Source organism: Anopheles stephensi, chromosome X, assembly GCF_013141755.1.
Source record: "Anopheles stephensi strain Indian chromosome X, UCI_ANSTEP_V1.0, whole genome shotgun sequence".
In the NCBI taxonomy this organism is placed as follows: Eukaryota; Metazoa; Arthropoda; class Insecta; order Diptera; family Culicidae; genus Anopheles; species Anopheles stephensi.
In genome coordinates, this window is record NC_050201.1 from 9,720,324 (window position 1) to 9,783,400 (window position 63,077).

Genomic DNA, 63,077 nt, shown 5'->3' on the forward strand with positions numbered 1-63,077 from the left:
GTTGTCATCTTAAAATTAATTTACTGCAAGTTCTATAACTATGTGTGCTAACGCAGCACACACGCACACACGCAACCCCGATTTAACTAAGTCACTTTTATATATGATATATTATAACGCCACACAACACCAGCACGACACTCGCAAAGCTTACACTACTTACATATAATCATGGATGGTAGGCGAAACCTTAGGCTGACAGATCTATAATCAGAGAATTGTATAATACGTAATGAGATTCAGGAGTGTGCACTATTAAGCAACAGACCAACTCAGCTGTTCATTGGTTGGTAAATGCCGTTCCGCGTATGTCAGAAGCAAGCATCGTAAAGTTGATGGTTAATTGGCAATTATTTGTGGCTGAACGTTGAAATCTATCGTAGCTCTGCATCTTGGCAGGCAAGCAGATGTTAATACACATAAGGAATGTGTGAGGTTCTATCAATACTACCCCAACGTTTAATAATACAGCATACGATTCTACGCTATTGGTTACTTATCCGCTGTAACGTACTGCCATCATAGATGGTTTTCGTAAGTCATTACCGAAAAAAATACATTACAGGATGTCATCGAAGGGCAAATATTGCTCGTAATGATGCAATTGATAGCATCCGCAACTAAATTATTTATGAGATGTTTGTATGTGCTTTTTTTATCGAGTTTAATATCTTTCTTACGGGCTAATCCTGCTGGCTACTTCAATACATGAAAAACTTCTGCTCCTAGTCTCGCTACAATCTAGAAACTGTCATTTTCATTTGATATCGTTCGTACTTTTTCAAAATCCGCTCGCCTATTTACAAAAAAAAGTCTGTCGAACATAGATAAGTAATTGTCAAGGAATCATGGGGACGGTTTGGTAGTCGAGGCTGTATCAGTGCCGGCAGGACTCACAAGAACTTCACAGATGGTGAGGACTGACTGTTTAACTAACTGATATCAATAAGTTCGCCCTAGATGGGCGACCTGTTCTAGCGAGTCGTTGAGCCAAGAAGAAGAAAACTGAAACATGATTTTCAACTGCAGCACAGCTATGAGTACTTATCAAGATGGCTGTTAAGACTGATTTTCGTTAGTCTGAAGACTGATGTTAGGATTTGGTGAGCTAATTCTACAATCGTTAACACGTTTTTTGAAAGGTTGTTCTGATTAAGCTAAACTTGATCAGCATTTCTTCAGGAGTTTTTCCTTGCACTTCCTGCTTTACGCTGAAGACGATTAACATTTACTGTACTTTTGCTTCCTCGGATGACTATTCTTTGCTTCAGAGTTGATTCTTTGCTTCAGAGTAATCTTAAAGTATGCTTGTGGTGCTAGGTGGCCAACTCCTATCGAGGTTTTCACTCAGTTAGGATGACTTCACTAAGACTAAAATCGAAATCAAAAAAAGATTCTTGCTCCCACAAAGTGACTTGTTAGCGAACATTCAGAGCAATTTGACCCTCAAATACAAAATCGGAAGCGATACGCATTGGCCCAGACGCAGGGGTTCACACTTGAATATTTTTGATTTTTTTTTAATATGTTAATCAATCAATTATGAAAATAAAAATTTAATGCTAACAAACTATTTTTTTTAATAAGATCAAGATGTAGGTACGCCTATAGAGTGTGATACGAGAGAGTCTACGCCATAGAGGCGAATTTTACAGAACTGCCAGAGAGTCACTTTCGTGGGTTAAAGTTAAAGATAAATTTTTCACTCAATTCTCTCTACTGAGATACGTGAACTTTAGATAAAATTTTAGCAAAAATGAGAAAATTTTTGATAATTGTTTATAATAATTGCAAATTAGTAATAAATCATTAACTCTAGTTAAAAATCTGAAAAAGACTAAGTACAATGATTATATAAGAGACTGTAATTAGCAATAAAAAATATTTTTTCTTAAAAAAGCAGTATGTTCTATTCCGCTTTGAAAACTTTTTAAACAACCTAATGTTCTGTTTCGATCGTATATGCGATCAACAATGCAAGTCGACATCGAGGGCATTAAAAATGGCTTGATTGCTGAATTGATCATCAGAGACGATCACCAAACACTTTTTCTTCTAAAATGTGACTTTATGTCATAAAGCTTTTGACTAAGTTTTCGGACAAAAAAAAAACAAAGAAAAACATCTGAAATGAATAGCTGCAAACCCTAATATAATGCTCCCTACCGACTATCGCTGATAGATTCTTTACTACTTTACTGGATCGTTTGGGTCTCTCTATCACGAAATTGACACGAAATTTCGTTGGTTAAGAAATAGCAACTCATAAACCTCAAGTTGAAAAACAAATGTAACTAGGCTGAGGAAATTAATTAATTGCGCTCGGTTAAATAAAAATAGGATAGGATAGGATATATTTATTTTCAATCGTACATATTCGAAAAATCTTGAGGAAAAGCGGAAAAATATTTGTTTTACTACATACGTGTATCGACCACATCTTTTGGTTCGGCCTCTTGGTCCGCAGTCGGTGGCAGCACTTCTGCAGCAACCTCCACGTTCGCTTCACACGCCTCCGAGTGAGTTGGTTCCGCGCCCGATGCATCACCAGCAGCGTTGCCCGTTTGGCCACCCTCCTTCACAACTTCACTTTGTGGTTCGACACTTGCATTCTCCGATTCTTGTCCACCCGCTTCCGAAACCGTTGCCCCAGCGGTGTCTTTCTGTGCGTCGTTCTTCACAACTTTAAGCGGCGGTTCATTACGTCCACCAGCTTCCGGAACCGTTGCCCCATCCTTCGAGACGCTTTCCGGCACAACTTCACTTTGCGGCTCATCACTTGGCATTTCCGATGCCTGTCGTCCACCAGCATCCGCATCCGTTGCCCCTTCCGGGTCCTTCCGTTCGCCGTTCATAGCTGGTTGCGAAACTGATTCGACCGTTTCGACTGCAACCGTTACTTCCTCGTTCACCGGTTTCGCTTCGCATACACAGCCATCGCAAGAACAGGTCGGACCATTCTCTAGCCGCCTAACCAGCAGCTGAATTCGGCACCTCATCGTTTGCTCGATCGACGAAACCATCTGGGCCATCGGACCCCCGCTTTCCTCGTCTGTATCATACTCCGGAATGATTGGTAGCTCAATCAATTCCTCGCGAACGGTTTCCTCGTCATCCTCCGGCTCGACCGTATCTTCGTCGTCCGATGGATCGTTCGACGCGTCCGACACTGACAACTCGCCAATGTTGATGTTTCTCTGCCAGGATTTCTGCTCGCTATCGTCACTTTGATCGTCCGATTGATCAAGATCGTTTGGTTGATCGTCGCCGGGTACCGGCAGAACCGATTCGCCAACGTTCTCGACCGCTGGTGGGGATTGTTCTTCCACCGCTTGCGGCCGAGGTTCCAGCACGTTCTCGAGCTTTACCATATCAACTTCCTTGTTGGATTCCATGATCGCCGAGATTGTCAGGTGATATAGGCACAAATTTCGAAACAATCGGGCACGCGATTTAGTTTTGCACTACAAGTCTTCTAGCTTTCCGTAGAATAAGGGTTCGATTCGATTTCCTATCCCTCGCAAACACACGCACGCACTCAGAGACCAACGAACAAAAAACAAAAAAGCTAACGCACCACGAACGAGTATATTCCACGCCGCTACCAAGAATTTCACCAAAACACAATCAATTGTTCCACGACTAGTTCTGCGTTCAGCAAGTTCGGAAGTGTTTGCGGCGACCCTCCCTTCCTTTAACACAATCACAAGCAGGTAAAGACCGAAAGGCGCACACGCACAGAACACAACACTTTGCTTAAATGTCTCTTCAGATTTCTTCAGAACTTTAGAAAGAAAAAAACACACACACACAAGAGTCTCAACCACAAGTCACAAACGGTACAAGTCTCCCGGGAGCTAGCCACGAACGCGTCTGACCGATCGGAGTCGCACTGATTGAATGAATGCTTCTCTCCGCGATCACTTCGGCATCAGTTTCGCTTCTTCCCACACAAGCACAAAACCCGCACACAATCAAACTCGGACCGCTGAAGTGAGCATGTGTTGGAGCTGCCCCACTACCACACAGCCACGATCGCGTTTGGGACCGTCTTAACCCTTTGTCTCTCGCTCTCGGGCTCATGCTGTTTCATTCGCGATCTTTGTCTATCCCCACACCCCACCAATCGCGTTAACCACATTCGTCTGCTTGATCATCGTTCGGTTCGAAGTGACCAGAAATTTCGCACTATGCTACGATTCAGGAGACGAGCGCGGACAGAATTAAGCGCGCAAGTGTTAACGCGCCTGCTTCGACGATCATGGTGTGCGTTTACTGTAGCATCTAATATAAGCAGTTTGATGTTGATTATAAGCCATAAGCACAACTGTAGGCATGACGTGATCTTTTTACTTTTTTTTCGTTAACACGACGTGTTGCAAATGAATCATTTTTTCCCGGACCCGTTTGATTTCCTTTCGAAAACCTCCAGAGGGGGGTTTTCATGCGCATGGAAATTAATAGCTTTCCCCGCCACGATAGCTGGAAAATGTTTTCAGCACCATGGCCTTCTTTCTACTGTTGATCTACTGTGATCTATATTGATTTCCTACTCTACAAAGCACATCTCTGCAATGCTCACCCAGCTACAGATTGCTCATTTATTTTTAACATTTTTCTTTCGTACGCCAGCTACATTTCCTGGGAAAAGTTTTTCGGTGCGCAAACCGTGAAAAGCTTAGATGTCGTGGCCGGAAGGCTAATGTTGCTACGCTGTGTGTTGCGCGGATGTTGTTTTACAACAACGTTTGCTGGTTTTTTTTTGCGTAGCACATTGGTCATTCGCGCTAGCCTCTCTACCTTCCGGACCCTCAAGTGTGATTCCGCTTCGCAAATGGTATTTGGCCCCTTTTTACATGATTCTGGTGTCAAGTCGAAACTGCAGTGTATGATACATTAGGTGATCTCGCATAATCCTCATTATGCTTACTGAGTTTGAATGAGATTTTCTAGAGCGTTCACCATTTCCGCGATCTTCTCGTATTTTTTTTTTTTACATTGTGTCGTTAGCTCGACTAAATCTTTCCTTTTGAAGGAGTTCTTCCCTCCAACGGTTAATTTGCCAATCTGTCTTAGATCGCATCTGGACGGGGATCGTCATCAGGCGAAACTGAGATCAAAACCCACCCAGACCGTTCCCCGATTGACTGACGGGCTGACTTACCAAATTGGTGGTATCAATAACACTAGCAAGTGATTAGATGGCCCCCACAACCTAACAGAAGTCTTTTAGCCAAGAAGAAAACGAAGTACAAGGCATTGCTTCGCAGCAATGTATAACTAACTTGGTTACGAGGTCATGTAACTCTAAAACGCCTGTATAAGATCAGAATTAGTGATGGGTTTAAGAAGCTCAATCCACAGTTCTGGGGCACCGACGATTTCTACTGCTGATTAGAGGCTCTTGGGAGCTCTTAAAAGCTCCGGTTGGTATTTAATTTGGTTCCTAAAAAAAATTGCCTTCTTTTCCTGCAGCTTTAATCGGAACATCTAACACACACACTCTCTCTCTCTCTCCGTCTCTTTTTCGCTTTCTCTGTCTCTCTCGAATTTTTGCTAAACCTTTTGTAAGTTTATCCGGTTGTTCGTTGTTTTTATGCTATTGTGATATTTCACGCACTGGTCACTCATCTTACCTATAATCGTTACCATTTCGAATTTCGGACCCGTTTAACTAGTTTCATAAATAAAGCAAACAACAACAAAAAGAAATCTAGTTTGTCATTATATTTGTTTGAATGTCATTATATTTGCAGGAAAACAAAACGTATCGTTTATGGCTGCCACATCTGTACCGTCGCCAGGAAATCGTGGATGATTGCTTCCAGCTGCACCCCACGCATCCGGAACGCACGGTATTGCTCTACCGCTACCCTATAACGTAGGATTGGTGCCTGGAGCGCTTCCCAGGCTGCTTCCCCCAGGGTTTGCAACAGCTGTTCTGCTTCAACGATCAAGTTTTCCGTCATTTCTATCTGCTCTATAAGGCGAGCCACGTCTCCATCCGAATCCGAGTCATCCGAGTTACAGTTTATTGGCATGCACATTTTGCACGGTTTCGTTGTCACCTGCGTGTACCTTGAATGAAGAAAGAACAGAACACAATTCACTTTACTATTGGTTCACCGTGTTTAGCGTACTCTCATTCGTGATCGACTAGCGCAGATGTTTGCCTGCTAACCGTTTCTCCCCTATCACCGTTTGCTGTTCACGAAGCGTTCAGCTCCAACTATAATCTCCAGTCGTGAGGGCCTGCTGCTTTCTGACTTTCTTGGCTCAATTTTACCCTTAGCTGGAGGCTTACGTAAGGTTTCCAAAACGCTAAACTAGATCAAACCCTTTCTCTTAAACCACAAGTGTTCCCTGCATAATGCCAGGCTTCGTTCACAACATCACTAACTATGATGGTGCTCTACTTACTTCAACAGGACGTATGGATCGTTCCAGTCACATTCAAACCACAGCCAAGACTGAATATCGCAACATAATGAAACACTTCAATATCTCATGCTCGCCCAGATTGTAGCCCCATCTCGCATGCGCACGAGACTAGCGCATGATGTCATGTTGCGGAGCTTTTCCTGCGCATTGCGATGATTCAGGGCATTCAGAGTTTACCCCTCTTTTATGATGGTATGCCGTCAAAACGCTTACCGCAACGAAACACACACACACACACACAGAGATCTGTTCATGAGATCGAATCGCTTTTTTCACGAGCAATAAAGAATTTTCAACGCAGGGAAATTGAACAAAGCGTTGAATGAATCATTTTTCACTGTTTTTGGGGTGATTAAAAAGATTTTTTTTTAAATTAAATTTGAAAAGATGTCTTACCGGTTGGAGGAAGAACTGTTTTCGCTATTAAAAAGCTAAAACGAGCAAGAAAACCCATAAAATAAATAAATAACATCTACAGCCATCTAATAGCCGATTTTGAAAAATTTCTTTCTCCCGGGTGTTGTTGATAGGCGATTATATTTATTTATTTATGTATTATTTATAAACCGTGTAATTATTCGACATAAAAGTTTTAACAATATAATGTTCTTACAAACCAGTTACCCTAGTCCTAATGCTGACATTATGCAATGGAACTGATTACACTGGCTTTAATGACTGACATTAATGGATGCGTTCAAGTTGAAGTACTGACCAAGATCGTTTACACGTTTAGACATGACCACCATCGGATTGTTGGCAAAGCAATTGGATCTACGACGATCGGTCGCGATCAATTGCTGAGGCTCTGTCGGAAAGAGATTCTTGTGTTCTAATCATCTTGTTGAAAATTTGGCCTATAAAGCTGGGCTACAGCAAAACGAGTGAAGCGGCGCTTGATCCAATTCAAGCCATTTGATCCATTTAATTGATAAAATGGATTCCACACCACTTCACACAAATGATGCTACCTACAGCACTTTTCAACAGAGATCGAAAGAAAATTCAACAAGCACCAATTAGAATTATCTTGCTAAAGTTTTGAAGGCATTTGGCATCGTCAATGGTATTTATAGGTCTATAGGTTTTTTTTTAAATCGTCATCATTTTGTTTTCTTTAATATTCCATTTTTTTTGAGAGACAAAAAAGTACACATGAAAAATGCTCCCGTGTGTGTTGTACCTCGCGCTATCGTTGAGACAAACTAAATGCTTCATAGATACGGCCGGTAGTACTCTATGGGCACGTGTCCTGGACTATGCTGGCGGAAGACTCGAGCAGGGCGCGTAGAGAAGAAGGATAAACCACGAGCTAGCTGAGCTGTTTGGCGATACAGACATCCTGACGGTTTGCCAAAGCCGGAAGGATACGCTGGTTAGGGCACGTGATGAGGATGCCGGACTCATGCCCTACCAGGAACCTGTTCATTACCTAATTACCTAATGAGTCAGACCTAAGGGAGATCGGATCGGATAGACTGCCGGATAGATCGCAATTAGGTTGACTAGTCAGTACAACAGGCAGTTTTTTCTGAGATGGTCAGGAATCTTCCGAAAACTGCTGTACAGCTCCTCATTTTTATCAAAGCTGCAATCTGAACTCCAAAAAGGTGTTTATAGTTCTATTACATTAAACATTACATTTAAACTCACATTGAACATGCGGCCTTCTACTTAGCCCAGCTCCACTTATCAAGGTTCGCACTTTCGACTGAAAGTAAATTAATCCTGTACAAACAGATCATCTGTACTGTTCAGCTGATTCAGAATAAATTTCTCAAGCTGATCCTCAAGCACTGGCTAAGATATCGTACCACTTTGCTTACCTCGGAAGCTGGAACCCTTCTTATCAGGGACCAGATTGAAAAGAATCTGGAAAATCTTAAATCAAACTGTCTAACATTCGATCCTTTCATGAAGCCAGCTTAGCTGACCCTCCACTATCAGCGGAAATATCTGGTTCAAGTAAAATATTGTGCTTCAGACATATTTTCTAGCAATCAAAAACGATTCGATAGAAAGCCACAGCGTAAACACTTACTAGAAGGGAACCTGTGTATTTGCTCAAAACGAACCAATACTTGTTAAAATTATTATTGTAAAATAAATTCTATTTTTGTTCTTTAACACATTTTTTTAAAATTTTGTTACATTTTAACATTCTGAAAAATATATTGCCTTATTTTTGCACTAGTTTTTTAATTTTCTTAACCCATGTGAAGCTAGTTAGTTAGTTAGTTAAATTTATTTCCAATGTTACATTATTATAATACATTTGTGCTGGGTTGCGTGAAATAATGGGTCCGAATTCTTATTCTCTCCGCATTGGTTTGATATTTTGTTAGCTATCTATGGCTAATGAGTTTTAGATTTTACGATCGCGTAGATTTAAACCGAGGGAGTGAGGGAAAAATTGTGACGAAATTGAAAAACCCTCGTGAAGATACAGGAAAAACTTAAAGTACTACTTAATGCCTATTCTTATTCCTAGTTCTTACCTTACTAATAATATTTACAAAAGATAAACCGAAATATATATTTATATTAATATATATTTCATTTTACATTCCAACTTTTAATAGCTGAGATCTCTTAGTATTTGTAATGTGCTTGCATGAGCACCTAGCAGCGTATGATGATTTTAAATTGTTTAATACTAGATTGACTGTTGGAATATTACATTTCGCGTATAGTGTGGAGGTTCTGTACCAGGGAGGAACTTTAAGAATGGTTTTAATAAATTTATTCTGAGTTCTTTGTAGTTTTGATTTATGAGACTTAGCGCACCGGGACCATACTGGCGAAGCGTATGTGATTGTTGGGCGTACTAGTACTTTGTATAACAACATTTTATTGTGGAAGTTTAGTTTCGATTTTTTGTTTAGAAAACTATATAGAGGTCTATAATTTTTTTCGCATCTCATGGTTATGTTATCAGTATTGCTTTTAAATGTCAAGCGTTTGTCTAGGTATAGTTCTAGATACTTTACAGGACTTTTCCATGGAATGGTACTTCTATCGATTGTGAGGTTACTACCCGGCAGTTTACGAGCGCATGTATTTGTGGTGAAGAATATGGCTTCTGACTGAATTAAGTGCTTTAATAATTGATTTTGGATATTTTGCCGAAGATGATATGGCAAAATCATCAGCATATAAATACTGTTCACAATTTTGCATTTGTGGGATGTCTGAAGTGTAGATATTGAATAGCAGGGGTGATAGAACACTACCTTGTGGTACTCCTGCCGGAGGAGTGTAAGCTGTTGATTTAGTATTGCCTATGTGTATGTTGTTGTGTCTGTTTGATATGAATGATTTTATTATTTTGATTAAGTATCGGGGAAATTTTAATTTGATCATTTTAATAAAAGACCTTGATGCCAAATTGCATCAAAGGCTATTTCGGTGTCAAGTAAGACCAGGCCGGTAGATTTTTTGTTATTTCTATTGTGTAGGATATTCTTCGTCAGTCTATGTAATTGATGGGTAGTAGATAAGTGTGGACGAAAGCCGAACTGTGTGTAGGGTATTATATTATTGTTATTTGTATGCAAGACTAGTCGGCCTTCTATGAGCTTTTCCATTATTTTACTGATGCAGCTGAGAAGACTTATAGGTCTGTAGTTTTTTGGGAGGCTGTGATCTTTCCCTGGTTTAGGGATGGCAATAACTTTAGCTATTTTCCATGTGTCGGGAAAGTAGCCAAGTTTTTGGCATCCATTTATAATTGTATTAAGATATATTTGGTGGGTAACCTTTTGAGAGAGTTGTTGTTAAGCTTATCGTGACCAGTAATTTTTTTTTGTTTTTAACCCTTTCAAGATTTTGGATAAATTTTTGGGTTTGAATAATTCAAATGAGTTTTCGTGGCTTGAGTTCAGATCATGGCTTGAGGAAAAGAATTGTGTAACAGTTCCATTGACTTTACGTTCTATTAGGCTTATATGATTTTTTGTTATGTTATGCGCTGATTCAAAAACTTCTTTAAGAACTTGACATTTTTCGTTTGGAGTTATGAGGGTTTGATTGTTATTTTTTAGAACGGGGATCGATTTGTGGTTATTTTTGATAATCTTTACAAACTTCCAGAGTTTTGATTGATTGTGAAGTTCGTTGTTCATTGATTCAAGGTGTTTTTGACCATGCTTCATTGCGCAAATCCGATAATTTGATGTTAATAAGATTTTTGAGGAAATAGTATGACTGCTTCCATGTATTGTTTAGTCTTTGTCTTTGCCATTTTTCTGTATGTGTTGCATAATTTAATTAACGAAAGAATATCGGGAGGGATAATTAATTGGTAGCTACCGGGAGTCTTTAAGGGTATTGCAATGTCACCCATGTGAAGCTATGTATGTCTGATGTTTGTAAAATTTTCGATTTTCTTCTATCCATTTGTTGCGCTGCTTGTGGCTGCTGCTTCTTCAATACAAACACATCGTTTAAAAAGCTATTGAAAATGCCTTAAGGCATACAAAGTTGGAAGCAATCTATTCTAGTTCCTCTTTTATTCTTAAAAGAAGTGCTCGTATAGTTGTCTTAAGGGCTATATACGATCATATATTGGCAAAGGAAATGGATCCACCTCACTGTATTCACTACTGTATATTGTGTTACACAGTTCGATATTCACTTTTGTACAGTATAGAGCTGTTAATGGAAAGAAGGGAAGTGGTCTAGCTACAGAAATTGACGATCAAATCCTATCAAAACCGGGCAGGAATAGAATATGGTAGTGCTGTTTGGTGTCTCTTAGCATATGCTTCGAATCATCATATTAAGGCTGACGACATTTCCGTGATTGCCACCTCGTTCCTAAAAATCGGGCGGGTGCAAGAAACTTTCGAGACGTTAGGAATCATTTCCGGAGCCCGACTAAACGTCGAGAAAACCATCGCGATCGATGTTAGATACTCCACACCAACCACGAGCCTGCAAGTCCCATGGCTTCGGACGGAAGACAGGCTTCGCCTTCTAGGAATTTTGTTCTCGAACAATATCCGAGACCGCATGAGCCTAAATTGGGACTTGTTGGTTTACGCCATTTTCGCCATTTGGTGTGGCTTGATCGCGTGAGGGACCTGAATTTGGTGCAGTGGCTGACGGCCGGCTCCATGGAGTCGTGTTGCTTGATCGTGCAGCACTAAGTGGGAGGTAAACTCCTTCTAAAGCTAAATACCGCCATGAGACCGATAGCGAACAAGTACCGTGAAGGAAAGTTGAAAAGCACTCTTAATAGAGAGTCAAATAGTACGTGAAACTGTCTAGGGAACGCAAACCCGTCGAACTCCATGATCGGGGCGGCGATATTCAGCGGTGGGCCTCCGGGCCTACCGTGCTACCGAGATAGTCCGTGTTGCCACCCTGGAACAAAAGTTCACAGTTTGTCGCAGAGTTGCGTATGCATGGCAGCTTCTTCAGCAATGCATCAGCCTCGTGATTTCAGGGCGTTCGACATCGTCTCGTTTCTCGTTTGATATGCTGCGTTTGCCTGTGCTAAGCGGCATATGTCGGTTATTTGGCGGCTATTTGTAAACATGTTTGTAAATGAACGTTTTATAAAAAGAAATCTTGGAGTCCTCCCGAAACAAGCCCGAATTGCTTCAGTCGATGTCTGGACCATAGCTTGACGAATGAATCAATGAAGCTTGATTGATGATTGATGCGTCCAGTCTATTTTCTGCTCCGTGTAAGACTCTTAGACCTATCCTTATAATTCGACAGCCCCATAATCTCACCAGATTCGGCAAGAAATACAAAACAATTAAAAAACTAGATTTTCAACAGAAAAAAAAAATCATCTATATAAATAGGCAAACAAGTTAGCTAATTAAGCCCAATCCAAGTTGATTTTACGTAAAGCAAAAATCAAAACTTCTAGCCCTTTCCTGGCATAGTTCTGGGTTCTAGGCGTTTCTGCCGCACGCTTCAACCACGGTGGTACGATCCTAAGCACGGGGTAAAGGGCTGATTGAGTTTTGCTATCACTCCACGTGGTGCCCACCGATGCCGGTCGATGCCGGGATTTTACACCTTTGGCCTTTAAAGCGTGTTAAAATTAATGTTGTGAGCCGTTCCACAGTTCCATGATTTTTCCCGCTTCTCCGTGTGCGGTGTGCATCTCGAAGCAAAAAAAAAAAAAGAAAGGAAATGCATGTGCAGCGAGTTGGGTGCGCAAGACCCAACGTGTTACCCGGTCATAAATGTCAATGTCCAACCCTGTGCCACCCTGTTGCCAGCCGTATCGCTGTGGACGTTCGTTCGAGCAGCATCTTGCGATGGGGAGGACGGTTGCGAGCAAAACGGGCCATAAAACCGAACCGTACGTAGTCGTACGGGCCACCACGGACCACCGGTACCGGCCCGGTCAGGCTTTCGCGCTATGGAACCGTGATTGATAGGCATCATAGCCCGGGATAGCTTTCCCTGGGAACGGATTGGCAAATCTGGAACCATGTCTAATGGATAGCGCTTTGCGCAAGCCACAAAGAAGGTTGGCGTAAAAAGCCGATGAAGCAGACATCATTGGAGATTGCTTGAGGTGAATGTAAAAATTGTTGAGCCCTTTGCGTTTGCGTTCTCCGCTTTCCGCCGTGCTTCTTTGTCCACGAATGAAACTTTCGACCCGCGACTGGTGGCCTGATCGCTAGAGGCAATTGCACTTTTAAATGTGCTCAGCGGAGTTCCAATCAGACACGCATTCCAATCAACGAAATCCAGCTAGCTTTCTCGCTGGAGAGCACTGGCCTCATGTACCCTTACATCGGGAAATTTCTTCATGGTGCTTCAGAAACACTAGACAATTTTGAAAACGTTTTCTATCCCACCGCTGAGCGACTGGAACTCTTTTCATTGGTTGCCTCTTGATTGTGTTACCTGCGCACCGCTCGAAATTCAACCCTGCGGGTAAGGCCAAACCCTTAGCGTCTGAATAGCCTATCGAAGGGGGACGGTCGCTATAGTCGCACCCCTTCGTACATCAACCTTCCGATAGGGGTCGGGGGGGAAATCCGGATTGGTTGCTGGCTGGTTTGATCGAGGCTTACGCTCTACCTCGATTTCATCGCTCTGTTTGTTTTACCATACATGGTCACGTTTCGAGCTGCTTCCGTTTCAAGCTGCGCGTACAATGTAATGGTTAGGGTTTGACGTGTGAGTACAGAACAAAGCAACACACCGATAATATGCGTCATGGTGAACATCAGACAAGCCAGCACATCATGGTGGAGTGTGAGCCGTTTTTTTTGAGCTTATAGCTCGATGTCGATGAGCAACATTGGTTGATCAAGCATCTTGGAGGCCGTAGCGGGAATGGGACCGGTAAGGTCTGCCCACATTTCCAGCTCTGACCGACGAAAACCTCCCCCCAACCCCAGCCGCCCCCCCGTCAAACGACAGACTCTGGCGACTGTCTTCTCCACCCTTTAGGGCAATCCGCCATTGATGAGCATCGCGTTCACTACCCGACGCACGGTCAACTTTTTTGCTTCTATGTCTATGACAACATTTGTTTGATCTAATTATAGTCTTTGTATATCATCCGCTTCTGCCCACACGGCGAGACAGACGTTCGTGTGCGAGCTTCCCATTTTTCGAAGCTTGTGATCCTTGAAGTCGTCTGCAAGCGTGTCTCGCTATTGACACGTAACTGGGGAGCAGTGAAGAAAGGGGGTTGGACAGGTTCAACGTTCTTGCACACGCCGATGATCAACTTTTGCGTTTGCTTCGTGAACTTTCGTCTAAGGTTTTCGGTCGAGAACGGTTGCAAAGATTTTTCTTGTCTTTGTTTCGTTGCCCGCTTTCACCTCCAGCCGCTGTCTGTGGTACAGGATTCCGTCACCACATGCGAACAATAAGTTGTATGAGTTATTTATAACCGTGAGCAACTCCAACAAATATCTCCACATCCCAGAACCCTGGTGGAAGAGTGGAGCGTAACAGTAGTGCCCACTTCCTGCCAGCCTTACGTTTCGTTGCTCGTGTTTACTTGAGGAGCACTCGGCAAAACTGAAACTGAAACACAATCCCTCCGCAAGCGCACGCACGATGAAGCGTTGTTGACTGGAAAAAAAATGTCGCCTGTGCCCAGACGCATAAATCAGGCATTTGTATGGTTTTCTTTCTTCTCGACTGCAGAAACTGAGGGGGGTTTCATGTTTGCTTCCGTTGCGTCGCCGGAAAACAGGCGCCATACTTGATCGCCATAAACAAAATGTTTATGTTACTTCGGACAGCTTCGTTTTCTGATTTAAAATTTAATTTCATGCTATGGGATCCATGGGTTGGGGTTGAAGCAAATGAGATCATCAACAAGCTGAACAAAGGGACTGGAAAAGCTGCTGTAAGCCGAGTAACATGTTTGTGCTTGTCCTGCGATGAGTCATGCTTAGGTGGTATGATGACTTTTTTCTAGCGTTCAGAATTAAGAGAAAAGACAGGCAATCCCATCTCCCTGGCGCTGGCCAATCGTGGTAGCAACGGGTCCTTAGAGCTTTCCATCCACCTTCACCTGGCCTGTGGTGTTGGCCATTGTCATTCTTACAAGCCTGGTAAGCTTGACCGAAATTCCCAACGAGCTCATTGGATAATACTGCCATGTCCTGACTGTCATTTACTGTCTGTGGCCTTAAAATCGACGAAGATATAGAATTGGAGTAGAATTGAAGCTGCTGCCCTATCAAATTCTCCAAGATTTTCTGCTTGATGGAAATCTTGTATGACAGTTTCCAACTATCTCACCGATGAAAGGGACTAGTCGAGTTTTGCAATATCAGGGAGAAGATTTTGTAGGCGGTATTCATTATCGTAAAACCCCTGTAGCTGCTGCACTCTAACTTATCTGCCTTCTTATATGTGGAATAGATAATGCCAAGATTCTAATCAGCAGGCATAAATGCACTATATAAATTCACTTTATTGTTGGTATGCATGGAGTGGAGCCTCTAACACTTGTGTTCACTTCCTGCCAGGCTTACGTTTCGTAGCTCGTGTTTCATTGGGGAGCACTAAGTAAAACTCAAACTGAAACACAATCCAGTTTCATCATTTTTCCATCGCCTGTGCCCAGACGCGTAAATCAGGCTTTTGTATGGTTTTCTTTCTTCTCGACTGCAGAAACTGGGGGGGGGGTTTCATGTTTGCTTCCGTTGCGTCGCCGGAAAACAGGCGCCATACTTGATCGCCATAAACAAAATGTTTATGTTACTTCGGACAGCTTCGTTTTCTGATTTAAAATTTAATTTCGTGCTATGGGGTGCATGGGTTGGGTTGAAGCAAATGAGATCATCAACAAGCTGAACAATGGAACTGGAAAAGCTGCTCTAAGCCGTGTAACGTGTTCGTGCTTGTCCCGCGATGAGTCATGCTTAGGTGGTATGATGACTTTTTTCTAGCGTTCAGAATTAAGAGAAAAAACAGGCAATCTCATATCCCTGGCGCTGGCCAATCGTGGTAGCAACGGGTCCTTAGAGCTTTCCATCCACCTTCATCTGGCATGAGGTGGTGGCCATTGTCATTCTCACAAGCCTGGTAAGCTTGACCGGAATTCCCAACGAGCTCATTGGACTATACTGCCATGTCCTGACTGTCATTTACTGTCTGTGGCCTTAAAATCGACGAAGAGATAGAATTGGAGTAGAATTGAAGCTGCTGCCCTATCAACTTTTCCAAGATTTTCCGCTTGGTGGAAATCCTGTATGACAGTTTCCAACTATCTCGCCGATGAATGGGACTAGTCGAGTTTTGCAATATCAGGGAGAAGATTTTGTAGGCGGTATTCATCATCGTAAAACCCCTGTAGCTGCTGCACTCTAGCTTATCTCCCTTCTTATATGTGGAATAGATAATGCCAGGATTCTAATCAGCAGGCATAAATGCACTATATAAATTCACTTTATTGTTGGTATGCATGAAGTGGAGCCTGTAACACTTGTGCCCACTTCCTGCCAGTCTTACGTTTCGTTGCTCGTGTTCAATTGGGGAGTACTCGGCAAAACTGAAACTGAAACACAATCCAGTTTCAACATTTTTCCATCGCCTGTGCCCAGACGCGTAAATCAGGCTTTTGTATGGTTTTCTTTCTTCTCGACTGCAGAAACTGAGGGGGGTTTCATGTTTGCTTCCGTTGCGTCGCCGGAAAACGGGCGCCATACTTGATTGCCATAAACAAAATGTTTATGTTACTTCGGACAGCTTCGTTTTCTGATTTAAAATTTAATTTCATGCTATATGATCCATGGGTTGGGGTTGAAGCAAATGAGATCATCAACAAGCTGAACAATGGGACTGGAAAAGCTGCTCTAAGCCGTGTAACATGTTTGTGCTTGTCCTGCGATGAGTCATGCTTAGGTGGTATGATGTTCTATGGCTGGTACTAGGGGGATGAAATTGGAGACTGGAATGCTGCACAGCAAATCCCTTCAATTGCAATTACTGTACGTGTACGAGCGTGGTACCCAGCGAGTAGCGAGATGAGTTTACTGCTACCAAAGCCCTTTGACACATCCATTGGGCGAGCAAGCGAGCCCATCTTCTGGTACAATTTTACGATGCCCATATTCGCTTTCAGTTCAATGCAAACGCCAGGTTCGAAGTACGGAACAAAAATTTCTTCTCTGGCTCTACATCCTTGAGGGGTCTCGGGCTATCTGTGACTTGGATAATCAGTCCTACGTAAGGGGGAGGCATTTTGGATGGGATTTGATCACCATTCCAGCCGTGTGAAGATCGATGCTTCTATCGCCCGTGGAACCAGACCGCCCCGATCTGTACATTACTCCTGCGTAAATCAGTGTTCGTTAGCTGGGCCAAGGTTTGATCAAGTGTGTCATCAGCATGCGCCAGGCTCTAGATTGACTTAAAGACGATGATTCCCGAAGTTTCCACATCCTTGTTGCTGGTGACTTTTTTCTAGCGGTCAGAATTAAGAGAAAATTCAGGCAAGCCCATCTCCCTGGCGCTGGCCCATGGTGGTAGTAACGGGTCCTTAGAGCTTTCCATCCACCTTCACCTGGAATGAGGTGGTGGCCATTGTCATTCTCACAAAACTGGTAAGCTTGACCGGAATTCCCAACGAGCTCATTGAACTATACTGCCATGTCCTGGCTGTCATTTACTGTCTGTGGCCTTAAAATCGACGAAGAGATAGAATTGGGGTAGAATTGAAGCTGCTGCCCTATCAACTTCTCCAAGATTTTCCGCTTGGTGGAAATCCTGTATGACAGTTTCCAACTATCTCGCCGATGAATGGGACTAGTCGAGTTTTGCAATATCAGGGAGAAGATTTTGTAGGCGGTATTCATCATCGTAAAACCCCTGTAGCTGCTGCACTCTAACTTATCTGCCTTCTTATATGTGGAATAGATAATGCCAAGATTCTAATCAGCAGGCTTAAATGCACTATATAAATTCACTTTATTGTTGGTATGCATGGAGGGGAGCCTCTAACACTTGTGTTCACTTCCTGCCAGGCTTACGTTTCGTAGCTCGTGTTTCATTGGGGAGCACTCAGTAAAACTGAAACTGAAACACAATCCAGTTTCAACATTTTTCCATCGCCTGTGCCCAGACGAGTAAATCAGGCTTTTGTATGGTTTTCTTTCTTCTCGACTGCAGAAACTGGGGGGGTTTCATGTTTGCTTCCGTTGCGTCGCCGGAAAACGGGCGCCATACTTGATCGCCATAAACAAAATGTTTATGTTACTTCGGACAGCTTCGTTTTCTGATTTAAAATTTAATTTCATGCTATGGGGTGCATGGGTTGGGGTTGAAGCAAATGAGATCACCAACAAGCTGAACAATGGGACTGGAAAAGCTGTTCTAAGTCGTGTAACATGTTTGTGCTTGTCCTGCGATGAGTCATGCTTAGGTGGTATGATGTTCTATGGCTGGTACTAGGGGGATGAAATTGGAGACTGGAATGCTGCACAGCAAATCCCTTCAATCGCAATTACTGTACGTGTACGAGCGTGGTACCCAGCGAGTAGCGAGATGAGTTTATTGCTACCAAAGCCCTTTGACACATCCATTGGGCGAGCAAGCGAGTAGCCCCATCTTCTGGTACAATTTTACGATGCCCATATTTGGTTTCCGCTCAACGCAAACCCCGGTTCGGAGCAAAAACTGATGAACTAGAAAGTTTACTTCCTAGCTAACCTTTCGCTGGCAAATCCTCCGAGCGGGGCCAACCGCAAGATTATCGACTTATTGCACGCTGTCGAAGCGTAGCACGATTTTGCTCGCCAGCATGACGAATCTGGCATTCCTTTCGACGCTTCGACAATTGCCCGCAAATGCGCAACGGATTGCATCAGCCGTAGCACATGCAGCTGCATGCAATAAAACGATATCGTTTCCGCCCGCGATGCAACGCCGATCGATCGTACTCGGGAGGTGTCATAAATTATCGCAAGCCCATAAATTTGCTGGCTGTGCGCTTCCCGGTGCCCTCGATGCCATCGATGCTGATGTGTGCTTCGGCACAGCAAAGCTTCAGATTATTTTCCATCCGTAGTTGAAGTTTTTGTGGTTTGGGGAGGTCATTGCCGGAAGGCAAGGCACCCTCGCAAAACCGGTGTACGAGAAAAACGCAGCAAAAACGAATTTAATCAGTGCTTGAATATTCATGCATAACTTCAGTGGTGCCGAAACAAATGAGGACAGCATTTCTTGGGATGCTCCGGACGTGAGATCTTAAAAAGAGGTTATGGCATTGCTTTGTTTTTCTCCTTTTCCAATCCTCTTACTCATCAACATCGTCAAGGTTTTACTCGGGAGAAAAAAGCAACATTTCTTTGTCCCTTCGAGCCAACGGTCTGGAGTTCGAGTTTTATTGGGACCTATTAAAGCTGAACTTTTGAAGGTTTTGCAAATGAAGAAAGGTTATTGCAACTCCATCCAATAAAGCAATGAATGTCGCAACGCTCGAACTTATCACACTTATTTTTTTCCATACCGAACCATCCGTGCTGGACTCCACTCTTTGCACCTTGGCGATGTGCATTGTCCAGCTTCGTCCGGTTAAAATGCACGGGCAGCCGAAAAATGTGCAACAAAAGGTGATATTGGAGCCGTCGTAAAACGCACCATAAAACGGCATGCGCTATGGGCCATTGCGAGGATGCCATCGTATTTCGTGGGTTGGGGAGGAGGGGGGGGGGGGAACCAGCACCAGGAACAAGCCCCAGGAAAGCAGCAATGCAAATGAAGAGGAATTTTAATTAGCCAATAATTGCACTACACACGTTCGGGTTTCGGGTTAAAGCGCAGCGCGCCTGTCCTCAGTGCGTCGGGCTCAACGATTTTGGTAACTGTTGTAAAGCCAGTCTAGAAGGGCAGATCGTAAAACGATAGCTGCAATTAAATACCAACCCTTGGGGTGTGTCAGGGGAGAAATTGAGTCCGACCGACAAGGCGTATGCTAAGCGAAAGGTCAGCCCGAAAGCATGTCACACGGTTGACGTGCTACTTTTGACGACCAATTACGACACTGAAGCTGCACGCTTACTGCCGTGAGTTATCGATCCGGGAAACGTTGAATTGCGTCATCCAAAATAAATGCAATCGCATTTTTACTCTGATTGACTATTGAAGCTTTTAAAGCTGTCTTTGATCGGGTTTTCTTCAATCGGGAATTCTTATCGAACGAGCATCGAGAGAGCTCCTTCAGTGGGCCCTTGCCGGCCCTAGCAAAAATAGGCTCGTCTGCTCTCTATCTCTCTATTTTGCTCCCCTCTTGTAGTTCGCCTCAGAGATTCGCTAATATTGTGCATCTTTTGAGCCTACCAGGAATAGTTTTCAATTTGCTTGAGGCGTGAAAGCTTACAAGACTCACGTCAACCAACGAATAGAAGCAAATGTACAAGTGCGATTGAAATGGAGGATGTTTTCCTATTCCCGGTACGTTACAAATTACCCACAAAGTGAGTGGTTTTAGTTCTGGCGGACGCATCAACGTCATCACTCTATCTCATTTTTTGATCTACCACGCCTGCTCTGTCCATGCGGAAGACCTTCAAGGACTATATTCATTATTCTTCCACACGTATGAGACCAAAAATCCCTCTAAGTTAATGAGTTTTTCTCAGCTCTGTTAGTAGGCAGCTTCAAAATCTTTTTTGTTATTTATGTCGACTGTTGACCCCAACGCTTGTGCCCACTTCCTGCCAGGCTTACGTTTCGTTGCGCGTGTTTCATTGGGGAGTACTCGGCAAAACTCAAACTGAAACACAATCCAGTTTCATCATTTTTCCATCGCCTGTGCCCAGACGCATAAATCAGGCTTTTGTATGGTTTTCTTTCTTCTCGACTGCAGAAACTGAGGGGGGTTTCATGTTTGCTTCCGTTGCGTCGCCGGAAAACAGGCGCCATACTTGATCGCCATAAACAAAATGTTTATGTTACTTCGGACAGCTTCGTTTTCTGATTTAAAATTTAATTTCATGCTATGGGATCCATGGGTTGGGGTTGAAGCAAATGAGATCATCAACAAGCTGAACAAAGGGACTGGAAAAGCTGCTGTAAGCCGTGTAACATGTTTGTGCTTGTCCTGCGATGAGTCATGCTTAGGTGGTATGATGACTTTTTTCTAGCGTTCAGAATTAAGAGAAAAGACAGGCAATCCCATATCCCTGGCGCTGGCCAATCGTGGTAGCAACGGGTCCTTAGAGCTTTCCATCCACCTTCACCTGACCTGTGGTGTTGGCCATTGTCATTCTCACAAGCCTGGTAAGCTTGACCGAAATTCCAAACGAGCTCATTGGACTATACTGCCATGTCCTGACTGTCATTTACTGTCTGTGGCCTTAAAATCGACGAAAAGATGCACTCTAGCTTATCTCCCTTCTTATATGTGGAATAGATGATGCCAAGATTCCAATCAGCAGGCATCAATACACTAGCCCACTATATAAATTCACTTCGTTGTAGGTATGTATTGGTTTTTATTAATTTAATTAATTTAGCCTTATTTAATAATCAAGAAGACTTTATCGTGATTCAACCAGAAAAAAGAGCTTGCCGCTCTCTGCTCTTACCTTTAACCGTATTTGGCTGTCGTTATCGTGTTTCGCATGGCAGTTAAGTAAATATAGCAATTGATACTTTGAAAAACTCTTTATTAAAAACTTAAGTGATGAACTGTTTACTAATGACTGAAGAAGAATGAGTCCTGAGCATATTATTTAAAAAGAAAAATAAATTTGGATTTTTTTTTTTCAATGCGATATCATCGGGCATGCCAGTTTTGCTTCAATAATTATTTTTTGAATTACATCCGAAACATAATTTGCATCTTTTATTGTGTTACGATACTTACAGTGTATTTCTTTATATAGATTGTCTTATGCTAGCTGCTACCATCTCTGGCAAGAAGTATTGCGAAGTTGTAAAGCTTTCTAACTCGGCAACACTTCGAATGGGAATTGGGTGATGTAACGTGGCCCAGCTCATGGAAGGGCTCTCCCGATCCGTGTGCTGTACTATTTGGCATTACGCATCGTGTGTACATTCTGGACAGCATCTATTCCTCCCACTCCAATCGCTCCATGGATGCGAGATGCTTTTCTAACAGTTGCGTTTCCTTGATTTCCTCGCGCAGCTTAAAGATCGCCCTCGCGAGGACGTGGAAATGGTACAGGGACGTTGCCTCACCGATACGATGGTCCAGCAGTATTATGTACTTTATAATTTCATCTACGATTGGGCGCGACTGGATGCAGAACAGTTCGGACGTAGCGTCACATAACATCATCTTATAGACGTATCGTTTGTCAGACATTCTATTCTTTTGCATTCCCTGCCGCGGCGTCACCAGTACTCAGCTGTGGGCGGTCAGATTTACTATAGTGATATTTTTTTTTTCTCATGTAGCATTCTAATCATGTATGAAGATACTTACTTCGTTGCAGAACAAAATTTGGAATTTGTAAAATCAACAGACGGCCAAGAAGTATCTGCTACATGCAAAACGGGTCTGCCACGACGGTCCCAAGCTCAATGAAACGAGCCAAACGCTCGGGTCTGAGAAATGCTGCGCAATAAAACCTTACCGGTAGGTTGTGCATGTGTGAGTGGTTTCGGAAAGGTACGGAACCGGACTGCATTTGCGCCGTTCGGTTAGCATTGGAAGGAGGACAAGGGGGAGGTTGGTTGAGGGACGCGGGACGGTTGTTGCATCGGTTAACTGCACAGCAGGGTGGCATTGCGCAACGAGCTGAACCGTCCTGCCTGCTGGAGTAGGATGGGGAAAGTGCATTTTTGTTTTCAAACACATTCGCAACTACGAACCATGTGCGCATGTGTGCGCAGATTTGCTCGCCTGATGCGTTGTTACTTTTTCTGACTGCATAGAAAAATAAATGTTCAATATAATAGTTCTTTGAACGAGTTTTTTTGGGTCATATAAATTAGGAAGGAATATCTGTTGCCTTATTTTATATCTCTTTTTAAAAATACTATTCATTGAAATGCGAAAAAAAAATTGTATCACGTTCGTAAAGCTACGGTGAAAAATACACAGTGACTCAAACGCGATAAGGGGTTAAAATCAAAGCCTTCTATGATTATTTTTAATTTTCATATAATGTTACAATTTTATGATCCAATTTACTAAAACTTTCTCCTTTCTACTTTCTCCTTAATTCTCCAACATTGAAGAGAGAATTTGCTGTAAAACTACGGGGTTTACGGGATAAAGTATGTTGATCGAGAACAAAAAATCTGTTTTTGCTGGACAAACTGATAAGTTCTTTTGACGTTATTGCAAAACTTCTTCAGACTGTAGCTATAATTATTTTGAAGCATAAAATATGAAATGGACAATATATAAAAAAGTATATAAAATGTTTTTCTAATGGTTAAACTCGGATAATTTGAATCGAAAACGCAAAGTACAGCAACTCTTCAATTTTAAGGTGTTTGGATTTCCAATCGAATCACTTTAGTAACTTTAATAAAAATAGCCTTTAAACTGTATCTGTAGTTTGGAATATTTATTTAGCACTAGAGAAAGTCAGGGGTGGTTCGGTGGCAGAGGCGATAACGGCACAAGTCTTCACACGGCATGACCAGAGTTCAAATCCCATCCAGACCGCCTCGATAGACCAGCCGAGATCTCTCGATATAGAAGCGCCAAGGAAGAAGAAGAGATAGCCATCCGTGACGAGATGGAAACTTCGAGCACCGTTTTCTACCAGTCTTACCTGGTCCTGGCACACGACGATGACATAGATAACAGGGGTTTGTAGTTTTCCTATGAAGTAGAAGCTTGCCAAAAGGATCGAGCGAGCGGCACAGAACCCGAGGAGGCTGGAGATCAACGTGGCGTAAACCAAAATTATGGTGACACAACCAGTGGCCCTGACAACAAATACTGCTTTGCACAGGTGTGATGTACAGATAGATTTTAAACGAAACCCTCTTAGCTGCCCTTTGAGAGGATTTTTAGTCCCGTTTGTGTGGAAGAACAATCAAAGAGCCGATACAATGATGAGCTCCACTAGCTGGTCATGTCATGAGAATGATACCGGATGACCCAACTCGTCCAAGTCCCCCAAGAATAAGGCCTTCTACACGGACAGAGAAGGCGTGCTCGGCCCAAATTGAGATGGAGTGATGGCGTTTATACGTCCGCCAGCACGGTCGTGATAATGAACTACCAAATTCGAGCAAATGCTTTGGCGATAGTTGTAATATCTAGTTAATCCACACAAAATTTGTTCTATGTGGCCATCAACATTCCCCCATTCAGTTTCGCAAAAAAAATACACACTTTAAAGCCGAACAGAATCTTTCACCTATTGCACTCGAAATGGGAATAGTGAGTAAAACTTTCAAAATTGTTTCATCGTTTAGATAAGCGCAGGACATTGATGATAGTGACATACTTCAAATAAAGGCAACTGTATAAGCTTTCAGGACTTCTTCATATGTTTCGGCTCTGTGTGTCGCAGTACGCTTACCGTTAAACCCACCCACATTATCATCAACAATTGTGATCACATTATCATCAAATTCACTACACATAATAAAATGTTTTGTTTTGCAGATTTAAATGTTTATTTAAACGTTTTCTATTGTATTACAGTTTTAGAATTTAAAATTGAGATCGGTTTTGACATTATTCCTGACGCCAGGTGGTGTTGGCGTCAGCTGTGTCGGTCCCTCACCGGCGATCCCTCCGGACCCGTCCCTCCGTTGTGAGGGTCTTGACTGTCGATTTATACAAACTGCGTAGGTATAAAAACAAGTCCAATAATCATCCAATTCAATTTGTCGTTTATCGAAAAAGTTAGCCAATTCATGATTCTTAGAGGACAGTCGATTGTTGATAAATTTTTCATTGTATGTTGTTGGAAATAAATTCAGTGTTGTGTGTGGTAAAGTTGTTCTGGAGCAAAAATTTAGCTAAACAATTTTTTTTAGTACTTGAAGTTGGCCTAGATCGGTGACGCATATAGAACAAAACGGTCTTACGAAAGATTAGTGTGAAAATGTTTGATATCTTAAGCATAATGTGCACTCTATTCGATTTATAAAGCAGTAAATTCTTATACTTATACATTATAGTGTTCAGTTCAAGCTCATAAAAGTAGGTTTCGTTCGCTCTCCGGAATGATTGTCGCTCATTACAAAATGAATAGCATAGCAAAGATTTTGATCTCAGTAGGCCGATTTTGAAAGCCACCAGTGGCAATTCTCTTCAAATTTTCAAACTTTTAAATACTCTCGATTAATTTGTTTTGAAGTCTATTTCGAGAATCCGGTTTATGTTTTAATGTTGCAGTTTAGTAGACGGCTTTTTAGAGTCTATGTAGTCTATGTAGTTATTTAACAGATGAAAGGCCTCGTTGAAACCCGAATTGGGTAATGGAGTATTTTGCTTCGGCTATTATTTTTAACTAGTTTTCCTAGCTCCTGGCTTGATTTTGATTGATAAATCAATTTATTTATTTGATATGCAAGGATCAGAACGTCAATAACACCGGTAATAAGCTCTAACGATTCCATGAACGAACGAACAAAGTCCAAAAGATAATCCTCTAGTCCGGTAGTAAGGACCATATTATCCATATTATCCATATTATCCATATTAACCATATTATCAGCTGTTTCACTAATCTACGCTGAACAGCTTCTATTTTAACTATCCTTCCATATTGTCGCGGTTACTTAATTATGCTGGAAAATTCGAATGATGGGACAAAACAAAAAAAAAAAAAAACAAACAGTACTACGATTTTGAACAGAAAAAAGTTACCTCCTCGAATGCCGAAACTTTCAACACTGAGGACACATTTGGCCGTACATTTTGGCCAAAATCGTTCAAAGATGTGTAAGGATGAGATTATGCGGCGCAACTTCAAGGTACGCTAGATGCTACAGACGCTAGATGATGATGGATGTCGTAGATAAGATCTTATAAAAGAGCGCAGTACTGGAAATTTTTTCTTGCCCCAAATATGTCCCCTGTCTTGCATTAGTTTTCCAAACCGTTCCATATAATTCTAATATAATTGTATAATATGTTTTATGATTAAAACTGAATGTAAGCAATCTGTATGCAGCTGCATACGAAGTATCAAGTTGTGAAATGTATGTAGCAATTTTAATCAAGAAAACAAACTCCAACCAAGTGTCTATCAATGTAAGAGAAGTCCTGCCATACTCATCTATCATCAAGAAATTCTAATTAGGACAGCAAAAAATCAAGCTGCTACCAAGTGTCCATCTATATAAGAGCTATAATTCCTCAGGAAAAAACTAGCCTATTATCAAGAAATTCCATTCAAGCAATTAAGAAAGTGGCTAGTTTCTCCGTATTCTCCAATTCTCCTACAAGAAGTCAATTTTTATCTAATGAAATTATTCGGAAAAAATCAATTGGTAGTCAGACATAAATTGGAAAGCAGACACTAGCTCTTGAAATGTTTGAGAAAGCTCCTAAATGTTCTTTTTTCTGGATATGTCTTTTTAACTCTTCTCTCTCTCTCCATTTCTCTCCTTTTCTCTCCTTTTCTCTCTCTCTTCTTCTTCTTTGCTCTATACCTCTCTTTCTATTTGCAAACAAATGTCATGTACGAATTTATATTCTTACAGCAATTTAGTTTCAGTTGATGTCAGCTAAAAGATGGCAGCAGGAACGTAGTACATCAAACAGCTAACAGGAGCAGGATCGAATGTGTGTGTCTAAAGTAGAAAAGATCGTTGTTAGATAGTTTTAGTGCCACGCACATAGAATCAACCTTTCCTTTACCTGATGTGTTCGACACGCTCCTTAGAGGCCGTTCCCAGGATTGCTTCCCTGATCCGGACTAATTGGGATTGTAGATGTTTGCCGGACGGTTTACGGGTGCTTGCTGTATGGCGTTTTGTTGCATTCCGGAGTATGAAACCGCACGTTGACGATCATCAACCATCGGCAATCCGTGTTGTGCGTAGATATTCATGGGGCTACCATCATACGGTACTGCCGGTCTGCGATCCTGCATCTGATCTACAGGACGTGCCTGCTGCACAGGCACCAGTTGTCCGTTTGTTCCATACGATTCCGGGTGTGAGGGCGGTACGGTAGAATTACGCCATTCGTCGTATGATGGATCGACCAGACGGTTGGTGTATGGGAGCCTGGTGTGGCGCGGCGATACGGTAGAATTACGCCATTCGCCGTATGATGGCTCGACCAGACGGTTGGTGTATGGGAGCCTGGCCTGGTGCGGCTGAGACGCATCCCCCGACACCAGGTTTTGTGCCACGGGTTGCTGCGGCATTGGGTAGTGCGGCATGCGTTGCTGTGCCTGCGCCGTCTGATACGGCGTTGGTTGGTAAGACATGGGCATCTGCTGACATCCCGTAGCTTGCTGTGGTATGGGCTGTTGCGAGGCAGCCTGCTGATAAATCGGCTGCTGTTGTATCATCGGTTGTGCCATAGGTTGCTGGGGCATCATCTGACGTTCCTGTTGCGGCATGGTTTGCAAGGGCATGCACTGTTGCTGCATCGACTGACGCGGCATGGCCTGGTCCATCATAGGCTGTGGCGGCCTGTACTGGTGCGTGACATGCGGTTGCGGCATACGCTGTTGGGGCAGCATCTGATGTGCCATGGGTTGCGGCAAGTTTGGCTGCAGTGGTCTCGGCTGGTGCGGCATCGACGGGCGTGACATGCGTTGCTGAGGCATCATCTGACACGCCATCGGCCGCAGCGGCATCAACTGATGAGGCGGCTCCGGAGAAAATATTTTTTTCTCCAACTCCCACTGGTGCGCTAGTATCTCATGGCGCTGCTTTTCTTGCGCCTCCGATGTTGGCAGAAGCTGCAGTATTCGAAACCGTTCCATCTGCTGTCGCATCAGTTCTTGGACATCCGCATTAGGCTGCATTGGTTGCAGCTGGTTGCCCCTGTCTGCCGCGGGCATTGGCTGCTGCAACTGCATTTGCTGTTGTCCGTCCGGAATCGAGCGATACTGCTGTGCGATAGCTAGCTCCGTGGGCGTTGGCTGCTGTTGGCCCATCGTTTGCATCGGGTTTAGCTCTTGCCGCGACCGTTCTTGCTGGTCCCCAGCTCTCTCCCGCATTATTGGCTGCTGTCCCGATTGTTGCGCCATCAGCTCTTGGTGCGTCCGGTCCCGCCAGCCTACAGCTTCTTTGGCCAATGGCTGTGGCTGCATCTGTTCGCGCCGCAACTGCTGCAGCTTGTCCAGCTTCTCCCTTATCGCCTGTAATTCATCGTCCGAAATGGTATCCATTCGGTAACATTTCTCCTTTACGGGCTGCTGCGGTATCAATGATGCGGCCTGCACCTCCTGGCGCGTCTGGTCTAGCCGAGCAATCGCTTCCTCCACCTCTTGCTCGTGTTCCTTCGGGACCGATGTGTTTACGTTCTTAATGTTTCGCAACCATGTCCTTGCCGGATCGAGCTGCTGCGGCGCCGGGTTAAGCCGTATCATTTCCTCGTGCCACATGCGTTCTTGTTGAGCTGCAGGCCCATTGGGTTTCGAACTGTGCTGCTGCTTTCCGTGCCTGTTGTTTGTTTGCTGTTCACCAGCGGGTTTGGGAGCTGGAGTAGACATATGTTTTGGTTGTGTCCGTGGGGCACCATGCCACGGGGGCCGCTCATTAGCTTTGCCGCCAAGATTCGGCCGGTTGCCGACCGGTGCGTTTCGATACCAATTTCCGTCCGCATTACGTCTCTCGGGCTGTTGGTTGGTGTACGCATGCCACTGTTGGCCAGGGTGACCCATGTTCATGTTACGTCCCTTGGATCTTTGAGCGACGTTTGCTGTATGCATATTGTTACCCGCGCCCTGCTGGTATTTCAATGATGCGGCTCCCAGATGATCAGCTCGGGCAAAATTCTTTTCACCCGACCGTTGGTCAGCACGCCCCTCATAAGCATTGCCGACATGGTTTGGCTGCTTACCGCCAGCAGACTTGCGATAGTAATTAGCATGCGCATCGGGCTGCTGGTTGGTGTAACGGGGCCAGTGCTGGGCAGGTTGTGAACCCGAGTTTTGTCTCTGATATTGCTGAGCGACACACGGTTGTTGATGTTCGGGAGGACCAACATTCTCCACCACCTTTCCACCAACGCTTCGCTGGTACTGCAATGATTCGGCCCCGAGATGACCAGTTGGGGCAGGCTCTACATTGCGCTCTGGAGTCTTCTGCTGATATTTTAATGATCCGGCTTCCGGTTGGTTAGCTGAGGTATCGCTGCTCTTCACCTCCATCTGATTTTTTGGTTTGTTAGCTTGAGCTAACAGACCCTGCTGTTCGATGGGTTTTGAGTGCTCTGCACCTGGTTTGCCTTCGGTGCCATTAGATAACCGGGAAGTATGCACGAAATGGGATAGAAAGAATAGCATTAGTAGCCGGAATAGGTGCAAAGGTGCAAATGGACGAGTACTTTAATTTTTGACGTATTTACAGAATCGTTTTTTTTCTAACTATTTGAGAAGAATTCACAAGCGGCCTACATCCAGCAAAAATGATAACTTCCTTTAATCTAAATACTCGATCGACATAGAAAGTTAGTAAAAAAAAACCAACCCCATCACTACGAACTCGATGTCCCTGGACATGCGTAATTCAATTCAGAAACTTTATCATTTAGTCCCCAACAAATCCAACGTCATCTCTATCTACAGTGTCGTTGGTCTGAATGTTCTCGAACGCCTCAAATTATCTGAAAATTCCGAGTCACTCCCTTGTTCACGGAATCGAGAAAACAAACATCTCGGATCGCTCATCTGATCCGCACAACACCTTTTGCCTAAAGTCTGAATAGATGTCACTCACGGGCACTCATTTTAGCAATTGAGCTACGCAAAGGGGTATCTTTTCCAGACAAAATGTATTATACTATAGTTATAGCAATATAAAAAGAAAAAATATAAAAAGCTATTATACTATTATTATTTATTTAAGGTAATTAAATTGAAGGCATTTCAGTAGCGAAAATTGAATGCTCTGAGCCATCTGCCATAGCCAACCCGTTTAACGATGGTCTCATCATGGGTCCCGCTGGACCAACGCCATATTTGATTCCTTCACGATGAACATTCGCTCCATACCGCTATTCACCAAGGGACAGCCACAACTAAGGCGCCCTCTACGTTTCCCGCCAGACCGACGGCAATAGTCGGTCCCGAAACTGACCACACATCACAATCTATACCTTACCACGAAAATTCACTCCGTCAAGCACTTTACCCCGGTATATTACTGATTTCAGCCAGCCACAACTAACGCGGCCTCTTTTGCTAACGTCAAACACGCAAATGAAGTTTAACAGCCCAGCCCAATGAAAAACCTACCAGCCCTAATGAAAAAAAACAACGGAAAAAGAAACTTCTAGCCTTCGTGACTGTCAACATCCGCTTCCAACACGCAACTGACTTCTCGATAATTCACACCATCTCGTAGCTTCTGTGGCATCGACATCATATTCGGTCCGCCATTTTCGTACTGTTGTTACCATGGAAACAGTAAACACCGAACGTCCCGCCAACTAGAAACCGATCTCACAACTCACATTCCCCATGGGTGGTTGACCCGAACTTTTGCTTCATAAAAATTGCATTTGTTTTTACTAAATGCTTAAGCAGGTTGATAACTCGACCTAATACAACATTAAAATCAATGCAAGGAAATAATTCTCCTGCTACCGATGACGAACTAACAGTTGCCAATTGCGGCACTTGCGATTACCAGAATGACGCCCCGTTCACATTTGCGCCCTGTTTCGAACAATTGCCGGTGGAGATTCACAACGGATCCGATCAGATCAGATCAGGAGAAATGTCGTTTAAAACACTCAATTTTAGGCAAGGAAAAGTTTGGGGTCGTAAATATCTGAGTACGCCGCCCGTATCCTAGAGATAAACGGGTGGAAAAAGAAAACACAATTTCCACCATGTCCACAAAATCTCACCAAGGGTTACGCTACAAAATGTCGAGCGCAGGTTAAACACAAGAGTTAGCGGAATAAACACCAGTAGAGCACACCGAAATGTTAGGTTAGGTAAAAAGGGCTTCTCATCGTTCTTACGCTTCGTGACCTCCGCGTAGGATAGCTTAACCGGCGCTCGTTGCTGCTGCTGCTGCTCGTTTGGCGCCTTTCCCGCAGCGCCCGCCGGCTTACCGCAACAGAAGCACACGTTCGTAAAACTGCACAGTTGCTGGCCGGCCGGTATTCTCATGTCCACTGGCGTATGCTCTACCACAAACCCTTCCTGGCCTTCCATGGCGGGCAACATAAGCGAGCAAAAGTTGCATAGATTTCGGCACTTGCGTTGTGGCTTCGGTTCTTCCATGCCAGCCGCCACCGGCCAAAAATGTCAATATTTAACGCACTCGTATCGCACTGCACAAAAGCTTAATATTTCTGGTCCATACACACAGACACACACATACACAAATACACACGTAAAAAACACGCACAAACACGTTTGACTTACAAGACACTGTACCGGGAGCACAGGAACGCAGAACCGTCGCTGTCGAAGACCACACAGAAAATGAGGAAGTTTCGACAAAGCAACCCGCACTTCTAGCGTCTTACTGCAAGCTACAGCTTCGTTTACACGAGCCACACATACACACCCGCGTGAGGGGAGCACGAAGAGAGTTCGGGCTTCGCGTTCCTACACACCTATACACACGCGCGCACACACATGCGAACAAAGTCGCGAGCGAACGGATTGACTCTCTTGGGGTGGAAACTGCGCGATCTTGTGTCTAGGTACGATACAGGAGAGACCGCATTATTGGGCCGATACAGATCATCACATCCGATATGGGGGAGTTTAACGTGAGCTGAGAGTGAGGGATGATGGTTCAATGACACACGGGTAGCAAGCCGTGGAATCGGCGAAAACAGGCTCTCCCAATGCTGCACGTAACTCCACGCAAATGTTACACCATGTCTACATCGACGAAGCTGTCGATGGAAGGAAGATGGAAAGAAAACCAGACGGAGCGAAGACGCTTTCCCGCTAATGCGTGTCCTTCTAGATGTGAAGACTTGTACACTACTGCCCCTGCTGGAAGTACTGGAACGCAACTGCGCATCGCAAAACGCATTTACACACACACACACACACACACACCCAAGATGTTCACATGCGTGCGGCATATGGGGTATATGTAGGTGTGTATGTGCTTTGTGTTTTTCGGTGGCGTGACGCGTGCTCGATATCTCCCGACTGTCCCTGTCCGAGACAATAGAGCGACGACAAATATCTTTTCTCTTGCGTCGAGCACTGAATATTCGCTTCGGTCGAGGATTTTGTCCTGTTTGTAGGTGCTGGATGCGTGCGAAGTTCCGAGAAGTTACGTGTTTTTGGCCCTATACCTTGCTCCTCTGCTCCTCTGCTCTTCTTTCCGCTTACCACCAGGTCCTGCTTATCGTGCTTTCGTTTCGTTGACCTCTTGTTTTCTTTTTCCTTTGCTTCTGCGCTTCTACGCGTCTGTTTCCAAGTGTTGGGGTACTTCTTTTTTTTTCCCCCTTTCCTTTTCTACTTCTAAGCCGAGATCCTGCTCTAGCTGTTCCAGGGTTAAGATATTTTCTACACGTGTCGCGGAGGTCGAGGGTAGTCGAAAGACGTGTTACACAGACACAAACAAAAAAATGCTTTCACCAACGGCATACGTTCTTCATAATAACGCACAGCAAATCGTCTCGTTAGTGATGATCTCCTTCAACAATTTGTTCTCTATCTTGCTGTCCTACGCTACAAAGCATATCGCAGAAGAACATCGTCTGGCTAAATCGTTGGCGACAATCAATATTTTTTTGTTTGTTCCTATTTTCGTAGACTCTTGGACATAAACAGTCTCGGGCACTAGATTATACCCCCGGAAGGCCCTAAGCGAAATGCAATTTTGCCGTCGCTATCACATCGATTCTACTCAAGTTCTTTCCTACACACCTTTCTATAAAAAAATTATAATAAAATACTCGATCAAGGTTTTGGGCTTGAAAATTCCACCCTCGGTTGAACATTCGCATTCTCACATTTGCTCTTACATATTTCTGTTGTTATGCATTTTTTTTTTCTCTCGTGTGTGTGTGCGGGATTCTACCAAACTTCAAGCGAGTGCACCGCAACCGGGGACTGTAGCATCCGCACACCGCACAATAGTTGCGAGCGGATGGAGCTAAAGCAAATACTTCCCATCTAACCCATGCACTGCTTACCCCTCCCAACCCTTTCCTTCCACAGTCTCGCTGCAGTTCGCGCAAGTGAAAGCGGCTGACGCATCTGTTTGGGGCTATGCCCACTTGCGATAATAGTGCGAGTACGAAAATAGCGTACCTTTGGTCGGCTGTACATACGGTGTTGCGGGTTACCGCTGCTAGAGGTAGGGAGGGGAGGGGGGGGGAGGATTTTTGGATAATAAAATATAGTATTCCCGGCGTCGCTTCCGGACGAAAAACGATCAATTCTTGATTGAATCACTGTGATGGGTATGAACCGAGCAGACTCGACAGCTGATCGCGTGGTGTGATCGTTGATCACGTTGCGTCGCCTCATCTAGCTTGGGCTAGGGCCAGCTGTAAGGCTGAAGTCACAGCAGCATCGATTTTTTTTTTGTACGGGATTTCACAGATGATCATACCTTACAGTTTTATCGTAAGGTAGGTCATATGTCAAATCCCATATAAAAAAGTGATGAAACTGCGACTCCAACTGCAATACGGTCAGGGCGTCCTATACGAACAAAAACAAAAAATGCGACTCCAGCCGTGACGCATACAACGCACCATCGGCACAACAAAACAGGAGTGTGGGTAGGGGTGTTTTTCGACTGTGTGTTTGTGGTAGTGTCGTTGGATGAGAGAATCATCTAGAGCAAAGTACGAAACCCCCACACAACCGGGGTTGAAAGATGGCTGCGCGAGCAAATTCTTGGCACAGTGCGTAACGTTGAAGGGTTCATCTACGGAGCTTAAAATGATTTGTACGGCAAAAGTCTGGTCTAAAGTCCGAAATAAAAGTCCCCTCCCCCCCACCCCCAACCTCACGGCACCAACTTTCCGCGATATCTTAAGTTGGGGTAAAAATTTGGTAAAAAGGTGAAAAATAGTTGTAATATTTTTAGTTTGATAATTATAAATAATATATAAATTAATAATTATGCCCTTTTGTGTAATTTACTCCCAAAACAGAGTGCCGCTGTATGGGGAGAGGGAGAATCTTATTTCCGACTTTAGCCGCCAAAAATACCCCGTTGCGTTTCACAGTGCGCGAAAAGTGCGTGCTCGCGATTCTAGCCACCAATACACACATCACTTCCAACGGCATGAGTGTATTGTACATAGGACGATAATACACACATACCTTCCTGGTGTAGCTCGATAACCGAGTGGCAGTAGCAGCCGTAGATCATTCGTTGGCAAGCTAGCAGTGTGAACGGTTCGGTAATTTGTCCGGTGCATAGCGCAGCATATTAGCGTTTGGAGTGTCTCAAACATCCCAGTGTAAATCAGCCAAGCCGAGCGTGTGTGTGAGAACGATGGGACGTACGAAAAAAGCGAAGCAACAGTGGAGCGGTGTGTAACTTTGTGTTTCTTTTCTTACGGCTTGACGGTTGAATTTTCCGACAGCTTTACTAATCCCGGTGTGTGTGTGAATGTCCTTTTCGTTTTCCAATTTCACAGTGTCCGTGGGAAGAAATGCGCGCTGCAGCATTTGCTTGGGCCGACTGCGTCTGCCGTGCCCAAGATGCCGGAGCACTTCCGGATGTATTCCGTGCAAAATAATTATCAGCAAGGAGCTGGTAAGCGCGCAGGCTCTCTCAACACAACCTCAAGTCTGCGGAAGGATCTAATCGGTGTGTGTGTGTGTGTTTGCTTTCTTTCTCTCGCTTTTCCAGGGCCGCAAGCACCAGCACTGCTATCTGTTCGGCTTCGATAAAGCTCACCACTAGGGTTCACCCTCTCGTTCATCGTAGCACTCGCGGTAGGTGAACGCGTACTTCGCCGGGGAAAATGTAATCAAGGCAAACATGGGCGAAGGTAGCGGATTGTGCCGAAACGCTGGCTACGATGCAACAAGCTGAGAGTGAAAAGAGATTTAGAAAATGAAAAAAAAATTTTTTTTTGAGGTGTACTTGGAGCAAGGTATCTTCATCGTAGCGTTCGCATACACCCTCCATCATAATGCACATCGTTACACCATCGGAATGGTTCAATTTATATGCTCTTGGGAAAGCTGATAAAACCACACAACCGGAAGATTGTTTCCTGTTGTACACCACAAAACCGCTTTGTCTAGTTATTTGATAAAGAAAAAAGAAGTAATGCGAAAGAAATGTTTGCAGCAGTTTCAGGCTCCAGTTTCACACTTGCTTCCGCCCGTTACGACATTGCGTGTGGAAGAGCTTGGCCGTTTTTCCTGACAGGCCTGACACACGTTTCCTGTCGCGTTGGAACGAATTTCAATTCGGATTCGCTACTGAAGACCGCTTCTTGACTCTCGCTTTCCTGCGCGGTGCAATGTCAAGGTTGTGTTGATGGTGCAGCACAACATATGGTGCAGCTATGTGCGGGTTGCGGAATCGCCGACTGGAGATTTGCATGGTCAAACTATTGCGATCACTTCTTGGCAAGCTCGGCGAGCCATCTTCAAAGCATAAGGGTGGAAGATGTGTTTCCTCAGAGGATAACCTTCAAAATCTAGCGACTTATGATTGTTGCCTTGTGTCACGGCTGGTTGCTCATCGCATCAGGTCGGTATTACGACCGATTGGACGGCTCTTCTCGATGACTTGTCGTTCGATCGTGTTACCTGCTGTGGTTGGATACGCTTACATGGCACGACATAAGTGAAGAGTTTGGTATCGTTTTTCCTCTCCACTCTTCAGCGTTTACCGCTTCCAAGGTTACCGCTTCCTGCATACCATCCACATGCGAACCTGGGAGTGTAGAAACACTTTCCCGTTGTTTTCGTTCGCGGTATTTAGTTGGATGACGCGAAAAGAAATTATTTCTAGCAGTTCTAGCAGCACGATACCTGGCCGGTGCGGGATTTGCCCGCTCGTGTTGGTAGAGAAATAATGTTTAAAACAAGAAAAACATTTTTCTTTGGCGGAGCGTTCGAAGCGGTGCGTTTGAACAATACTTCTGACGCGGTTTGCACCCGAATGCATGTGGGATTTATGGTTATTTTTGTGCATTGCGGTTGTTCGATGATGCAAAAAAATAGGAAAAGAAAAATGAATTCTGTTGGATCCAGCAACCGATGGAGAGCGGAATCTATTACCGCCTGTGCGAGCCGACGAAATAATATTGTTTCAGCCAGTTTTCGGACCGGATGCTTAGGAGCGTAGGTCGGGGTTTGTTTGCGTTGTGCAGTTGCAGCACAGAGCGTGCAACTGTTTTTTGTTCAATGATGCAAAATACTGAGATGCCGGTCGGACCTAGGACCATGCTGATGCTTTGTAGGGTAGGATTTGTTCTCGTTGGTAGAGAGACGCACAAAATTTGTAAGTGGGTGCAATCGCTGCCCGATGAAGCGCGTTTCACCAATATTTCTGGCGCTCTTTGGACCCGATGTCGGGGAGTGACGGGCTTCCGTGTCTTTTTGTCTGTGGACCTGGCAGTATGATGGCGTGGAAAGAAATTATTTCTCTCGGTCCTACCAGCGGATGCTTTGTAGTCTAGCACACGGTTGCTCTTGTTGGAAGAGAGCTATTACCACTCGTGCGATGAGGCAAAATAATATTACTTCAGTTGCTCTACGGACCGGATGCTTAGGAGTGTAGGTGTTGGATCGTTTTCGTTGTACAGTTGCACGGAACGTGCATTGGGCGTGCAATTGCTGGGTGTTCAATGAAGCAAAAAAACAAACTTAGCAGCACTTGGCTGTTCTTGTTGGTAGAGTTTCACAAAATATATGTATGTAGGTATAATAGCTGGTTGTCCGATGAGCCAAAGTAATATTATTTTTAGTCGGTTTTTCGACGACGATGCTACCGAGTTTAGACCTTGGTTTCTTTTAATTGTGCAGTCGCTCAGAACATGCAACAACCTGAGATTTCGGTCGGACCTTGCATGCTGATGCTTTCTAGTGTAGGAGTTGCTTGTGTTGGTAGCTAGAGAGTCACAACAAATTAGTAAGTGGGTGCAATAGATGGGGCGCGTTTGTACCCGAGGCCCGGAAGTGTAGGACTTCCCTGTTTTCTCTGCCGGGTTGGTAGTTTGATGGCGCAAAAACATTTTTTTTCCGTCCAAGTGTCGGATGCTTTATAGTGTAGTGTAGCACAAAACTGAAAGCAAGTGGGTGCAATAGCTGGGGTTGCCCGATGAAGCGCGTTTGGACCAGTTTTGCTGGCGCCGACCCGATTTCTGGCAGTGAAGGTCTTCCTTGATTTTTTTCTTCTGTTTAGCTGGTAGTTTGGTGCTTGGTAGAGAACATTTCTTTCGGTCGATTCCCGAACCGGATGCTGGGATGTGTAGGACAGGGGGTTTGCTTTCATAGTGCAACTGCACAGAACTTGTATTGGGCGTGCAATTGCTGGGTGTCCAGCGAAGCAAAACTTATGATTTCTAATGGTCTATGGTCTAGCATCCGATGCACTTGGGTTTGTAGCGTAGGAAAAGCTGGATGCCTGACGAGACCCGTCTGGACATTATTTCATTATAAGAATAATTTTTACGGTAGCGATCATTTTAAGCCTTCCCAAGAACATGGGCAGAGTGTTTTTTTAAATGTCTATTGCACTGTGTTTGAGATGATATGACCTGATTGAAATTGAGGATCTTTTTGATTAGCCAGGCTCCAAGAATCTGCGAGTAATAAGCTTTATTTTCTTCTACACGTCTTACAATTGGAATTGGTCGCTATCATGCGCCAGCCTGACCCAGATACGAGCGAACGCTACCGGTTGGGATGAAATTACATCCTACTAGTCATTTCCTTCGGAGTATCTTATCGTATCTGTTTCCGGTTTCAGATGGGGGATGCGTTGTGTATCTCTACCCCATTTACTGAAGATAAGGATTCTCCCGACTGGGCAGAATTTTCAACGGCATCCGACATCCGACTCTTGCTTTGTCGATGTGTTAAGCAAAATTTACTTCATTTTATAGTTTTGTTTTTTTGCTCCAATGTTTTCTTCAACTTAAAAACTGTGACCTCGAATGCCTAACCGTTTGCGTGTTGTAGCATCACGTTCGTTCCTGTTGGGACAGTAACAAAGAACAGCCGGGCGATTGATACTTATTGCTGTTTTCTTGCCGCTGTTGCACATTCTTCTCGCTTGCGTGAGTCACTTATCCTCCGGAGGAACACAAGCGATGGTGCCATTAAACTGATGCGGCGAACGTTCCCACATCCGGCCGGCCTTCTTGCTGATGTGCATATTGTAACCCACAATCGCTATTGTTGAACATCCAGCTCATAATCATAAATCGATCGAAACGCAAATGAGTTATTGCATCCCGTGGGTTGCCGCTCGCGCGCAAACAAACAAAAGACAAACTTCGTCATTGAAGTAAAAGTCTTGACCCTCACCCCCCACCACCCCTTTGGGTGCTTTCGCGATGCTGGGTTTGCTGGGATGCTTTTATGCTGTCTGAGTGTGTTTTATGCCACCGGCGGGTCAGTCTTTACGTCTTTATGGTTCACGGACTTTCGGTGCGATGGACGGTATTGGGCGAGTACCATCCAGACTCCACATGGACGCACTGGACATTTATGACGGGATGGAGCAGATTTATGCTCGTGCCAAATCGATTATTGCGTTTTGCAATTATAATGAGGTAAACAACGTTTCGCTCACCTCATTTCCATCCGGTGCACAATGCACGTCGCTAATTATGACTTTTGCCGGTCGGAATGTAATTACTGTGCTGCACCGAAACGCATTTAAAGCATAAAGCCAGACATCACCAGACAACCTCTTTTGACCTTCTTTTGGTCGGCTTGCGTAAATCATGTTCGCATCGTCAAGAGCTTTTAAATTTGAAACTAAGTCAATCAATCAATCTACCAGCGTCTATCCTTATACATTTGGGAAAGTCAATTAAGGCTATTCTCGCTTGGGTATGTTAGTATCTTTACGAGCATCCGGAGCAATTTCGCTTCTTGTGCTGTTATTTATTGTCTGTGACTTCTGTGGCGTCCAGCTATTTGATGTGTGCTGGTCATATCAAGATACAGAGCGTTGCTAAGGACACATCATTCCCAGTCTGCTTCTTTTTGTCTGTAAAAGTATCAACTTACCATCTCTTCTTAATCCAGAGACTTTAACTACTCTATCTGGTCTTTGACTTTTGGTGCGAGTTATATCGGCAGTCTTCTGTAAGGGCAGTTTATTGGAACATGCTATGGTTGTGCATTGATTAAAGGTATACCAATACTATCATGGCTAAGAGACTTGAAGCTTGACGTGAAAATAGCCTTTAACTACGACTCTAGGCGGCCCAATGGATAAGGTGACAGAGGTGACTGTCTTCACACGGCAGGACCAGAGTTCAAATCTGATCCAGACCGTCCCGTAGTGAGGACTGATTATTCAACTATGTGATATCATTAGATCTAATCAGCCGACATATCAGGCATGAGAATATAAGAGGGAAAAAGGAGAGAGAGAGAGAAGCTTTCTACGATTGACGCTTAACAGAAGTGATCGCAAATCATGTCCTATATTATTGAAGTTGGATCTAGAAGCTCCCAAATATTCGCAAGACTTTTCACGGACGTGACGTTTGTGAAAATTTTGATTTGCTTGTTATGTATAAGAATGCAGAAAAAATAATCTAGAAAGGACTGTCCTCAAGCTTCTAGAACTCTGTATATAATAAACAATTGCAAAATGTTGCCTTATGGATTAAACAGCTAATTAGGATGATGTCACGCAAAGCCAACTGCGTATAAACTCGAAAGCAAGCAAGTGTGTCGCTTTCCAGTAGTGAAGATCAAACCTAATACAGTCGATTGCTGCAGAAGTGGAACAGGCCGCCATAATTGGAATACACAATCAAAGCTACATTAAGATGCCTAAGTGAAAGTTCAACATCATCTCAATGCTCAGAATATTCGCGATAAAAATTAACAACGAAATCCTTCAAATGATAAACACACATAGAGAAGGAGACAAATATTCGAACGGAAGTTTGATGAGTATAATGCAACCGCTATTTGTTTTGAATAAAAGAAATATCATCAAGTACTTGTCCGGTACACTGATTGCTAAGGCGCTGCTGAGGAGAGTTTCAATTCTCATTCTCAGTCCCCATTGAATTAGACTGTTCACATTCTGAATTATCTAGGGGTGGCCCGGTGGAAGAGGCGAAACGGTGCCGGTCTTCATACGGCAGGACCGGGTTTAAAAATCCCTTCCGGACTGCTTTGCGGTAGTGAAGACTGACTTTCCAACTACGTGGTATCTTTAAGTCTCGTAAGCCAGAAATGGCAGGCATGACCTTAAGAGGTAGGTCGTTAGGTCCAAGAAGAAGAATTATCTCCGGTTCATGTTACATCCGTTCGCGATCTAGGTGTGATGCTCGATAACCAGCTCGATAATCAGTGCGTCTAGAAGACAGCATCTGATTGACTGATGATTGCAGCGATCCGGGATTGTCTAGGAACATCATACTGAAGTGGATTGGAGCTCGTTTGGTGTTCATCTGATATTGAGAGATAGATATAGCTTCACTAGGATGAAAGTACCAGCGTGGACCGAGGTACCGAGAGTCTTTCGATAATTGTTTCTCAACTGCTATGTTTCCTAAATAGTATTTCAAATTACAAAAAGGACTGAAAATGTTTCTTTCCATAACTCCCTCCCTGTTCCCTCTGTGATACAGTAATACGTCGTGTATCCTCTGTAAAGGATCTGGGTGTGTGGCTCGACGAAACGCTGTCCTTCAGTTCCCACGTTGATTATGTAACTAGCAAGGCTAATAAATCACTGGATCTGATTATTAGGCTATCGTCCGAAATTCGCGATCCCCGCTGCTTGAATTCCCTGTACTGCTGTTGGGTGCGATCCTCCTTGGAATACGCGGCTGTAGTCTGGTCTCCCCCAGGGCTCCACTGCGATGGCCAGACTGGAGAGCGTTCAGCGTAAATTCACTCGTGTAGCTGTTCGGCGCTTCCTTAACGGTCGTCTTGCTCTCCCTCCCTATCCAGTCCGTTGCCGTCTTCTTGGGCTAGATACCATTGAGGAAAGGCATTTCCATATCCGTGCTAGCTTCATTGGGGTCTCCTGTGTCTGCCATCCCCCTTTATGCTCCTTCCCGACGCCTCCGCGATATACCTCCCCTTTATATCCCATCCCGCCACACCCGCTACGGTTCGAACGATCCTCTGCTACGAGCTTTATCGGCTTTCAACAAGTGCTATCACCTGTTCGACTATAATGTCCCCTTGTCTCGTTTTCGTGTCCGTCTACGTGAAGCCTCTTTCCTTGCCACCTAATACTGTCATCTTCGTTTTCCTTTAAGTGTAAAAAAGAATTGTTAAGCCATAAACAAATAAATAAATAAATAAATAACATCCAGCAGCTACGGCAGATACGTTGATGTCCAAAACTGGAACATGGCACATAGAATTTGCTTTATTTTCTATCGCATACAACGTTTTCGATGCTGTTTTACATTTACTGTCTATGTACTAGGTATGGCAGCGCTTTAATAATTTTATTATATAATAATTCTTTTTTAATAATTTTATCGATGGCCGCGTGAGAAATATTTAAGAGTTAGAGTTAGAAACAAATACAGTAACTATTGCAAGATATTACACAAGCAATGCTACCAAAAGGACATCGAGTCGTAACGTACGAAACCAAACAAATATTAAGCTCTTTTAAAGCATCCAAAGTTCAGCTGCAGCGCTCCAGTAAATGCGCGAGTAAAGCCATAAAATAATTCAAACAATTTTTTTTAAATTTACTAAATGAAAGAGAAGGATGAATTGGAGAAAAAGCTAACATCGAGTGACGATACAAATAGTGAAATTTTTTTTTTCATGTAATGATGCTAAGTTCAAGTGGAGAAATAATCGGTGCCGGAAAGAATTGGAGACTTGGAGCGAGAATGGTTCCGTTGGAGTTGGAAATAGTTTGTCGCCCTAGACGCGAACAGATTGCGCATTAAAAATGGCCCGTTCAACCTCCAGCACCATTTTTAATCTGTTAAAAATGCGATTGAACAGCGCCACACTGAGCGACTGCTTGGAAAACCATATAGGCGAGGACGCCGTGTAAGTCCGTTCCGGCTCCAGATAATAATCATTGTGTTCGTCCTTTCCCCGTCTCGGGCTGCACAGAATACACAGAAAAGAAAAGACCGGTTAGGTGATGTACAGTGAATTCGTGTGAAGACCCGCTCTATTTCGGCCCAGCACTTACCATTTCGAGAGATACAACTCGTGAAGCCTCAACGGGCATCGTTCTGGATGTGTTTTGTTTTCAAACTGATCGTAGTGCGTCCGTTTGTTGCCGACTGCATCGAAATCAAAATCTAATCAGAACAAACATAATCGGATAGTTCTAAACGCATGCACCAAAGGGATTCGGTCTTACCTTTTACCGGCGTCTCAGGTACCGTATAGCGTAGGCTCCCGATAAGCTCGTGTTGACGTGCACCACGCTTCGATGAATGCTCCCAGGCTTTCCAAAGCTGGTAAGACTGGAGCGAGAAATGTTGTTCGGCAGTCTGGAGATTACATCCGCAAATAACATTAGAAAGAGCTTCCAACAACGAAAAATTATTAAGACCGGATGGGCATCATCACTACTTACATGCAGCCGGAAATAAATCGTATTGAAGTAGATGAGTGTCGTAAGCAAATCGATCGGTGAGTGGTTTCCAAGCTGCCCGTTCGACCAGAGATTTTCTTCCTTAACTCTGATAGTGAAATATCCTGCAGGTAAAAAAGAAGAGGAAAAAAAAACAGACAGTCACACATCCGAGAGTTGCGCGGGCCATAATAACAGTAGCAGCAGACGTTGCACTTACTAGGAACGTTGGCCTCCCCTTTAAAGCGTTGCGCTAGTTGGTCGAAACATTCAACGAATGGCTCGTACCGTCTATCCGACCAAAAGTACTCCGGTCTACCACTGTTCAGCACACATTGCTGTATCCCTGGGGCGAGCAAAATGGAAATGTCAGTACGGCAGGACGGTACATTGAAGCACGGCTCGTCTACTTACCGGTCACTAGGTAGTAGATTGTTTCCGGCGGAAAGTAGCCACCGTCGACCCGTCGCACTTGTGTAATAAAGCCACACAAACCGTGGCATAACGTGGCTGGATCGAGCTGTAGAAAATCTTCCGGCCATGCTTTCCCGTTGTAGGATGTTGCTTTAGCGTTTTCCATCTTCGCCCATCGGCTCCAGGCGGCTGTGCCATGTTTCAGGTTTAGCGGCAGTTCGTACGGTATGTCTACGGCATCATTTACGGTAACGTTCGGTGTTATGCCGGCGGTGTTGGTGCTTGTAGTTGGAGATTCTGTGAATAAGCTGGCATCGTTTGCCTGTTCGGTATTGACATCTACAATGATCGCTTGCTGTATGGATTCAGCTTCCGCGAGGTCTTGGTCGCTGGCGGTTGGTATAAACATTATTCCCGAAAAGTCCAATAGAGTACTGGTTCCGGGTGTCTGCCCTTGATAGCGGTACCGCTGCTCAGCACTACAGTCGTACTCCTGCAGTTGTTCCTGCTCCGGTACGGGCATGAACGATTCCTGCATCGAGCTTAGGAATTGATCCGACACATCTATACCGCTCGAAACCATGGCCGCCGACCAGTCAAACGTCAGGTCTACGGTCTGTTCACTCGGCTCGTTCGAATTGAGGAACTCTAGTAATTTGTAATCGTCCATTCTGAGTGTTCCTAAAGTAGATAATGAAAAAAAGAAAACAGTGTAAGTATGGCCGTTTTACCTACAACAACACATTTGACATTACTGGTTGCATGAAAATGAATCTAAACGGGGCCATATTAAGGGCCATATGAGCTGGTGCACTGCACAGCATAGATTTCTAATGACGTTCTTTTTTCAACCGATACTCAATCGCTATTCGAAACACATGCAGCAAACTGCATTCACGTGGGCCGATGGCAGTGATTTATTAGCAGACGTTTATGGTGCGCGTTGGGTGCGGCTCGTTGCCCGGATGGAGCAGCATATCGAAAACAAGCGCAGCAAGTGCTAATATTTTGCTGCACGTGGGGTTGTTTGAATCAACACACTAGCGAATGCTTTTGAAAATTGCCACCCCGCCTGGATTGCTGCTCATCTTCGATGCGGCTATTTATATTTTTATTTATTTTACATACAAAGGCGGACAGATACCAACTCAGTAGCTGCTAGAAGTGGAGCAATATAGATAGTACCAGCTAGTTATTGGTGATATACATATTCACATACGACTTTTTACCGGTGTAGATAATGAAATAACATAAGAGTGAAGAAATTTTTATGTTTTCGGTTTTAATGTAGATAAGCACAAAAAAACGGAAAAAAATGTTAAATAAGCAAATGGAGGCGCCCAGTACTTTACGATCGCACCGTTACGTTTGAATGAATGAATCGGTGTAAAATGATGCAAACAAAAATAAAGTGATTTTTTTGTTGCATTGCATGTAGTTAATATAATAAAAATAAAAAAAATAAAAAAAAATGATTCTTGTATATAAAAGCGGATCAAATAGAATCGTTTCTGTTTCTTCTTCTTATTATTAATAAATTTAAAAAAAATAAAAAAATATTCAGTAATTTTTTGTTAAACGCTCGGGATACGGCGAAATATCAGGGAGGAAATGCCTTGGAAATTTTTTGCATTTGTATTTCGTTAGCACATGCGGTGCTGACAGTACGGCTTCAAGCCGTCATAATAAATAAATATTTAAATAAATACTTTTTTTTCAAATGCTAGTTTCTATTACATAAAAAATTGAACAAAAACCAAACTAAAAATTAAAAATATATAATATTATGTATCAATAAATTAAAGAAAAAATAAGCAAATCCTCTCAAAATATAACACCAACACTCGTCTTATTCGCCAGAGGGGGTTGTCAACTTTCAACCATGTTTGCGCATGACCGATACGAAAAATTTATTTGCAAAACGGGCACCACCGATTGGTTGACACATTCGCTATTATCACCCTAGGGGTTTGTTGCTCGCTTTGATACATAGGCGGAGCTCAAAATTCTGTAGGACGAAATTTGGAATCTAAACGTGAATCGTGTGCTTTAAACTAAAAAAAAAATCCTACCGTGCGAGATGTCAGCGCAAAATCAAAGACGGCGCAGCTCTAGATGTAAAGCACAGCTGCAACAATAAAGCAAATCTTACTTAGTTACTGATCTCGTTGGGAGATATCTGAAGGGGAAAAAAGGAAAACATGCATACAAAAGAATTCGTTACCGTCTTACACACAGAAGGAAATAAATCGTTAAGCAACGATGAGATCCGTAGGCTGATGCTTACCCTTGCCAAATCGACCAAAGATGTCTTTCAGCGCTCCGTCACCAGCTGGAAGTACCAACAGTTGTGCGCTGCGAACAGTGAAGAGATAGAGCGACAGATAGCGAGTTAAGAATCGATTAAAGCGTGTGTGTCTGTGTGTGCGATAGTGAAGACACACTCCCGCTACTCGCATCACATTCGTTCGCTTCAAGATTTTCACCATCTGTTTTTCTTTCATTCCGTTAGTGTTTTAAGTTAGCAAAGTAAAAGATTCTTGTTTCAAGTTGAGTTTTCTAAATCATCGCAGTAAACTGTTTATTCCCATAGTTTCATGCGCTCATCCACATTTTGGCTCTCCTCTCCCGCTTACTACTTGAACATGCTTAACAGGTTCAGCGGCAAGTCCAGCATTCGAGCCACAACGTCGACCACGAAGCACACCAGTATAATTCGCAAAATGCGCTTATTGGCCTCGTACAGATCCAAGAGAAATATCCAAACCAGCTGACGTAACGTGATGGGACCTTCCTCTTCCTCGCGCTGCATTGTGCTCGAACGGGTTTTGTAGCGTCTGCAACCACAGCAGCAACAAAAAAGAGGCACAAAAAGATGGGTTTGGGCGTTACAAGAAAAATCAACACACTATGGGAAACACACCGGGAAACAGTACGAACCTGGGGTTTTTTGTTGGTGGTGTGATTTATGATCAGTTTGCCAATTTTTAATTCACTCCAGCGAGAGAAGCCAAAGCACCTTCAACTTGAGCAACCGAAGCTTCGCTACTGTACCGTACCACTCTTTGCAAGCGACTGAAACGACAAAACCCGATGTGAAGCAGTGATACAATAGCGAAAACGCGAATGGTGCGAAGAAAACTTGCGACCGGAAGTCACTACGATCGCACCAACACCAGTGTACGGAGCTGGACTGGAAAGAATGGTGGAGCGAATCGAGCGAAATGGAAGTTTTTATTTTACTAAAGTGAGTGTGTGTGTGTGTGTGTGTGTGTGTGTGAGGGACAAAAGGAGCGAAAAGAGAGGGAGAGAGACGGTCTTCATTGGAAAATCAATATGGACGCACTAGGATGGTCAGAAGCGAAAAGCAATTTCGCTAACCTCAATTGCACAAGTTTTGCCGGCACAGAATTACACAAAACACACACACATAGACACAGAGGAATAGAAACGAAAAGTCACACTGAAAACTCAGCACTTGAAAAACATTTTTAACCACCCCAGTATCCAGGGTTGATATCCGAGGTTGGAAAAGTTTTAACCACCCCAGCAGAATTTGATGGAAGAAATGTTCAAACCCCTTAATACGCGCTCCAGGATTGATGGTTTTCTTCACGCATTTTCTGCAATCATTCGCACACACACAAATAGCCACAGAGAATCTTCACAGCCGGCGTGTGAGAAAGCCAACCAATCAGCCAGCGAATGGTACCCTACACAAAGACACCCTTTGCGGCTCGATCAACGCACACCAGCACACGCCCCGGTTACTCACTAAACCGGGGGAAATGTGAGACCGCTTGAATACTGCTGATGGACATTCCCTTAAAAGGGCATAAAAGCACTCTTATGCCTTATTCTAGTATTGGTTCTTTTCTAGGCATCTGCCAGTACAGAATCGTGGAGCGAGAGAGAGAGAGAAAAGAGAGTGAGCTACAAGCAAAAGACATCCTCTGTGGCTCGATCCACAGACACACACACACACTCTTACTACGAATATTCACCAAATAAAAAGTTAGAACACTTCTACCCGGTTCGAATATTACTGATGGAACGCAAGAATGAAAATTTGCCAAAGAATTTGTATAAACTAATTTCTTCAAGAAAACAATAACCTTATAACCCCTCAATATACACTTAAACTGGATTGATTTTATTCTTTGCGCCTGACAGTGCACATTAACACCGAGCAAAAGAGATAGATTCTACCGTCCGTTATGAGAAGCCAACGTGTTCCAAGCACAAGACATCCACCGTGGCTCGACGCACACACACACACACACACATACTAACGACACTGTACAGGAAAGCCGAGATTTATTCGAACCAGTTAAAAAGTAATCCTAATTGACACAACACCAAACGTCGAACCACAACTAATCTCTCCAATAATCTAATTATTTCAAGCCATCCATTACCACCGGGAGAGAACCATCAAGACAAAATGTAATGATATCGAATCTACTGGATTGGATCATTTTTTCGCGCCGTTTTAGCACCGATTCGAGCACAGAAAGAAGGAGCGACGCGAAAAGCTAGCCGTGTGGTTCAGGATTAAAAAACACGCCGCTGAGGCTCGACGCACAGTCTCAAACACTAACGTAAGACACTTCACTTTCAAACCACGATTAATTGTAGCCGTGCCGTTCTGATAAGCTCAATCACTGCCGAAACACCGAATGCCGAATCATCCCATAAGAATCTTCTTAAGAAATCACTCATACATACCTTCACCACTGGGCCAAAATGTTGAAGTTCGAAGAAATAGCACACACGCCGTAAACTGGGGAGCTACGCACCGAAAAGCCTTCACCGTTCGCCAACCGAAACTTAACTGGCCGGCTCGGTCGATTTGTGCCGCTAGATTGCTGTCCCTCGAAGATTGGCACACTTGCGCAGACAAAACGACACACGCACGTGTCGGCTGTGTGCGTAACCAAAAAGGGCATCAGAGGGCAATGAGCGAGTGCGAACGGGCGAGAGAGAGAGAGCGATACCGTGTGTCCTGCGCGAACAGCTCAACCCGTTAGAACGGGCAGGCGCGATTGCCTTACTGCTCGAAACTAGCTCGAAAAATCTAAACCTGGAACAAAGCCTTCTGCTCGTTTATACGTTGCTGGTTTTTACGTTGCTCCGGTTTCGTTTTTCGGCTTTTCCAATTAGTGCGGCTATATTGCTTATTGGAAAAAAAAATTTACATTCGCTTAATTCCACCCAGGTGATCTGGGTGAATAAAATGATATATTGCTGATAAATGCCAATATTGGCAATATGTTATTAAAAACCGTGCAGACATTTAAATCGTACGTTGCGGATGGACAGTGTTATAAGATGCAGCCGTTTTTTGTTTGGTAAAGTTCGCTCAAAATGGTTGGTTGGAAACACACTTTGAACGGCAACAATCGTTCGATTCAACGATTATTTCCCTATTTTTTGTTCGAGAAGCGTAACCAGGCATTTGTCATTCGTTTTAACCGTTTTGTTAACGGGTTTGAGTTCAGAACTCTAACGGTCAATTTAAATCTATGCGTTACAGTGGGTTGCATGTAAAAGCGTCTATAAGCTCGGACTAAGACTGGGCCCAGATAGCGTTCGCTGCTGAAGACAGGATTGTTTGCCGAAAGCTGAACGTTTACACCACTAAGCGGAGTTGAACTCACATTGCTGCTATTAGATGATTTGGATATTCTACTGTGAGGTCCTTGATGTTACCAGTACAGACGTGTGCTAGGTATGGACTTGGGATCTCATGCACCCTTAAACTGAAGTACCAGGATTCAGGAATTTTTTTTCAAGACGTGTGAAAACGGTCTCTAGCCTCAACGCAAGAGATTAAATGAAGTGATGTGCTAGTAGCTTGTTAGGAATTAAACATCAAAAAAATGTATTTGCCTTTTTTATCGTGGAGTAGATACAATCACCTACAAACAGGGAAAAGTGAACTGATTACAGCTCAGAATTGTTCTTCAAATTAAGAAGTATAAACAACTAAGGGAGGGACAAAATAGACATATCTTGAAGGCAGAGATCATTGGATGAATCCTTCCAACAGCTTAAAGAGATTTTAAAGAGAAAAGCCATTTCTTCCATCTCAGCATTGTTTCGGATGCTCGATTCTCAGCCTCAAAATTTTTCAAAAAAAGATCCTTAAAAATATTATTCATAGGTACGATTTGATGGGACTAGATGACCGATCACTTTCAGTATTTTTTCCCAAAAAAAATTTAAGGATGGTTTTTACGATACCCGACGATTTGATCAGGAAATTCTTTGGGAAAAAATATCTTATACAATGAGTCTTGGCTATATTAACATGAACATTCAGCCTGAATTTTATTTACCCTAAAAAAATATTTCAGATCCTTTTTGAGGAGCATCACCCTGAGTGATGCGTTAGTGTTCCAACATGGGGAGGAACTTCGCTTATTTTTGGCCTTAACGATATTCGATAGTTCCTTGCAGAGGAGAGCTTTGAGTTGCTCATGCTGGGTGATTTTTTTACTATCACAGTAAGAAAACGTGTTCCTGGAGGATTTTGCGATTGTGGAGAAGCAAAATCCTGATCCTATCATGGATGTGCTGCATATTTGTTTTATTGATCTGCTGAATCCTTTGGCTTGAAATATGGAGCGGTAAAGCTCAATGTTTTTTTTCGTCAGTCTCTGTTGGACTTGCTTCCACTGCTGAATTTGTTCTGGATTTTCCCGCCAAAGTGTTTATGCGGGACTTTAATATTTTGCCTTGATAATTTCGCTGTTTGAAACGAACAATGAGCTGCAAAAAAATGTTTTACTTAACTCGGTTAATGCTAGCTCATAAAATGCATGTTACTGCTCGCGTCGATCACCGTAGGCCGGAGGTCCTTTTCCTGTTAAGCTATCAATTCAAAAATTTTGTTTTGTTTTAAATGTTCCACATGCAAGTTAAGCCCATTTACACACATTTGTCAGATGGCAAGCAGTTGTCAGAACCGAACACCAACAAACAGCAACCGGGTGCATTAAAAAACCCTGCCCGGGCACGATCGATGCGTCCGAGTGCAGGCCGTTATGGGCAGCATTCGTATCCTTTGTCTTGTGGTGATCGAACGTACAATAGCTGGTGCCTTGCCTTTAAATAGCTTGGAGTTGTTAACTTTTTTTCCAAACATCGATTCGTGAATTTTGCATCAAAAAAAAAATCAGTCTTCTCGTAATTCCAGCAATCGATCCTTGCGTAATCGAACATATTTGAGTTACTAAACGGTGAACTTTTGAGTACATTTTGGTGATTATTCTGGCAAGTGGTTTTGCAACGCGGTGAAAATGTTGAAACTGCTGTTCAAGCACAAGAAGACTGCCGAAGAGATCGTGCAAAAGGTTGGCGACGGATTGGTTGCGCTGGACCGTGGTGGACAGCAGGCGATCGCGGCGAACGAGTCCATCAGCCGCAATTTAGTAAGTTAAATGCAAGACTTTCTTTACAAAAGTGTTTGTGGTTTTTGGTTTTTGGTTTTGGTGTCTTAAGACGGTTTTTCCACAAAGCAAACCCCTCGCCCTATGACTCATGGCGTAAGTGCACAATTGCCCGCGCCGGGAGCCACCTAGAACGTGGACCGCAGCGCAACACGCAGACGGCTGGCGCCAGCAGTTTAATTAGTTTCTTCACCCACTCGCTTTCGCTGGAGTGCGTCTCTAGTGCACAGTTGCGATCCGGCAAGTAAAGCATGCATAAAAAAGGGTAATAAAATCGAAGATGGCTGTCTAGATTGTCCAGAGATTGCTATAGAATCGGTTAGAATTATTGCTCAAAGTTCAATTTCCGCATGGCTTTGTCTCCCCTTTGTTTGCCCACGGATTTTCTTATCCGTGTCGGAGGCCCCCGCTGGGTAGTGCTTAAAAATGAATTGAAAAATAATTTACCTCTGTAAAGCTTCCTCAATTTCTAAGGAGTTTAATTGCGATAAATGCATTTTTCTTCTGCATAAATGGGTTTTATTTTCCTTTGCAAATTTATTCTCTATTCAAGGTTCTTCGTTATGAGTAATGCGACTTTAGTATCATAGCAATGCGTCACAGCTGGAATTTACAGGATGGGCAAATACTGCCCTACTATCGCAAACCTTGCTTAGTAGTTTCAGCTTACAGCGTTGGTTTGCCTCCTTCCTTTGTTCGATGAGGAAATGGGAGCAATCTTATCGCATTATGCTGCACCGAGGCCATACCTACTACATTCTTGCGCTGATTTTCATTTCATTTCTTGTGTTGACATTCTTGCGTTGATGGAATTTGCGCAGATGTGATACGATTAAAATTGCAATGCTTCAAGACCCGTTCAAAAGCAAAATGTTCATTAATAAAACCATTAGAAAAAATTATATTTTATTTATTTATTAGTACGGGTTAAGGCTGCATTGTCACGACCGAATGTGATGACTGTGAAAAATAAATTCACGAAAAAAATATTAACAAAAATTGACAAGGCGTTTCCTTTTTGTTATTTGCCCAGGCATGCTCGGTTGTGAACGGAAAATGGGTGGAAAATTGGGTCCAATTCCATTGTCCATCACCCTTGGCACTGCAAAAAATACTCAAGTCAACACGTAATAAAAGATAATAGGCCGTTGTCTCTAGCGAACCAGTCGATGAGCCTCATGTAGTCGAGGTCTTTGGTCGTCTGCATTTCTCTAATTTTTATACCCATGGTCGTCTGGCGATGCTTTCGGCTGCGCTCAACAAGGAGGGTCTTTTCCTGAGAAGGAACACAAATTAGCGAAATCCTGACTCTTGACAGCTTTCAGGGATCTTAGTGTATCAATAGCATTAAGGCTATCTGGAAAAGCCAAGTACTGATCCGAAGGACCCTCCTAGCATCAATGACCCTCCTAGCTCTGCGGTGTAAACACTGCACGGTTGCCGCAATCTGAAAAATTGCTCATACTGCCAATTGCTAGCTAGACTAGGCTTGATAACGCTCGTTGCTGGATAGCCTGCGCAGTGAACGGGACTATCCTAACCTAGTTGAGGAAGCCTTTACATGTCGCGGTATTTAGTCATCTTAATACAGGACGTTCCAATACCATAAATGTACCGGAGTGAGGATCAAAATGGATCTGACGCAGACCTGACGCCCGGTTGGGGGCGCCTCCACAGATATAAATCTTTCTCGGAGTTCTAATATACTACCATTATATTTGTATATTCGAAGATCGCTATGAAGAAAATGGTGTACAAGACGAGCGATTCGGACGAGTACAACTACACCATGTCGCAACTGTCCCAGCAGCTGTACAAAACCCACCTATTCCTGCTTCTGATCAAGGTAAGCAATCCACAAGCAAACAACAAATCAGTAATCTTCAGCTAACTTTTCCATTACCCCTTGCAGAATCTTCATCGTCTCCAGTTTGAGGCAAGAAAGGACGTGGTGCAGGTGTTCATCAACGTACTGATACGCGAAATCGGAGCACGCTTGCCGACGGTGGATTACATCTGCTCCAAGCCGACCATTCTGCACTCGCTGCTCGACGGGTAAGCTAGCGACAGCATTGTTAGCTGCCAGCTTGTGTCAAACTTTTCCGTCTTTCATTTGCTAGCTATCGCCATCGGGAAACTGTGTTCAGCTGTGGTACGATGTTGCGCGAGTGTGCAATGCACGAGCCGTTGGCAAACATAATGCTGAACTCGGCTGGATTCTACACGCTGTTCGACTACATTGCCGAACCAGCGTTCGAAACGTCGTGCGATGCGTTCTCAACGCTTAGTGCGCTGCTCACCAACCATCCGGTACTGAGTGCCAAGTTTCTGACCGATAACTACGAGCAAGTGTTCAAGCGTTACGAGCTGCTGCTCAAATCGACCAACTACGTGACGCGTCGCCAGAGCCTGAAGTTGCTGAGCGGTATACTGCTCACGCCGCAAAACTATCACGTGAGAGATGCAGGACGGCAAACGCGCCAAAACCAATATGCTACGTTGCCTAACCTTTATATCCCCGCTTGCAGGTGATGATGAAGTACGTGGGCCGAGAGCAGAACTTGAAGATCATAATGAACATGCTGAAGGATAAGTCGCGCCACATCCAGTACGAGGCGTTCCACGTGTTCAAGGTGTTTTGTTGTTGTTGTTGCTTTTTTTTCCCAACAATCGGCCGATCGGTAACTAATCGTTTGCCCAATTTGTGTGCTGCGTGTGTTCTAGGTGTTTGCTGCGAATCCGGAAAAACCGAAAGAGATCCGTGAGCTGCTGTTGCGCAACAAGCAACCCATCGTTCACTTCTTGGCCCGTCTCCTTCCGACGATGGAAAATGATGAGGAGTTCGTCGAGGAGAAGGCGTACGTGATCGATAAGATCAAGCAGCTGAAGCAGGATTCGGCGAACAAGTAGACGAGCGATTTTCTCCATATCAGTCCTCCTGCCGGCCCAGCACACAGCTGGTCGGTGGTGTCGGCTATCATTTCCCTTTGACAACATAAATGACATATCGCAGCACAAGCTGTACATTATACTTAAGCTACGAATATGACTTCGGATATCCGGTGGGTGGTTGTTGGGATATCCGGATGATTAGACGTGTATCATAATCGTTTTATAAAACATATTCCAACAGCACAAGCTGTATATATCTTCTAGAAATTAGAATTCGCTGCAAAGCGTGGTGGTGGGATCCTAACCAGGGGATTTAGATTCGGCAAACATTTTAAGGAAGCCGGTTTTACTTAAAGGGTTTTAAGCTTCAGCTACGTTGTACGAATGTACGTTTCGAGCGGAAATAAAGTTATAGTATAAAACCCATATTCTGTGGATTAGGCTTTATTACTACTAACGGCAAGAAATGGGATGAACTGTTACTGAACTTTGTTATTAAGGATACACCTGACCTGGTACTAAGAGAACGAATGCATACATTACTAGGAGTTTTAATCTCACGCCTTCCGATTTTCTCAACTCGCTGCTTTTGTCTGCGAGAGTAAGCGACAACCAGCATTATAGAATCACAACCTAAAGTAATCCAAACCGTAGAAGTTTTGACGATTTAGACGACTGTTACTGTGATTAGGGCTCTATCAGCATCAACAAGGAAGGCATGTGTGGTAGCGTGGATGGGAAGAATATTGAAGAGTCCAATTTCAGAGATTCGTGCAAGTGGGTGATTCTCAAGACGACCTCAGCACGACTAATAAAACGTCTTTCCCGTCTCGGCGATAAAGATATTTAGCCAATCTTGTAGCGCACTCTAAAGAGGTCGTGTCATATTAGTGATATTAGAGACTCTTCCTACTCCTTCCTTCTCATCTCACGCACGTAGTTACCGGTTATTAACCCGCCGTCAACAACGTTTGCCAAGTGTCAATCCATTTCTCAAGGTCAACATCGCTGTAACATCTGCAAGACAAATGTCCTGGCTTTTAAGTAGACCTCGCAACTCATTCATATCCGATCTCCGACGTCTTTTTTTTGCTTTAGCTACTACCCGGAAACTACTGTTCCACAACATGACACACAAAGTGTTGAAAGTAGGTCACACAGCGGGTGACGGAGAAAGAAAAACCAAAAAGGAAGCCAAACCTCATCAAAAAGTTTACGACCTACGCTCCACAGTCCTTGGCAGTTGGTTGCTTGGTGCGAAAAATGGGACGTGCCTTGCGAATGAACACAATAAACTCTCGAAACCCGAGCAGCGAATAAGCAGAGCAAAACAGAGAATAGTAAAGGAATTTGGCCCAAAACCGGTTCGAGCTGGTTAAAATTGCACTTGCGTAATGGTCATTTAATGTTTTCTGGGTTTTATTGCTCAGCGGGTAGTTAAAGAAGCTTAAGCACCGTAATTATCCGTAATGATCGAGCACGTGAGGCCACACGAGCTCTGATCACACAGGTGGTATGAATGTTAATTGTTTGTTGTTAACGCAAATTGTGACGAACCTAACACCTAGAACAGGCACCCCAAATTGATAGCAGTATAACCTTGCGGTAGTTGACTCCTAGCTGTCTACTAGATGTGTCCACGCAGAGGATTCGAAATTGAGGACTTGGATCTGGGGAAATTTGGTTACAAATAGGAGGTCCTCACCAAGAAACCTAATCAGGGAAAACAGCCCATCTCCGGCACTGGTCATAGGCCAAATATCAAGCGCTCACTCCAACACTGACCTGCTCAATTTTGCTCGCGCACCTCAAATCCTCATCCGAGAGCTCTGTTCTCCGTGCCGCTGGATAGCTAAGGACCTGGGTGTAATGTCTGGATTCAGGATATACTTTTCTCAACTCATTTAGACTTGACCACTGTGTTGGTAAAACCCTTCGAAGTACTAAAGTATATTCCCGCTGGTAGCTTCTTTGCTTATCATAGCCATGAAGGTAGCTATCAGTCTTGCGAGGTCTAGATTCTAGCGATTACTAAAGACTGCCGTTAGGATAGATAGAGAAGACCCCATAGAACATTACACTCATAACGCTATACTCCTTTTTCTAGACCAAAACTTCCCACACTCGTTGTTGATCAAACGTAGAATGCTGCAAAAACTGATGCCCTACAGCAAGTGCCAAACTCCAGTATAGGAAACACGATCATCTTCAACGAGCTATGGATAGTCGCCACACATGTTGGCTCAGAAATGTTGCTCACCAGCGCTCGCATCTTCGCCCACGTTCTTACTCAGTAACGCATTAAGCATCAATTAATAGCCGGCTTTCCACATGTGTTTCCTGCATCGCCGACCTACACTTGGCAGTTTCGTATTCCACGATGCGCGTGATGCTCCTACTACTCCTTTTTGACGTGAATATAGAACTGCCGACGTGGAAAATAACTACCGATTCAGTTACTTTCGGTTTATCCACCTCCAAAAAGATTATCCACACCATCGTGCCATATTTCAAAATTTTCGAACTAGATTCAACATAACTAAGGCCATCAGTTGGAAAATATTTTCTTGCATCAGTGGAATTGAAAAGGCTAACTAAAATCAAATTGCCTCAAGGTCACCGCACGGAACGCACTGTCCGGGATAGGCACAATTGCAGACATCAGCCTAAAATCGTAGCAGGCGTCGAATATCGCACACAACGAAATCCTATTTTCGGTGCTGCTTCTTCCCACTTTCGCTTTCGCTTTCATTCGATCTTCCTCTTCTGTAACGTTTCATGCACCCTGTCTATCTTCGCACGTATCCGCTCTAGGATCAGCAAAAGCATTCGAGCAGTTTTGATTTTGTGTTTCTTCCTTTTCTCGCGGTCCGTTCTATCTGCTCTTCTTCGTGACATCGGTGTGTGTTTGTGTGTGTGTGTGTGTGTGTGTGTAGGTTCAGAACCCTTAGCAAATACCTTTCCTGTGTTGGTAGATGTCGCCCTGTGGCTTTCTTCTTGTTCTTCTCACCACGACGCAGCAACTCTCTGCTGTAATACGAAGATCCGTTCGATCTCTCTCTCTCATTATTTCTCGCTCTCTCTCTCAGGCACGCTCTCAATAGCACACGTTCCAAAACTACCCTATTTCAATTTCCGAAGAACAAGGAGTGTCGATGTAAAGGGTCGGTGAGCTGTGGCACAGCCTGCTTCGTGTCAAGAGAGTTGCCGTGTTTCATTTGACCAAAGGAATAATTTTGATGCGCGCCTTTTTTCTTTGCTCCTCTACACACACTTACACACGCGCGCGATGCCCTAAGTACACGCCTTGATGGTGGTGTGCCACGTGCCCTGTTACCTTCTGCTTTGTAAAGGTATGTGTGCTGGACGATGAAGAACGAGTCGTGCTACTAGGCGACTTGAGTTCGCACCAGGTCCAAAGTCCAAATCAAGGCTATTTTTAGCACTAATACATCCTTCGCGTTGGCATTAGCTGTTCCTCTGGAAGGGTAGCATTGGTTGATGATGTTTGCCCTTTACATTTGATTGATTTTTTGAATTCTTTATTTTGCTTTTTTACGCAGTTTTCAAATTAAATTTCTTTTAAAATCGAATATAAAAAATATATAACGCAGAATGACAAATATCATTCAATACATACCAACACAATTTTTGTTATCTTTATAAAATTAAAATAATTGGAAAGTGAAATCAAAAAGAGATAGTTCTCACAATTTTTGCACAATGTTCTATCAAATGTCTACCATAGATTTACAGCAATTGGTAACTGTTGCAGCTTTTTTTAATTAAAAATAAACTCCAATCCTTAACATAACTAAACGAGTACCTGTTTTTTTTTTAGAATAAAATATAAACTACAAGAGTTAGCTAAACCTGGTGTTCTAGTAAGTTGTACAAAATTATGAAACACACATTTTGAAGAAAAAAGTATAATTTTACACACATTTTAGCAATATTTTTGGCACCTGCAAAATTGCTCCGTATAACATAACTAAACGAACACCTACGGAACAATTTTTTCTCCGCTCTTGTAATGATTTTAAAAATCGTTCAAAAATACAAGTAGCTCCAGACAACCTTTTTTTAACTTAAATATATGTTTGAAGTTGTTAAGTTGACAGTTTTAGCTCCCTGCCAGTACAGCTTCTTATGGTAGAGACACGATTTTTCTTATTTTGATTTTGTAGTATTTTTGAGTTTGCATGTTTTATTTATTTATTTTATGTATTTAAAGTAATTTTATCGCATGTATTCATTCCATTGTTTTATGAAACAAGGCATTTTTGATAACCTTTCAAATGATGTATTTATATTGGAAAACCAACACCTTCAAGCAGTGAAATTTGAAATAGAATTGAAATAGAAATTGATAAGCAAAGCGAAAAGATGGCAAACATTGGTTTACATGGGTGCAGAAAATCGAAAAACTGGTGTAAAAATGAGGCAGTCTATTTTTCAGAAAGATAACATATTGGAAAAATACAGCACTGTAGGCAACTTGGGGATGTAGATTTTTTTTTTTTTTTGAAGGTCAACCGTTCATTGGCGGATTCAACGGTGGGTGGAATAGGCGACTACTAATGAAATAACATATAAATACATATAAATGGCCCCGTAGTAGGAGTCCTGTAGCACGGACGTTTTGTAAGGAACCTTGTGTGATGGTCCCCGTAAAGAGTGCCTTGCCGAAAGTTGTCCTTAGGACAGCGTGACTCTCACCTGGCCCTCTTAAAGATCATTACCGGTCAGCAGATCTGCCCCTGGTCTTACCATTCCGCCCAACGTCTCGAAAGCAGTTGATTCGGGTTTAGCTGTGATGTTGGATGCCATAAAATATGCCAGATGCTGGATAACCGGTCAAAGACAGACAAATTGAAGAAGCGCATATTTTCACTGGATTCCAACACACAGGCAATGTGTTGGGTACCGACTTTAAGGCTTCCTTGTCCAGCCCCAGTATCGATTCACTATTAGCACTGTTCGAATGCGTGGGAAGGCAAATTAGTCCTGTGGAATAAAAGGTGTTCAGGTGCATCGCCTTTTAAAGCTTTACGAATTTATTGGATAAACCCTGGACCTTATTTGATGTTTCTGAAGCCAAGACGTAGTAGCAATTGTTTGACATCAAGGTTCCGAAAGAGCTGTCAAAATTTGAACAGGTAGTTTTACGAAAATCCATGGCTAGATTGAGCTGAATACTTCTTGCGCGTTGTTGAAGAATTTTAATTTCATTTTGGTAATGATAATGACCAACATCAAATACTTGGGGCCTTTTGTAACCACCAACGGGGATGTGCTAGAGAGAGTAGTAGTAGTAGTTTTATTGGGAACAAGTGTATAATGTTGAACAATGCATACTTAAAAAATAATGGGTACGCTAAACTTGCACTCCACATTGATTATTGAATTTTAGATTAGTGATTGCTGTGATAAAATCTTCTGATTTGAATGAACTATTTAGTTGCGGAAAAAATGCAAAAAAAACCACGATTAAGAGAAAAAACTATTTAAACACTAAGCTAACCTAAAATACAGTAACTAACCTTAACTTAATCCTAAAGAGAGACTATAGATATAATCCGTTCAACGCTAACATTATTTGAAGATTTTATAGACTTATCCTACTAGTTGCTGAATAATCCGACTGGAGTTTTGAATACATCTGCTAAGGTAATTTATACTATTTTTTAATAAATAATAATTAATTTTTAAAATTTTAAGCTTATTATGCAATTCATTAGTTCTGTACCACGGTGGTACATTTAAAATCATTTTAAGTATTTTGTTTTGCTTGATTTGAATTTTTTTTCGATGGACCAACGCGCAGCTACTCCAAGCAGGGGCTGCGTATGTGATAATAGGCCGAACATATACTTTATAAATGAGCAATTTATTTTTCTGATTTAATTTTCATTTTCTGTTTAGGAAAGGGTAAAATATTTCAATCAGTTTGTCGGCTCTTTTCAATATGTTTTCTTTGTGATTTTTGAATGTCATGTGTCTTTCCAATTGAACTCCCAGATACTTTATATTGTCTTTCCATTGTATGGTACCATGATTAAATCTTAACTCGCTATGAGGTAACTTGCGAAAACTCGTGTTTCTCCTGAAGTGCATAGCTTCTGATTTGTTGTAATTTGATTTTAGTTTCCAGTACATACATAATTTTTCATGCACTTTAAGTGCCTTATTTAATGGACTGAGGATGGACTGAGGATAGATCTAGGATTTTTAGCAGCAGCTGTAATTGCCAAATCATCTGCATAAAGGTAATTTGAGGTTCTTGGGGAAGTTGGAACATCGGCTACATAGATATTAAAAAGAAATGGTGACAGTATACTACCCTGGGGAACACCAGCTAAACGTTCATATGGATCTGATATAGTTAGTCCTATATGAACTGTATTTTCTCTGTTGTGGAGAAATGAACTAATTAAATTAATAACGTGAATCGGAAATTTGAACTTGATTAACTTGAACAACAATCCGTTATGCCAAATACAATCAAATGCTTTTTCATTGTCCAACAAAACTAATCCCGTCGATTTTTTTTTCTAGATCTGTTCTCTATTATTTTTTTTTCAGTCTATGTATTTGGTGAGTTGTTGATCTATTGGGTTGGAATCCAAATTGAGTATCAGGTGTAATATAGTTGTCTTCTATATGGGTCCGTAAATGTATAGAGATTATTTTCTCGAATATTTTTCCAAGACAGCTCAAAAGCGAAATAGGTCTGTAATTTTCGGGCGCTGAGTGGTCTTTTCCGGGTTTAGGAATAATTTTAGAAATTTTCCATTGGGTGGAAAAATAGCCAATGTTAAGACAACCGTTACAAATTTTAGCTAGAAACACTTTTGCTTTTATGGGAAGATGTTTAATTAGTTTGTTATTAATTCCATCGACTCCACAGGATTTTTTGTTTTTAAGCTTTTTTATAAGCTCCAATAGAGTTTTAGATTTGATCAATTGTTGTGGGCTTAATGAGTGTGTGCGATTTGAAGCAAAGAATACCCTATTAGAGTTAATAATTTTTCTCTCTATTGGGCTAATTTTATCGTAAGTTAATCCATGAGCCTTTTGACAGTGTTCTTTAAGAGCGTTGCTTTTCTCAGACGATGTAAGTAACTTTTGGCTATCGATTAGCCGTTAGACCAAGCAGCGTTCCGTAATATAGGCATTTTTGAATCAATCTCATGTTTAAGATAGTATTAAGTGTTTCTATAGTTTAAATTTAATCTTTGTCTTTGCCATTTCTTCCTTCCTTCTTTGTTTCTAAGTTTGATGAGTGATATTATGTGGTCAGGAATTATGATTTTGTATTTGTCTGGAATTACTATTGGGATAGCTTTATTTTTTGCTGTCGATATGGTCGTGGTAAGAGTATGGATCATATTATCAATTTGTTCGGGAGTTCTTATGTCGTTTATGTGTGTAGTGGACAAGTCAATTGAATTATTTATTATATTATTATACATATTCCAGTCTGCTTTACTTTAGTCGGGAATTCCTTTATCAGGAATAGTATTTGTAGATGATCTTTTTAAGCTAAATATAACTGGTAGGTGATCGGACGTGAGAGCAGTGATTGTTTCTAGTTGGGTAAACGATCTGAGATTATTAGTCAGTGTTCAATCAAGCATGGACGGATTTCTAATCGAATCTTTTGGTATGTATGTTGGTTTGTCAGGGTGATAAATGGAAAATTGTCCTTTTTGTGATTCCTCACAGTTCCATGACTTGTGACGAGCATTAAAATAAAGCTGCGCTAGAGAGATGATATTCTGGTTTTGGAGCGTTCGTATGAAACTTTTGCTAGAGAGAACAATATAGGGACTCGAGAGTATGTCCGACAGGACATACCAATCCTTAATGCACATTGATTACAATGATGGGTTTACAACATACTGAACAACGACTTCGATTTGTATCTAGGAGTGCAGATTTGAACATCGATCGTACTTATTAACTCGAAGAATAAGTTTCAATTTGCCATTCGCCAATCCTGATCTTCTCTCCTGTCGGTGTGATCTTGAGGTAGAAATATTCGTACCACATCCTCAGCGCTGTGGTCAAATGATAGGAGGAATGTAAATAAGAGGATGAAGAATGCTATGTTTGATTTAGATTCTTCAGATACGCTACACCAAAGTATATCGAGCATTTTCTTGGCAGTGGAAGTCAGTAACTGATGCTGAAAAAATCGAAACTGTCACTTATAGTGTGCTTCTCGAACGATACGAAAGTTTGATTAGATCACCCACAAAACATCTAGATGGGAAGAGGTGGTGTGGAAGGCCTAAACAAAGATGCAGTGAAGGCATTGATGGGTCTGCAGCTAGGGTGAGTTACTGATTGGCTGTCAACGAAGGTAGATCGTGAGCGGTATAGAGTACTTCTGCAGCTAGCCAAGATCCCGAAGAGGGTGAGGAATCTGATTAGTAGGTATGTAGTATCTGTTAGTAAGATCCTAATCAGATGTCATTTAGGACACACACGAATAGACACACTTTGCGGATCGTTGCCCTTAGGTGAGCAGTCTTTGAGGTGCGCTGGTGTCATGGACCGTAGTAGCGACCGGTCTTTCGTAGAGCAGATAAGAACGATCGAATCTTGCCCGGATCATCGTCGCTTGCACACAAGAGTCTATCGAGACAGAATTATGGGATTTGAGCCCGAGTTGGGTCGATCCATACACGCCACAAAATCCGGTATCGATAGGTTCCTGATCCGGAAATATAATTCGAGCGCGGATTGGCACTAAATAAATCTTTATTTACTATCTTTTTATTTTATCTTTATTTAGGACATTATAAACCTGTAATAATCGCTTGGTCTTTCAGCAGCATTTTCGAACGTGTACGAAAAGTGCGCCACATCGCGTGCATAACGGACAGCAGCGCTACGGCGGCGTGGCGATCAACGTGATCGCGCCTGATGAATGATGATCACTGGGCGCCTCCACCTTTTTTTTCCATTTTATTGTTATCGAAATTATTATTTTTTTATTTCATTCATTGATAGAGGATTTGGGCCTTGAAGACCTCATTCGCCTCTTTTATGCAAAATAAAAAAAATATTTTGTTAGACTCGTATTGGTCTTAAAGGATCAGTCACCATACTATGCTGGTGGAACTTAATCAACATTTTGATTTTCTTTCTCGTTTTTGCCAGTTAATATCGCTGAGCGATGGGGATTTTATAGGATTAGGATGATTTTTTTTTAAATAAAAATATGCACATTGGTTTTGAGAATCAAGTCAAAGAATTAGAAAAAAAAACATTTCACGAGTTAAAGCTTTCAAATTCGATCAAAAATACACAGTAGACTTCTTCTTCTTCTTCCTTCGCACTACAACAACCGTGAAAGGTCTCGGCCTGCCATTTCTGGCTTTCTGTGACTTGATTTTACCCGTAGCATAGTAGTCAGCCCTGCGTACGGGGGAGGGGGTCTGAATGGGATTTGAACCCCGGCCTTGCCGTATGAAGACCGGCGCCGCTGTCGCCTCGGCCATCGGACCGCCCCACTATGTAGTAGACAGTAGACTATGAGTACTAAAATGTTGGCTCCATTTCACGCAATGTTTTTGTTACAAAACGTATTTGCATCGTTTTCCATTATCAGAT

The 63,077-nt window shown here is 43.1% G+C and overlaps 4 protein-coding genes across 9 annotated transcripts in view; 1 reads left to right on the plus strand and 3 right to left on the minus strand.

Moving 5' to 3' along the window:
- LOC118506472 overlaps positions 1-3,889 on the minus strand; it is a 5,839-nt gene extending 1,950 nt beyond the window's left edge. For 5 of the 6 annotated variants that reach the window (XM_036043677.1, XM_036043660.1, XM_036043669.1 and 2 more), the window contains exons 1-2: positions 2,426-3,889; positions 1-1,837 (exon numbers count right to left, since the gene is read on the minus strand). The exon at positions 1-1,837 is cut by the window's left edge and continues 65 nt beyond it. In XM_036043677.1, the coding sequence (XP_035899570.1) occupies positions 1,707-1,837; positions 2,426-3,395 (1,101 nt within the window). In that variant the 5' untranslated portion in view covers positions 3,396-3,889 and the 3' untranslated portion in view covers positions 1-1,706. The remainder of the gene's footprint in view (positions 1,838-2,425) is intronic. The other variant, XM_036043695.1, reaches the window with a different exon arrangement.
- Positions 3,890-24,489: 20,600 nt separating this feature from the next.
- On the minus strand, positions 24,490-31,518 carry LOC118506504. Its single transcript, XM_036043723.1, has 3 exons — positions 30,989-31,518; positions 26,696-29,245; positions 24,490-26,628 (listed from the first exon to the last, which is right to left on the minus strand). The coding sequence occupies exons 1-2, from the start codon at positions 31,251-31,253 to the stop codon at positions 26,754-26,756; spliced, it is 2,757 nt and encodes a 918-aa protein (XP_035899616.1). The 5' UTR covers positions 31,254-31,518; the 3' UTR covers positions 24,490-26,628; positions 26,696-26,753.
- A 10,412-nt stretch (positions 31,519-41,930) lies between these two features.
- On the minus strand, positions 41,931-47,908 carry LOC118506517 (glutamine-rich protein 1-like). Its single transcript, XM_036043747.1, has 7 exons — positions 47,836-47,908; positions 43,108-43,788; positions 42,914-43,039; positions 42,697-42,818; positions 42,478-42,610; positions 42,304-42,415; positions 41,931-42,213 (listed from the first exon to the last, which is right to left on the minus strand). Exons 2-7 carry the CDS (start codon positions 43,775-43,777, stop codon positions 42,024-42,026), a joined length of 1,353 nt encoding a protein of 450 aa, XP_035899640.1. The 5' UTR covers positions 43,778-43,788; positions 47,836-47,908; the 3' UTR covers positions 41,931-42,023.
- A 2,254-nt stretch (positions 47,909-50,162) lies between these two features.
- On the plus strand, positions 50,163-53,879 carry LOC118506520 (protein Mo25-like). The gene is made up of 6 exons (XM_036043762.1): positions 50,163-50,543; positions 52,294-52,407; positions 52,474-52,616; positions 52,682-53,015; positions 53,090-53,194; positions 53,286-53,879. Exons 1-6 carry the CDS (start codon positions 50,412-50,414, stop codon positions 53,469-53,471), a joined length of 1,014 nt encoding a protein of 337 aa, XP_035899655.1. The 5' UTR covers positions 50,163-50,411; the 3' UTR covers positions 53,472-53,879.
- Positions 53,880-63,077: the final 9,198 nt, after the last annotated feature.

What these genes read in the sequence shown, in the direction of transcription:
- LOC118506504 (XM_036043723.1), bottom strand. Translation starts at nt 31,253, where the DNA reads ATGGAAGAACCGAAGCCACAACGCAAGTGCCGAAATCTATGCAACTTT. An exon ending in CTACGCGGAGGTCACGAAGC is followed by an intron (nt 29,246 to 30,988) that starts GTAAGAACGATG and finishes ATGGCACCGAAG; the next exon opens with GCAAACCAGGTGCAGAGCAC.
- LOC118506517 (XM_036043747.1), bottom strand. Translation starts at nt 43,777, where the DNA reads ATGGACGATTACAAATTACTAGAGTTCCTCAATTCGAACGAGCCGAGT. An exon ending in AATCTACTACCTAGTGACCG is followed by an intron (nt 43,040 to 43,107) that starts GTAAGTAGACGA and finishes TGCTCGCCCCAG; the next exon opens with GGATACAGCAATGTGTGCTG. An exon ending in ACCTGAGACGCCGGTAAAAG is followed by an intron (nt 42,416 to 42,477) that starts GTAAGACCGAAT and finishes TGTTCTGATTAG; the next exon opens with ATTTTGATTTCGATGCAGTC.
- LOC118506520 (XM_036043762.1), top strand. Translation starts at nt 50,412, where the DNA reads ATGTTGAAACTGCTGTTCAAGCACAAGAAGACTGCCGAAGAGATCGTG. An exon ending in CTGCACTCGCTGCTCGACGG is followed by an intron (nt 52,617 to 52,681) that starts GTAAGCTAGCGA and finishes TTCATTTGCTAG; the next exon opens with CTATCGCCATCGGGAAACTG. An exon ending in AGGCGTTCCACGTGTTCAAG is followed by an intron (nt 53,195 to 53,285) that starts GTGTTTTGTTGT and finishes CGTGTGTTCTAG; the next exon opens with GTGTTTGCTGCGAATCCGGA.